Source organism: Mustela putorius, unplaced genomic scaffold (assembly GCF_011764305.1).
Source record: "Mustela putorius furo isolate JIRA1106 unplaced genomic scaffold, ASM1176430v1.1 tig00000078_pilon_pilon_pilon, whole genome shotgun sequence".
Lineage (NCBI taxonomy): Eukaryota > Metazoa > Chordata > Mammalia > Carnivora > Mustelidae > Mustela > Mustela putorius.
In genome coordinates, this window is record NW_025421270.1 from 65,090 (window position 1) to 134,858 (window position 69,769).

Genomic DNA, 69,769 nt, shown 5'->3' on the forward strand with positions numbered 1-69,769 from the left:
GCGCCCAAAGGGCACCCAAAGGGTGGGGCCCATACTCCTTAGTAGCTAGGGAGACAGTATGCGCCCCCCACCGATTGGATACCTCCACCTGGCCTGACCCACCCTTGTATTTGGACTTTGTTACCTGGGACTGGTTTCCGGGACTTGTTTTTAAGTAAGTTCTCTGAGGAGGGTGGTGCGGGCAGGGTCTGGAGGGAGCTGCTCTGGCTAAATAGGTCCTTAGAGTTGCATTGAGGCTGGGGTCTGAAGGAAGAGCGCCAGCTAGAAGTCCCTACGGAGAGCCTGGGATGAATCTCCCAGAGGAAGGGGTGGGGGCCCTAGCAAAGCAGGAATCTATCCAGAGGGCAAAGGAGGCTTTGATGGGTTTTTAGGGAGAGAGGAAGTGCTCAGATATGCAGGCTCAGCAGGGGCTATGGCAGGGAAACTGTGTCTGTGGACCCGGAGGAGGAGTTACCAGGGGAGAGGGCCTGGGGTCGGGAGTGGCCCCGGAGGGTAGATGGAAGGCTGCTGGACCACTCCAGTGAGGTTGGGGATGGGTCCTGAGGCTAGGCTGGCTGGGGGGAGGTATGTTCCTTAGCTCAGGTTTAGGCAAGCATGCTGACCTGAGGCATCTGAAACAGCAGCCCGCAAAATGTTGCAAGCAAGACTCAGAGAGTAACTGAGTTCAGCTTGAAGTGATGCAGGAGGCGGAGGAATGAGGTGGCGGGGGTGGGGGCAAGGGATGCAGAGGGCCAACAAGGCGTGCAAGGAAAGTGTTGGGTGGTTTTGGCATTAGGAGTAACACGGGTCCACCTACCCCTGGTGGAGGGTCTGGGGTGGGGGCTGGAGAGGCTCCAGTCAGTGACTCCCCATGACGCCTCTCCAGGACCAGATAAGTCCGGCCCTGGGATGGGGGCTGGGGTGGGAGAGATTGAGCCTTGCTCCTCCACCCATTGGAGCTCCCAGACCCACAGATAATTACGAGGTGATACGATAAATGCTACCTGCACAGGGTGCCGTGGGCGGAGAGGGCAGGGCAGCCGGGAGGAGGGGGCACTTTTTGACTCTGAGCCTGAGCCGTTTGTTCATCAGGCAAGGACCTAGGGGACTGCAGGCCTGGGCGTGGGAACCATGCAGGTAGGAGGCGCTAAGCCACCCAACAATTATTTTACTTTATTTTTTAAAAGATTTTATTTATTTATTGGAGAGAGAGAGAGAGAAAGAGAGAGCGAGCGTGAACAGTGGGGGTATGAGCAGGGAGGAGCAGAGGAGAGGGAGAAGCAGACACCCCTCTGAGCAGGGAGTTGGGCTATGGTGGGGCTCGATCCCGGGATTCCAGGATCACAACTTGAGCCAAAGGCAGACACTTAACTGACTGAACCACCTAGGCGCCCCCAATTATTTTAATGATTTCTGCTCCCCAGACAGAAAACTGAGGGCAAGAAGAGACCCTGGGCCTTAGGTGGCAGGGTTGCCTTTGAACCTAGGGACCCGAGAGCACATGCCCTTGGCTGTGCTGCTCTCCTGCCTCTGGGCTTGGCCTACCAGGTGCCAGACTGGCCGAGCTGCCAGACATTCCCACGTATTAACGTGCTGACATCTGCGGAGGCCCACACATTGGCAGGGCTCCAGCCTACATCCCTACATCAAAGGTAGGTGTTGAAATGGTGAATATGCCGATGGGGGCAGGGGGGTGTCAGCCAGGCTCTGGGGGCTCTGTCTCCTGGCTACCGCTGGGCAACACCAGCCTCTTTACTGAGCTGCTGTCTTCCTTCCATCCCGTCCGTGTGGTCTGTGTGGCTGGGAGAGGCTATGGCCGGGTGGCAACAGGGTCCGGGCTGGCCCCTGGTCTTCTGCTTGTGGCTTCAGTGGGCAGGAAGTGAGGTCAGGCCCACCTACAGCATGCTGACTCTCACAACCGCAGAAGCCTTCCAAGAAGGCAAACTGGGGCTTGACCTTGGGAAGAGCTTGCCGACCAATCACAGTCTTGCCATCTTTAAAGATACTGAGATCCCCGTCAGGGAAGGTATGCAAGCTAACCTTTCTGGGTGTTGGAAATAGGATACCATGGACCAAACATTTAAGACTCTGTGATTTTAAAGTTGACTAAGATGCTGTGATGTTGGGCATCAAAGTCACTCCTGTTCGGCCAGTTTACCCAATGTCTCCTTGGTGTGGATACCAGGGGACACTAAAGGTCTGGGGTGACATCAGGTTTCCTGGCTCCCAGTGGGCCCTGAGATCCTGTCCCAGCAGTTCTGGAGGGACTGGACCTCCCTCCTGGCTCAGGCTCACGGCACGGTGAGGCTCCTGACTGCATTTTGGGAGGTGTTGTCTCTACCTACCAGGGGTGACCCAACCAGCGCCTGAGGCCCACTTGGCACTTCCTGAGGCTCAGGCCCAGCCCCTCCCAGGACCTGACAGCAGGGTGGGGGGTGGCAGAAGCTGCAGTGAGGTTCTACTTTCAGGAAGTGGTTTACAGGGCGTTCCCCTTTCTATGGTCACTTATTGTCCTACCTTGCAGCCTTGAGTAAGTTTCTTTCCCTCCCAGGTTGTGGTTTCCCTTGAGCACCCTTCTTGCCCCACCAATGCCTTGTTTTCGCAGACACAGAGCTGGGGCAAACCCAAGACCGTCAGAACAGAAAGGGCCCTTGGAGGCCACCTTCCTTCCTCATTTCTCAGAGGAGATGGACCAGGTGTCCCGGCCCCGGGGCCCTTCTGTCTGACCAAGGGCCATAGGGCATGCTAGGCTGCTGATGCCTGCACAAGTAGGGGTGATTAGGAGATAAAAGGTGTCAGGATGGTGGGGTGGCACGCCTCATGCTGCCTTGGCAGTTATCCCTGGCTGGAGGCCAGTCTCGCCTAAGAAACTCTTCAAGGAACGAGGACACGGAGAGCCCATCTCAGCAGTCCATAGCCTTCCACACTCCCTTCTTCCCACAGCCGTTATCCTCTGGTCATCCACCAGGGTCTTAATGAGTGAGCTGGGGTTAATGGGTTACCCAGCCCAGGTGATACATTCACCAGCCTTCTGGGCCTCTCAAAGTCCAGACCCATTGGCCTGGCCTTCAGGGTCTGAGCTCAGCCACTTCCCTTATTAGCATTGACACCTCGGGGCTCAGGAAGGGCCCAGGGAGGTCAAGAGTTTCCCTTGTGCCCTCGGTACTCCCAGACTTGCCTCCAGTGCCAGGCTTCAGGTTTCCTCCATCGGGCATGTCCTACCCAACACGATCCCAGCTCTGCCGGATTCCTAAGGCCCCCGTCATGGTGTCTGCCTCTCCTCCAGGGCCCCGGGGGCCTCCTCCTCTCTAGCTGACCATGCTAAGCCTATCTCCAATCCTGCTGGGGGCTCCTTGAGAAAAGCAGCTGGACAGACAAGGCTTAGATGAGGGAATGAATGAAAGGAGGAATTTAAGCCCGGGTGGTGCTAGCGGTGGCCAGTCTGGCGGGCAGCAAGCCATAAGTGGGTCTCAGAGACACAGATAGTCTTGGGCCTGCCAGTCCTGTGGGGGCACCCACCCTATTTTATTTGATGGCCAGAGCTGGTAGGGGCCTAAGCAGACAACCCCATTCTCCCACCCTTATCCTGAGTCTTCCATCAGCCTTCCTGCTAACCACCCCACAAATTTAGGGGATGAGGAAAGGCTCCCCTGGGTCGTGTGACTCCCTTCAGTCCAAGTGACCAGGGTGTTTGGAGTGACAGCCCCTAGACACTCCACCTGTAGCCCCGAAGATCAGGGGAGAGCATGTCTGGAGGAGCATTTCCTACTACAGAGTCAGGGGGAGAATCTTAGGCTCTTCAACTTGCTGGAGCCTTAGATGCTTGCACTCCCAGCCCCAGTGGTGCAGGTATCTGTTCGCACCCCAACAATGTGTGACCCCTGTCCAGACAGCGTAAGTTGTGGGGAGCCCACCTCCTTCCAGGGGACCTTTGGCCTGACCTGCCTCTGCCTGAAACCTGTTCTCATTCAGCCCCACTGAGGCCTCCCAAGCTCAGGTCTCTCATTCAGTGTTAGGGACCTTACTGGACTCAAAGAAGCCAGCAGCTGACCCAGGTCACACAGCCCCAGGGACAGGACTGGGAGCCAGCCCAGTTCCCACCTGGAAAGGTTCCTGTGCCTTTTTAAAGCCTCCCTCCACCCAAGCCAGCAGGGAGAGGGAGGGGAGGAGCTGGGTAACAGCTGGGCACCAGGGACTCCCTCTCCTTTCCATGCTGGAGAGCAGCAGGAGGACCAGCCCTGGAGCCAGGTGAGCCTGGAGCTAGGGGCTTCTGAGGGTGTCTCAGGGCTCTGGGACCCAAAGGACAGCTCGTCCTTTCTGAGCTACTGGACATTGTAGGTTGGGGTAGCTCAGGCTTAGGGCCTCCTGGAAGCATCTGGAAGCGTGGGTTCCATTTCCAGCTCTGCCATGTGCTGGCCTCTACCTCTCTAGCCTCAGCTTATGCACCTGAGTCATGGGGGTGAGCTGAACTTCAGGGTGAAGGGGTTGAGGCTGGTGTGAGTGGATCCTACAAAGAGGTTGCACAGGTCTTTGTCTGACTGGCTCTAGGCTAGAGGGCCTCTTCTTTTTTTTTTGTCTGGTAAGAGGGATTGAGGCTGCCTGTTCAGGCTTTGTGGCTCACTGTGCCACAGGTGTGGGGTGGGTAGAGGAGGGCTGTGTGGAGCTGCTGGGCTTCTCTCAGGAAGCCTTTGAAGAAGGCACAACACCCCGCAAGTGGACTTTTGGAATTAAGAGGGAGGAATGCAGCACCGAGAAACTGAGGCCCAGGAAGATCTGGAGAGAGGGAGCTGTGATGGGAGCTGGGTCCTCCGGCCATGCTGGGCCCTCCCCGGGCTCTGGTTTGTGACTGTGAGGGGTTGTGGGGCAGGTTCAGTTGTGCAAGGGGTCATTGCACAACTCTAGGGGGCGCCCACCACCTGGTCATTGCGGATGTGTATAGCTGTTTTGACAGGTATCCGTTTTGATGGCTATCATGCACTGGGGAAGGAGCTTTTTCTAATTCTCAACCTTATGCCACCAGGGTGGGTTGTGAGGGAGACAGATCTCCACCTTGGCCTTGGGCAGTGTGGTAAGCTTCCCCTCGAGGGATGTGGGCCGGGCTCAGGAAGCCAGGGAGAGCTATATGTTCTCAGGTCTGGGGTCGGGGGTGGGGGTGACTCCGGTGTGGGTTCTGGGCCCACGTGCTGGTCCAGGCGCCCCCCCCCCACCACCCGGGGCCAGCTGATTTTGCATGAACTGTTTGTGAATGGATCTGGGGTTGTGCCCCAGTTTCACCCCTGGAGCTCGGAGGTTGTGGGGACACAGTCGTCAAGCTAGGTTGGAGGATTAATAGAGAAACTTCAGGCTTCCTCTGAGATTTCCACCAGAAAGCTATTCCACTCAGCCTAGATTCTGTGTGTGTGTGTGTGTGTGTGTGTGTGTGTGTGTGTGTGATAAAGTCAGTATCTCTGGTGGGCGAGGCTTGTACCTTCCTGGGGACAGGGAGCTTACTATCTTATGTGCCTCGGACAGGAACTGTGGGGTCTGGAGGAGGCTTTTCGGGCCAGCACCTGCAGCCTTTTCCAGGGTGACATGGTTTCCCCAGACAACACCCCTCAGGTCTCTCTGTCAGTGTATAGGGCTTGGGGTGGTGCAGACAAGAAGAGAATGGGACACACTCAACACGTGAGGAAGGTTCTTTGTTCTGTAAATCATGCCTTTGGGCTTTTTTTTTTCTTTTTCTTTTTTTTTTTTTAATTTCTTTTGAAGATTTCATTTATTTATTTGACAGAGAGAGAGATCACAAGTAGGCAGAAAGGCAGCAGCAGAGAGAGGAGGAAGCAGGCTCCCCGTGGAGCAGAGAGCCCGATGTGGGGCTCGATTCCAGAACCCTGGGATCATGACCTGAGCCGAAGGTGGAGGCTTTAACCCACTGAGCCACCCAGGCGCCCCTTGGGTGTTTTTTTGTTTTTTTGTTTTTTTTTAGGATTTTATTTATTCATTTGAGAGAGCTCAAGAAAACAGGGCGGCGGGGGGGAGGGGCAGAGGGACAAGCAGACTCCCTGCTGAGCACGGGAGCCCAACTCAGGCTCTGTATCCCAGGACCTGAAGATCATGATCCGAGCCGGTCAGTCCGACGCTTAAACCGAGTGAGCCACCTGGACGCCCCCATCACGCCCTCCTTGGCACAGCCTTTAATGAGACTCCTTGCCTCCTGACTCCCCTTCCTGGAACCTACGGCTGCTGCTAGGCTTCTGTCTGTGCCCCCAGGCAGCTCTCCACCCCCCATCCCACCCCCATCTTGCCCCAGGTCAGGAGTTTCCTGTTGGGATCACCTGTGGGGTTTAGGCCACCCTTTGCCCACTAACACATTTTTTTTTTTTTTTAAGATTTTATTTATTATTTGACAGAGAGAGACACAGCGAGAGAGCGAACAGAAGCAGGGGGACTGGGAGAGGGAGAAGCAGGCTTCCTGCCGAGCAGGGAGCTGGATGTGGGGCTCCATCCCAGGACCCTGGGATCATGACCTGAGCTGAAGGCAGACACTTAACCGGCTGAGCCACCCAGGCGTGCACACCCCTCCCCCCCACACATTCTTCCTACCCTCCTGCTGCCGCAGATACTGCCATGTCTTATGCCTTCCCAGGCGGGCGGAAATTGCTGAGCAGGCTCAGACAAGGGACAGAGCCCCAAGTCTCTCCACTATAGACCCCTCCTAGCTGACTGCCCTGCTATGCAAATCCCCTGACATCCTTGCTGGCATTTAGCCCTCAGGGACGGGGTCATGGGTCTTGGTCCCTGGCTCCTGCCCTGTCCATCTTCTCAGTCATCCTGGTCTGCAGGTAATGTCCAGGGGAAAAGCTTAGTCATGGCGCCCCCATCCTGGGGCCATGGAGGATTGCATTTGCATAGGAATGCATTTTTCTGTGGATTTCATCCCAGGCCTGCTCAAGGGCAGGGGGTGAGAGGACAAGACTTGTTTTGATTGTGTGACCCAGTGTGGGCAGCCATACCCGGTCAGCCTCTGTCTCTCTTCCTGCTTAGCAGCTGGCACAGCCTTGTACGATGGTCATGGATTAAGCATTCCAGATGGAGGCTGGGGGGCTCCCAGGCAGCCTAGATGCACCAGTTGGGGGACCAGGGAAGGAGTCCTGACTCGAGGAGTGGCTCATCCTTATTCTTGGCAAGTGGAAGCCAAAGGGAAATGGGAAGCAGAGTCCAAGTTCCCCTGGGCTGGGCACGACGGATCCGTTCCTGGCTCAAGATCTTGTTGTTGGGCTGGTCAGGGACACAGCACCTTGGGGGCAGGTATGGGCTGACCAGGTGTGTGCTGCTGGCAGTGATTTGCAGCAGCTCTGGCCCTCTCTGGGCCCTTTCCCCCTTTCCAGGCTGCTCAGGTGGTTTCTTGGGCCCGAGGCACTAACATTCCTGCGTAGCCAGTGCAACTGGTCTGGACTCGAGGCCTCAGGCTGTGTTCCAGGAAGGCACCCTTGGCATCTGCCTGAGCTGTGTGGTAAGGGCTCTCAGGTCCTGGTTCAAGGCCATCATGTTTGGCCTTGGAGTTCAGATGCTCTGAACAGTGACAGAATGAGCCAGGGGGGGGGGTACCCAGCCCAGGGCTTGCTGGCAGGGCACTTGCCAGTGGATTTGCCCTTTGAGGGGTACCAAATCCAAGAGAGCGGGGGACCTTCTGCCTCTGTCACCGCACCTCTCCTTCCCTGCTGGGGCCACACTCCTCACTGACTGCTCCATACTGTACTGTCCGTTGTCATGGGGACCCCAAGAGTCCCTGCTGTCACAGCACCTCTTCTATCTCCCGCCCAGGGCCCTCCCAGGACTGTGTGAACTTTAGTCACTTAGGGACAGGCTGAATCACTGCGCCTCCCTGCTGCCATGACGTCAGACTCTGGGGCTGTCCTCCCAAACAGGCTTGATCTTTTAGAGGACAGTCTATTCTCCACCCTACTCAGACACCTTCAACTGCCCCATGGGGTTGCTGGGCGTCCCCCGGCAAGCCGCTTGCCCCCTCGGGGACTAGGTGAGCAAGAGAGTTCCTTGGCCCTCTCCTGCCCCTTTCTTGCCTCTGCTCCTCCTTGGAGGTACCCTCCCCCAGATCCCAGTCCCAGTCCAGAGGCCCCCCTGAGGGGCTCTGCAGGGGCTGCAGGCGTGGCTCTGGGCCACTCCTGGCAGTGGGGGGGGGGGCAGCCGGAGCTGTGGCCCAGACTTTCCCAGGCAGACAAATCTGGCTGTGTCCCAGCCCAGACCTTCTTCTGAGGAACAGGGAGTTTTTTTTTTTGGGCCCCTGCCAATCCCAGGCCTCAGGTAAGCCCATTAGGGTCATGAGGAGTGGGGTGGGGGTGTGAGGCCAAGTGCTGTGCCTGGCCTCAGTTTCCCCTCCTGAAACCAACTTGGGTAAGAGCCATGCCTCTGGGCTTGGACGTTATTTTAGTAAGTCTTTGAGAAAAATGTGGGGTATGGGAGGATGGTGGGAAACGGAAGCCCAGTCCCCTGCAGGGTGTCTTCCGCAGGGCAGGAGATATCAGCCTGCAGGGCTTGGCTAGGCCTCCCTGTTGTCCTGTCCAGGGAGCAGAGGTTGGGGGTCAGTGCTGTCCACCCCTAACCATACTCCCTGGCAGTTTGAGCCTTGCTGGGTGCCTCCTATCCCTTCGGAAGCCCACTTGAGCCCTTGAGTGGATAGATGGATAGACAGAGATGGACAGACAGAAGAGACTGGAGTATAGACCACAGGAAGTCATGGCTGGACTGGACACTACAGAGGCCGGAGGGGAGAAAAGAGGGCCCTGAAGGGGGGTCTTGGCCAATAGCCCCATGGCTGGGAGAAATGAGGCAATGTCCCCAAGGTGCCTAGTGGATGGGCTAGAGGGCCTTCTTGGCAGGTGTGGCTGTGCCCATGCTGGGAAGACCTCTGCCCTACCCCACCCACCCCCACCACATGTGATGGGGAAGTTCTGTGTTCCTGGCCCAGCTCCTAAGGCCCCTTGGACCTCCAGCACAGCTGTCTCTACCAGAAATCCTTAACCCTGCTCCAGCCCCCCTGGGGTGTGCTCCGAAGCCCATCAGGCCTGCTGGAAGGCAGAGGGCATAGACTGTCCCCGGGACAGTGGCAGGGGGGGGAGGATCTGTTTGGCACTTTGGAGAGAGCCTTCTGCTGCTTTCTGGAGGACTAAGGAGCAGGTGACACTGACAGTAGGGAGTGTGGGGAGGAGGCTTTGCAGAAGTCCCACCAGAAAGGATTCAGTCAAGGTGAGAGAAGAGAAGAGACCAGCTAGAATCCTCCTGGCGCTGTAGGGTAGTGTCTGCTTTGTGGCTGCCCACTGAGCCTGGGAGGGGAAAGCCCTTCTGGATGTCCCTGACGTGGGGTGAGACTCCATTCCTAGACCATTGCTGGGACACCACTTCTGGCCCTGGAGCTTAGGCCCTCGGAACAGAGGCAGAGTGAACCAGAGGAGTCCCAGCCTGGGGTTTGTTGGGAGATACCCCTTGACCCCCGGAGGTAACCGAGATTGCGCCTGTAACCAAAACTGTCCCTCCTTGCGGGGATCACACCCCTTGCCTGCTGCCAACACGCCAGGGACCCAAAAGCTCACTGTTGTCTCTCCCTGCACAACCGGGAAAGGAGCCAACAGGGAAACAGTGAGCAGGAAGCAGACCAGCTTCCTTCTGCCCACAAACCCCCCTCGCTGACTCCCCCTGTCCAGGCCTCCAGGGCATCACTCTGGTAGCCAGTGACAATTACAGCTAATGCTCCCCGAGCACCCCACCCTTTCCAAGTCACTTACCCTCCACAACATCCCCCTGCAGGATGCCTCAGCCATTCGTACTGGACAGGTGGTCAGTGACCTGCCCAGGGCCCCACATCAGAGGAGGGGGCAAGACTCAGATGGGCTGAGCTTGCTCCCCAGCCTGCACGCCCCATCCCCTTGGCCAGGGACACGTGGGCTTCACCACTTTGTCATATGACACTCACACCACTGAACCCGGGCCCCGTTCTGGGTGAACCCTCTCTCGGCTGTGCCTGGAGATCTCCCACAAACGTGAGAGCAGTTGACAGCCTCCTCTTCAACCCTAGAGTTCATTTGGAGGTCGAGGAACCTCACGGAGCTCCCGGGGTGGGGGAATAGACTCGGGGTGTTTCAGGTATGCTATCTCAGTTTTCAGGAAAACCAGGAGGCTACGTGGTTGTGGTGTCTCTCTGGAGCAGATCCTGCGGCCACAGGCACCTGCCGTGTGTGAGGGAGACCCCCGTTATCTCATCAACGGCTTCAGCCAACCCCCGTCCCCACTGCCCCATTTTTGCAGCCACCTCTGCAGGCAAGGCGTGGGGCTCCCATCCCCTGAGAAAGGTAGGTACCTGCTCTGTTGCCCTCAGCTAACGATTACAGGAGGAGACCAGGGGGGTCCTCTCTCTGAACCCCACAGTCTGTGGCAGGACACTCTGGGAGGGCCCATGGATGGTGCCTGGCTCTGGGCTGAGGTGGGGGTCACAGAAGGAATCAGACCAGGCTTGCCCCTCATGGACTTCTACACTTGGCCATGGCTCCCAGTTTGGGGGATAGATGAGGCTGTGTAGAAGCAGGGGCACACGGAATCTGGGGGCTTCCAGAAGAGGGTTCTGTTGGACATGGGGTCCTTACTGGAATGCGGCCTTGAGGATAAGCAGGGAGGTTTGGGAGGGCACAGATGGGGTCAGGAGTTTCTGGTGGAGGGAATGGCATGAGCAAAGGTCTGGGGGCTGGAAGGAGACACAGGGATGTTTCTGAGACTTCATCTTGGGCTGTGCCCTGTGAAGGTGAGGGTCAGGATGTGCCCAGAGGCAGGCCAGTGGTAGGCCCCTGACTCTGTTATCCTCCACCCCCCACCCCCAACAGGGCCTGCAGAGCCATGAAGAGGAAGTATGTGTTTCTGGTCCTGGTGGCCGTGGTGCTCGTGCTCTTCCTCATCATTGGCCTGTGCGTTTGGCTGCCCTCAGCCTCCAAGACACACAACCATGTCTACCCCAGGGCGGCCGTGGCTGCAGATGCCAAGCATTGCTCGGAGATCGGGAGGTGAGCAGGCAGGGCATGGGAACCCAGGAGGACCACTGCAAGTGGATCTGGCCCAGACCCTCATCCCCCTGAGATGCAGTTTCCCCAACTGTCCCTGAGCTACCTGGACAAGGGGTGACTGATTCACATGGAGCTGCGTGTCCTTTCCTTGGAACTTCTCAGCAGCCTCTGAAGGCGAGAAGGGGAGAAGGGGACACTGACTCCAAGAGCAGGGTGTGGGTTTCCCAGGGCCCAGCTGAGCCCCTTTTTCTCAGACCTAAGAATCTCCATCTCTTTGGATCAACTGTTGTTTTATGCTATTTTCGACCCCTGTCTCACATTATTTACAAAGATCAGTTCCCACTTAGAGACTTAAACAGGAAAAAAAAGTGTTGTCGATAAAAGTAACAATTTTCCCATTTTCTTTCTATTATAAAATGCATGTTCATCTGTTTGCTTGAAAAGGAAGACCATACAAGCCCATTGGCTTGAGAGTTCTATGCAGAACTGGGGGCTCTTCTTCCCTCCTGCTTTGGGCAGGGTGGCCTGACAGGGTGGATGGAGGTGGGTGGCAGGTGCCCGCATCGGGGAGCCCGCAGATGCTCACTGCCCCCATGTGCCCTGGGTAGGGATGTGCTGAGGGAAGGCGGCTCGGCGGTGGACGCTGCCATCGCGGCCCTCCTGTGCGTGGGGCTCATGAACGTCCACAGCATGGGCATCGGGGGCGGCCTGTTCCTCACCATCTACAACAGCACCACACGTGAGTGCCCCCGGGAACGGGGGGGGGGGGGGGGGTGAATGGCAGCCGCTGTCTAGCTCAGGCTGGACTTGGGCTGGGGGCAGGCAGGGCTGGGCGGCCCCTGGGCTCACACCCTTGGGTGAGGAGGGTTGGTGTGGGTCTGGATTACCCTCCCTGCTTCTCCTTCCAGGAAAAGTTGAGATCATCAATGCCCGCGAGGTGGCCCCGGGGCTGGCCTTTGACAGCATGTTCAATAGCTCGGAGCAATCACAGGAAGGTGAGGTGCAAAGTCAGGGTGTGGGTGCAGAGCTGGGCTGAGCTACTGGTGAAGGCATGGGCCTCTAGGGCTGGGGACAGCTCTGGATAGGCTGATGCCCACTGTACCCATCCCTTCCTGGCCCCACAACACCCTCCCGTAATGAACAGTCCAGACCATCATCATGGAGGGAAAAAGAGGTGGAGCTTCAGTTATTTTCGGGTCAGGTCCCTCCAGAGCCACCCAGTATTAGTAAACAGAGAGAATAATTGTTTCAACGGCTAGCACATACCGTGGGTCACTGGGGCCAGCACTTTGCTCAGCCCTTTTCGCCAGTGAGCCTCTTGAATCCTCCCTTGTATGCTTGGGAGTCCAGGGAAGTGCTGTGTTGATTCTCATTTTACAGGTCCAGAGAGGTAGTGCAAACCAACTGAGCTCACACAGCTGGATGGTGCTGAGGCCAAAATTGGACCTGGGCTGTTGAAACCCTGTGTTTTTCAAAGGCATCCAAGTCATTCATTTGTTCGTTCATTTGTGGGGCTAGCTCTCAAGAGACAAGTCTCTTTTTTAACAAAGTCTTATGCGGAGAAGAGGCCCCCAATTTTCCCATGCAGCTGCGGGGAAGCCAGTGGCCACCAGAGGGTGCTGCTTCCAAGGACTCAAACGGGTTGCAGGCTAGGAGGTTGGAAGCAGGAAGTTCTGGCTGTTGGCGTTAACTGGTCCCATCTCCAACTGCAGGTTCTGCTCCTCAGCCCTGGGCGGTGGGCGGGGCCCTGCGGGTAGCCCCGCCCCCTTGGAGTCCTCTCCAACCTACAGAGTCTTTGTTTGAATTCCTATATCCCTTGGGAACCTCTGAATGGGTAGAAAGGAAATTCACTGGAATCTTACAGGCTTAGCACCTTAGGGGCACTTGGAATACATTTATTTAACCAGGACTAGTTGGGCACCTCTTAAAATGTCAGGGGCTGTTCCCCAAGCCAGGGGACAAAGCAAAGGCAACAGGCGAATTCTGAAATCTGTGGCCCAGTCGAGCCAGGATAGCAGAGGCAGGGAAGAGCCGGATGGCATCGATTCACCAAGTACAGCACGCTCGGGGACGGGCTGACTAAGCAAAGACCCAGAGGCTGGATTGGAGTGAGGGGAGCTGTAGGGGTGTCTGGGGCCAAAGCAAGTGGCCCATGTGGGAACCAGCGAGGCTGCACTGGCTGACCCCAGGGTCAGAATGGCTCAGATGGCGTCAGACCTCATGGGTCATTGCGAAGACCCTGCTTCTTGTCGGAGAGAGGGAGCAGTGTCTCTTGGGGTGTTTGTGGGGGTGGATCTGGGGTAGGTCGGACTTAACCCCTTGGGTTGCTGCAGAAGGGCCAGAGAGCGCGCGGCCTGCCCGTGAGGTGACCTGTCAGGAGGTCACCACAATATTGAGGGAGAGAAGATGGTGTTGGGAGGTGGTTGGTACTCAACATACCTGGCGTGGGGAGCCTATGCGTCTGCTGATAGGTTGGGTGTGACACATATGCCAAGTGTCCTGAATGACTGGTGTTCGATCTGCATCCAGAAAGAGGGGGCAGCCCTAGCAGAGAACAGCAAGGCTGTGGGGAATGGGTTTGGGAGATAGTCAGGAATTGCGTTTTGAGCGTGTTGAGTTAGAGATGCCTTTTAGGCATGGGCAGCCGCGTCCTCAGGTCTGCCCATCAGAGGAGCAGGCCAGGCTAGAAAGTAAATGTGGAGTTGTGAGCACATAATGGAACGTCAAGTTCCAGTTCAAGCTCTGATCTGGGGGGTAGTAGAGAACAGAGACTCTAGGAGAGCCTGGCAGGTGGGATGCACAGGTGACCCAGCAGGAGTGATGGACCAGGTAAGGTGAACTTGAGAGGAGACCTGGGTCTGCCAGTATAGGGGTCAGTGGTGGCTTTGGCGAGCAGGGTGGTGTGAGGCCTGATTGGCCCAAGGTCAGGGAGGCATTTATCTAAGGTGGCAGGAATTACGGGCTGGATGTCAGACCTTCTGAGATGTGCAGACATGCAGATCCTAATATCCTGGCTCTCGTGCCCAGCTTCAGGTTGTTATGAACCTAGACTGCCTAGTCTGGGGGTAGCTGAGATGGCCCTTGTCATTCAGGGGTGGAAACAAGAGGGTGTCTGGGAGTGGGGGCCGTGGCTGTACCTTTCTGCACCAGTATCTAATTTAGGGCATGGTGGGCCGTGGGAGTGGGTGGGGACCAGGGTCTACAGGTGTTTCCAGTGGAACTGTGGGCTCCTCTGAGGAGTGGTCAGATGGGGAAACTAAGGCCCAGAGACTGTAAAGGGCAGGGGTTTGGGCTCAGGTCCTGGTTCTGAGACAGTAGAAGGGAGAAAGGTAGAGGTCTTGCCTTGGAACTGGCTCAATGTCAGGGTGGCCCCGGGCTTGCACTGGGAACTTCTGTGGGTTCTGGTGGACCCCGTGAGCCTGTGGGTGAAGAAGCTCAGACTGAGAGATGGCAGGGGTCTGGCTTCCCCACAGTCTTGTGTGCAGCTGTGGCCTGGCACAGGATTTCAAACCCGGTGGCCACCCCCGCAGAGGCAGTCATCTCATCCCTGGACAGCAGAATTCAGGAGAAGGAACCACCTCTCCCTGACCTGTGGCCTCCTTTGCATGTCCCTAACCATCTACACTTTTGCCTGCTGAGTCCAGATAGGACAATGCCATTTCTTTCCAAAACCTCACTGATCCCATTTGGGGACTGTGCCTAGGATGTGGCCTGAGAGAGTACCCCTCCCGGTGTCCCCAGACTAGAGCCACTAACTGTGTGTGTGTCCCTGTCCCTATGCAGGGGGCCTGTCAGTGGCGGTTCCCGGTGAGATCCGAGGCTATGAACTGGCCCACCAGCGGCACGGGCGGCTGCCCTGGGCTCGCCTCTTCCAGCCCAGCATCCAGCTGGCCCGCAGGGGCTTCCCTGTGGGGAAGGGCTTGGCGGCAGCGCTGGAGAAAAGTCGGGGCAGTCATCGAGAGCAGCGGCCTGCCCTGTGGTATGTCTTGGGGGGGTTTGGCCTGCCCTGGGCCACAGGCTGGGCAGACATGGCCCAAGATTCCCTGCAAGCTGTGAATGACTGGCAGGGTGCTTTCAGGAACCTGTGCTGATGGAGGGCTGAGGTCTAGGATACAGGAACCTTTCCCAATGTGCATGGGATCACATTCTGAGCCTGGTGCCTTCCCAAGCTTGTGTGTCCTGAGTGGCAGGGGCTCTAGGAGGCATGGGCTGGACACCAGAGGATGAGGGTCACACACCCGTGGAAGGGTGCTCGCTGTCTTTTTTTAAAAGACTTTATTTATTTATTTGGCAGAGAGATAGATCACAGGTAGGCAGAGAGGCAGGCAGAGAGAGGAGGAGGTAGGTTCCCTGCTGAGCAGAGAGCTGATGCGGGGCTTGATCCCAGGACCCTGAGATCATGACCTGAGCCGAAGGCAGAGGCTTATCCCAGGTGCCCTGCTCACTGTCCTTCGATCTCGTGTGTGATTGGGTGGGAAGTGACTGACTTAATCCAGCCGGCCTGCCAGCCTCACAGGAGCCTCTCTGCCCCAGTGAGGTGTTCTGCCGCAATGGGAAAGTGCTGCGGGAAGGGGACAAATTGACCTTGCCACGGTTGGCAGACACGTACGAGACACTGGCCTTGGAGGGAGCCCAAGCCTTCTACAACGGGAGCCTCACAGCCCAGATTATCAAGGACATTCAGGATGCTGGTGAGTGGGCAACCTCAGCGGCCCTGGGGAAGGAACCCTGAGCCAGAGCTCAGAGGTCTTAGGTCCTCTGGTCCTGCTGTGGCCCAGACTCTAGGCCCTCAGCAGCATCTGGTGGAGGGGTGGGTGTCAAGGAGACGTCTGCACCTAGTGACAGGTCACAAGAATCTACAGATCTTGGTTAAGTCATGACTGAGAGACCAGTGCAGTTCAGAGTTCAGGAGAGAAAAGTTCTCAATGGATAAATGCAGGCCCAGGTAGGAGCTCAGACTGAGGGAGCCTTGACATGCAGGTCTGGGAGGACTTCCCAGAGGTGGTAGTACATGAACTCCAGATGAGGTCGGAGAGAGGAAGAAGAGCATTCCTGGCAGATGGAACAGGCCAAGGCCCAGAGAGGGTGAGCTTTAACTATCCCTGAGGGTCGCAGCAGATGCGGGTGGGCTTGGCGAGAGAGGGCCTGGGAGGAGCTGCGAGCAGGGACAGCTTCTGATGGATTTCAGCCAGGCAGCCTGCGCTGCTCTCTCCGTCCCCAGTGTGGATTTCTTCATACTGTTCTTTTTATCAGAGACGCAGAAGAGTGTGATTAGCATGCTGACCTTTAGCACTGGGGCAGGAAATTAGCCTGTATGTAAACAACCTGGTCTGTCTGGAGCCCACTTCCTGTAGAATTAAGAGCCTCCTTTGACCCACCCATTAGTCTCCGGCAGAGAGGACTGGGCAGGGGGGAGATAGGAGCCGGTATTTTCCACTTAGGGAAGAGGACTCTTGGGTGCCAGGGGAAGAGGAGGTAGACCTGGAGGCCGGTGGGGCAAACGGGTGGAGGGCAGCTGGCCTGAGCCTGGGCGATGGGGAGGAGGCATCTTTTGGGGAGCACAGAGGGACTGGGGGGGTGGGGCTGGGTGGGGAGGGGGAGGGGCAGGGACCCTCCAGGTTGGGCGAGGGCTTTCAGTTGGATGATCTTGTCCTCCCCTCGGATTTGGGGCCCCGTTCCCCATGTCCCCCCACTGAGCTGCTCTTGGCATCAGGGGGCATCATGACCGCCAAGGACCTCAACGACTACCGTGCCAGGCTGATCGAGAACCCCCTGAACATCAGCCTTGGGGACTCCCATCTCTACGTGCCCAGCGCCCCGCTCAGTGGCCCGGTGCTGGCTCTTATTCTCTCAACATCCTTAAGGGTGAGCTGTCCCACCACGACCCTGTAGGGGTTGGGGGTGTCAGGGGCTAAGGGAGGAAGAGGAGTGGTTGGGAAGTAAAAACGGTGTGGAGCAGCATCCCGGGCTGGGACCAGCCCCTGCAAGGGCTTTAGGGGTGACAGGGTCTGTCTGCCTTGCCAAGTTACCCAGTGCTGGGAAGTTCACAGCTAGTGGGTGCGGGGGGGGCTGGTCCAGAGGATCTGTCTGACAAATCTAAGTGGTCTTCTGGGACTGGGTAAGACTGGGTCGCCCTTCTAGCTGGACATTTGAGGCCCAGGTCCGGGGGTCCCTTGCCTCATTCCATCCTTCCATTCCTCCAAAGTGTCCACTGGTCATTATTCAACGTTCCCCTTCTCAAGCTGGGCCAAGCAAAGAGATTCAGGGAGGTGTGAGCCTACCCTGGAACACTCAGCTGTCTTGGCCGAGCTGGGGTGTCCCAAGGGCCCTGGGACTGCCGGTGTGTCCCATCTCTGCTCCATCAGGGTACAACTTCTCCCGGGCAAGTGTGTGGAAACCCCCGAGCAGAAGGGTCTGACTTACCACCGCATTGTGGAGGCCTTCCGGTTCGCCTATGCCAAGAGGACCCTGCTTGGGGACCCGGAGTTTGTCGATGTGATGGCGGTAAGAGGCAGGGGCGGTAAGAGGTCCACGATGGGTGGGGAGGGGCCTCTCATGGAGGTGCCACAATGGTTCCCTGGGGCCACCCCAACCTCACACATGCTGAATGAATCCATTTCTACCACCGACTTTGGTGGTGGGCCTACCGTGTGCTGGGATGGACTGGTGACCCCGAGTTCAGCCTTCTGCCACAGGGAGCTTGCAGTGTGACGAGTCGGCAATGAGTAATTAGTGGCCCCTATCCCTGGCCAAGCTCACACCTTGGGGGCTGTACCCTTGGTCTGGAAGCTTTTGGAGTGTTCACTGCTGAGCTGAGGAGTACGTAGGGGCATCGTAACCCTCGAGGGTCATGAGGAGGATGGGGGGGGGGGGGGGGGGGGTCTGGGTGGCAGAGGCCTCAGCCACCAGCTTATTGGTCACACCCAGCAGCTAACCCTTCCCTGATCCCCACCCAGGCCCTGCACAGCCCGACCCACTCATAGCCAAATACCCCAGTTCCAGGCTGAGCCTTCACTGAGCCTCCCATCATGGGTGCCCCCTTTACCTACTTGGATCCCCCATTCTGGGGTAGACCTGCAGACCCCCTCACACGGACCTGTGTCTCTCAGCTGCCCCTCTGCTCTCCTGGATCTCTCTTCTTTCCTGAGGACCGTTTCATGCTACTCCCCGTGGCCTTCAGGGACCTGGCGACTCATCCCCCGAGGCCACTGCATTGCCTCCGTCTCTCTCTGCAGCCCCCGCCCCTGCCGACCTGGCTGAGGCTGGCCCCTCTGCTCCTCCACCTGCCAATTCAGCCTTTCCTGCAGCCCTGCGCTCCCTCCAGCATTCCCATCCTGCCCTTTCTGACAGGTCGTTCTGGAAAGAGGCATCTGCTTGTGGCTGCTGCCTCCCCTTCCTCTGCTTCCACTCAGGGCACACTGGGCCTCTCCATCCCTTTCTCGGCCCTCTCCCCATCAGGCTCTGCCCTCCTCGCTCCACTTCCCCCCTGCCAGGACCCCTCACTCCACCCCCCTCAAGAGTCCAGCCTCAGTTTCCCCTCTGGGCCCCCCTCAGCAGCATCTCACACAGTTCAGTTCACCACCTCCTTTCCTCACCTTTTCCTTTTGCCGAGTTGTGGACATTTTGCCCCATCCCCTTCCTCTCTCCATGCTTCCATCCACCCCTTTTTATTGACATGTGTGTGCTCTTTGGGTATCAGATGGTCAGTCCCTGATATCGCACTTTGGGTTGTAGCTCCCGAGACTGAGAGAGACCTCCATACTGCCTTCGAGAGGACCTGGCCCATTAGACTCCTGTGTTCCCGAGGGTCCCAGGGTTGTTTAGGTCCAGAGCCCATCAGACTCATCCCTCGCAGTTTCTGTTCTGTCCCTCTAGTCTCTGAACCTACAACAGATGTCTGGGGTGTTTTGCTGCTTTTTAAAGCCCAGGGCGGCTGTCCTGCAGAACCATCCCACATCCTGGATTTGACTTTCTGTTTTCTTGGGAGTAGATTCAGGCTGAAAATTTTCCCTGTGGGGTGTTGCTGGAAAATTCTGGAGGCATTTTCTTTGCTCGGTCCCCAGGGGCTTTTCTTGCTGGCTCCTGTCTCCTCTCCTCTCCTCTTTGTCCTTATCACCATGGGGATCCTGTTCATGCGCACAGGTTGAAGCAGCGACTGGAGGCTGAGGGCTCCCTGTTTATCCTCAGCCTGGTCTTGCCCATGCACTCCACACACACGGATCCATACCCATCTGCAACAGGAAAAGGCATGTCTCCAAAATCAAGCTCCTGACTGTCCACCTTCACTGTCCCTTCCTCAGTGTCAGCCTCCACAGTTAAATGGCCTCTCTGCACCGAAGGCTTTGGGGCCATTGATTTCTCTCCCATCCGCACCACCCCCGTCTCTCACTTGGTTGATGCCATAGCCTCCCAGTTGGGTTCTACACTACACCCCCACACAGCTGCCAGAGGGATCCTGTGAACTGCTGGTGTGCTCCTTCCTCTGTCCCAGGCCCGGGTGGCTCAAAGCAAAAGCCAGACTCCTTATAGGGCCTCTGAAGACTTATTGGGATAACCCCCAGCTAATGTCTCCTACCACCTCTCTCTTGGACCCTATTCACCCTTTGCCTGTCACTCACAGGCCTGCCTCAGGGCCTTTGCATTTACCACCAGGCCTCATTCAGGCCTCTTTTCAGACATCACCTCCTCTGAGAAGCCCTCCCTGACAATTCCGCTCCCATCTGGTCCTTCTCTATCCCCTTTACCTGGCTTGTTCTCTCCAGCATGTCCCTGCCTCCCTTTATCATCCCTGCCAGAAGGGCAGGGACCCATATATGTCTTCCCTGTTGATCAGGCATGTAGTACAAGCTCCATGAATGAATGAAAGGTTGAATGCAGCCAGAGTGGGGGCTTGTGGGGTAGACAGATCAATGCTTAGAGTTGCTGGACTGCAGCTGAGGCAGAGCCTGGAAAGGGGATCGGACGGGCTACGTGAGGTTGGGGGTGCAGGAGGGTTGTGGTCAGGGCCATGTTGGGGGCTTCCCAAGAGCTGCTCGCACAAGCCTGTGCCCCCTCCCCATCCTCCCCCCTCACCTCCTCAGGCCAGCTCTGGGGTCTCGGCAGGTGGTCCGCAACATGAGCTCCGAGTTCTTTGCCGCTCAGCTCCGGGCCCGGATCTCTGACAGCACCACTCACCCGACCTCCTACTATGAGCCTGAGTTCTACACGCCTGATGATGGTGGCACGGCCCACCTGTCCGTGGTTGCAGAGGATGGCAGCGCTGTGTCCGCCACCAGCACCATCAACCTCTAGTAGGGCTGCTTGGTGGCCCTGGGTGGGCCAGGGGCTGCTTGTGTCTCCCAGGAGGGAGCTCCATCAACCCCTTTCATGGTGGGGAAACTGAGGCCCCACCTTGGTAGAACACCTGCCCTCAGTCTCCCTGGGCTGGGTAGAGCTTCAGTGGGTGGGTGGCGGCTGGGTGGGGCAGGGGCTGGATCTGGCCCAGTTGTCTGATCTGGCTGGTCTGCAGCTTCGGTTCCAAGGTACGCTCAAAGGTCAGCGGGATCATATTCAATGATGAGATGGATGACTTCAGCTCCCCCAACATCACCAACCAGTTTGGGGTGCCCCCTTCCCCAGCCAACTTCATCAAACCAGGTGCGGGGCGGGGAGGGACTTGGGCCAAGAGACGGCTGGTGCCCTGGGCAGGCAGCTGACCAGCATCTCTGTCCCTGCCTGCCCATCTGGTGACTACAGGGAAGCAGCCCCTCTCATCCATGTGTCCGGCGATCCTCGTGGGCCAGGATGGCCAGGTCCGCATGGTGGTAGGTGCCTCTGGGGGCACGCACATCACTACGGCCACCGCATTGGTACGTGCCATCTACCTGTCCCCTCCAGCCCCTGCCCCTGGGCCACGCTGACCCCATCCCTTTGCCCTCCAGGCCATCATCCATAACCTGTGGTTTGGCTACGATGTAAAACGGGCAGTAGAGGAGCCCCGACTTCACAACCAGCTTCTGCCCAACACAACAACGCTGGAGAGAGGCATTGACCAGGTGGGAGGGGGCCAAGGAAACTGAGTTATAAGGGGGGGGTCATGGGGGCGGTCCTAGGAAGGAGGCCCGGATCTCCCGAGTCATCAAAAAGTAAGACTACCAGGGGCACCTGGGTGGCTCAGTCGTTAAAGCGTCTGCCTTCAGCTCAGGTCATGATCCTGGAGTCCTGGGATCAAGCCCCACATAGGGCTCCCTGCTTGGTGGGGAGCCTGTTTCTCTCAAAAAAAAAAAAAAAAAAAAAAAAAAAGTAGACTACCAGCCTCTGCCTGGGGCAGATGAACTTTACCTCCACTGCCTGGGCCATCTTGAACCCCTGTGCAGCTTGGGTCAGGCCACCTGCTCCAAGGAGACCCACTAGGCCCAGCTGCCCCCAACTTGTTCTTCCTGGCCTCTGGGTGGAAACGGCACCGTCTATGTGGTTCGGTGTGGGTCTGTGTGGTTCAGATGGCTTCGCAGGCCCTGCTGAGAACCCTCTATCCCCTCCCCCCAACCCAGGCGGTGATCACAGCCCTGAAGACTCGGCATCACAACACTGAGGACACTTCCAGCTTCATTGGTGTGGTGCAAGCCATTGTCCACACGGCCGGTGGCTGGGCAGCTGCCTCAGACCCCAGGAAAGGCGGGGAGCCTGCTGGCTACTGAGTGCTTGGGGTGGGCAAGGCTTCCTGGCAACGTAGGGATGAGATTCCCCGCTGGGGCCAGAGTGGAACTTGGAGGGATTTGCTTCCCCTGTGAGTGACAAAGCAGTGCAATAAATGGGGGTCGCAGCGTGAGGCTCTGGGCAGCCTTGCTGGCCCAGCTCCCATCTCGCTGGGCCTCAGTATCCTATGTGTGAATTGGAGCTGTACGGTGAGGAAGGGTGGAGAGGCGGGATTCAGAGGTCATAACCTCTCAGGTGCTGGAGCTAGTCTGAGAACGTACATGAGAGTCCGGCCAGTGGGTGAGTGGAGACGGGACCCACTCAGACCAATCACTGTCCTTCCTCACCTTGAGCCCCAGGACCAGGGGCCAGGTCATCCCTTTTCTGGCCTGGGCTATGGCACTTCCTAGTATCAACCACCAGGGGGCGCTGAAGCTCTGGCGTTTACTTGGCCAGTGGGCCGCCAAGAGATGCTTATAACCCCGCTACCTCGTCTGCCTGGCGGGTGCCCCGGGGTTCACACTGTGGAGGATACATGGAGGTGAACCCGAGGTCTGAAGAGTGGGATTGGGCAAGAGGCTGGAGCAAAACGTCTTGGTCAGAGCCAGGCCTAGGGGGTTTTCCAAGCACAAACCCAGAATGAAAACCAAGCTGTGATCAGCTCCAGAAAGAAGCCTGGTTCTCAGGGAACAGTGAGCCAGGAGAGGTCCCCAGATCCCAAGGGTTAGGGCTTGGACCTGTGGGGCAGCTGGAGAGTGCAGCCCAGAAAGAGGAGCCTAGAGGGGACTAATGAGACACAGCGGCCTGCCTCCTCCCCCAGGCGCCAGCCTCTCCCGCCGTCCCTCAGGGGCTGTTAACTGGATGTGATCTCTGACTGAGGAGCTGTGAGAAGCCGGGGTGGGCAGGAGAGGGTGGGTCACAGCCTGATGGCCACCCATGCCCCTGACCAGGGAGCCTAAGCGGGGACCCCTGAGGGCACGGGCACAGGGGCCACCCCAAGTCTGGGCTCTCCCTCAGGAGACTGGAAAACTTAGTGTTTCTAAAGTGCCCACGAGGAAATGGAGTTTTGTGTCTGCCAGAGTCTGGGCCCTGAGCCCGGGAGGGTGATACATCTGGGGTCCCCTGGGGACGGGATGGAGGCTTGAGTGGTGGGAAGTGCAAGTCTCCTCAGCTTTCATTTTGGCCCTAGAGGAAAGGGTCATGGCCCCATTTGGAGGAGAGAAGACTGAGGCCTGAGGGGCTAGTCTCGCTCTGGGTGGAGGTTAACTCCTTGGGTTTCTGCATATGGGCTGAGCACACACAGTGCCCCCCCCAGGCCCCGTGGGGCTCCGCTGTGGGCTCCACCAGGTGCAGGGGGACTTGGTTTCCTCTCTTTCCTTCCATTGTCTCCTGCACAAGGATATCAGGCCTTTCCCAGCTCAGTCTGTCCAGCCATACCTCTAGCCAGGCCTAGCATGACGCTCTTTCCTCTCCTGGGACTGGGCTCCTTCAGTCCCTGCCTCCTGGCCTCAGCCTGATCAGGATGGCTGTGGAGATGGGGGAATGTGCCATTCTTTAGCACGCCAGACCCCTCTGTCTGCTGCCCCCTGCTTTCCCAGAGGGTGGGCAGGCCCTGGGCCAGCAATGCACATTGTTTCTGGGTTGAGCCATGTCACTGTGGTATGGGAGACAGTGGGGACAGAAGAAGGTGCCCACAGCCCTCCCCCCTGCCCCCCCCCCCAGACAGCTGTGGAAACAGGCCTGTTGGAGAGACTGCCTGGCTGACCAGGGGCTCGGGTGGGGGCCTGGCAGGCTGTGTGGCTGTGTGGGCGGTTCGTCTGTTGTACTAGGAGGTGTCGAGAGGCCTGGGGTGGGCGATGCTCAGCTGGGGGAGGAAGCCAGAGACTATAGGGGGGGTAGTGGGAGCTGTGTGGGAGGGAGTCCAGCCTGGACCCTGCACCCTGTGCTCCCACTGAGCCTGGTCAAGACGGGCGTCAATGGGTCCCCCCCCACCCAGTTGCCTCCCCATTGGGTAACCCGAGGCCTAGGCAGGGGACCATCCAGACCAGTGTTCCCAGGGAAGGAGGCACAGCCTGCCCAGATGGACACAGGGAAGCGGACACACGGCCAGGGAAGTGCAGTGACCCAGACAGGAGGGCAGCCTCACTCTCAGGAGGCCTATGGTGGTATTCTGACAGCAGGCCCCAGGGGTGGGTGGCCTGGTGGGTAGTGGGCCAGATGTAGGCCCTGTTTACTTTCCTCACACAGAGGTCTTGTAGTCTTGGGTGTTTGATGTGGATCGGGAAGCTGAGCTCACTCCTGGTCACACCAGTTTCCTGGCTAGGCCATGACTGAGCTGGGACTTGAACCCGGATCCTGAGTGACATTGCCTTGGGTCCTGCAATCCCTCTGTCTCTGACCCTCTTCAGCCCCATGTCTGGGCCCCAGACATCCTCAGTGTCCTCTGGCTCTGGGGATGCTGAGGAAATCTTGCTGGGCGCAACCCCACCAAGGAGGTGGGAGGTGTGGGGTGCCCATGCAGCCCCCTTGTCCCTCTGTGGTGGATCCAGGGGAGGGGACAGGGCAGGTCTGAGTCCTGCTGTCCTGGCTCCCTCGGGGCGGGAGGTGCCAAGTCCCCAAGCACGTGGGGTGGGATAGCCCTGGGCAGGCTGTGGGAATGAGGGAGTTAACGGTGGTGGCTTGCTCCTCTCTGAGAGGAAAACTCCCCATAAACGCCCTGCTCCCTGGCCTCCTGCCAGGGCCAAGAACAGGGGCTGAAAACTGGAAGTTCAGGCAAGCGGCCAGCTCTGCCTCTAGCAGGCGCGCTTGAGCAGGACAGCAGCCCTGTCGCTGCTGGCGGCTTGTCTGTATGCCCATCGGTCCGCCCAGGGGCCTCCAATCATCTGTAAGCCTGTCTGTCCATCTGTCTGCAATCCTGTCTCTGTCCAGTGTCTCTCTGACCGTCCTTCTCTTCCTAGCCTATGTTCAGCTGTCTAGCCTGTCAATCCGTTTGTCTGTCTCTGGCTTCCATCTGTTCATCTGTCCCATCACCCGTGAATCTGTGCATTCGTCCGTCCACCTGAGGCTCCACTCTGAGCCTCAGAGCCATGGCCCAAGGCCGCAGGGTCACGGCCAGCATGGTCCTGCTGGGGTTGGGGCTGGCCCTGGCCATTGTTGTGCCAGCCGTGGTCCTCTCTCTCGCCGCCACACCAGCTGTGGCCCCCAGGCCTTTAGCCGCGCTGCAGTCGCTGCTGACTCCAAGGTCTGCTCGGACATTGGACGGTGAGTAAGATGTGGGTGGAAGCTGGGTGGTTCTCAGTGGCTGGCCCCTCCTGGAGACTCTGTAACTGGTGGTGAGAGTGCGGAGAAGGTGTGTGTATAAGTGTGTGTATGTGTGTGTGTGTGCATGTGTGTGCACATAGTGGGGGCTGCACAGCTTCCAGCAAGGAAGCAGCCCCAGGACCCTTGAGCAAGAGGCAGGTGTGCGCATGAGACAGAAAGGGGTTTGGGGATATTGACAGATGTGGTGTATGAGTCTTTTCCTAGCTCCGGGTCTCAGGAGACCCGGAGAGGGCACCGCCACAGTGTCACCGGTCTGGCCCAGGCTGACCCTGATGACTAGTGCTTGGCCATTTAGAGAAGCCACAGCTGTTCTCCAAAGCTGGGGATTTTTCCCAGAAGCGAGGGCAAGACCTGGCCTGTCAGTGTGCACTCAGTGCTGTCCAGGGCCAGTTTCTCACCTGGGCCCAGGACCTGGGAAACCTGTCCTGGCCAGCACCATGTCCCCCACTGCCTTCCCTTCTGATGTCTGGGCCCTGGGGGCCAGCCAGGGACTGCTGGATGTTTGGGGCTAGTGCAAGGTGGGTGTTAGAGAGGGGCCCCAGCTGGTGTTTTCCAGCCCTTTTCCAGGAAGCCCAGCCCATGGAAGGCTTCCTCTGCCCACCGGGGCAGAATAGAGCAGGACACCCCTCCTGGCTCTTGGCCCCCAGCCCAGGCTAGTGAGAAGCCCAAGCAGTCATCCCCCTCCCGGCTGGCTGGGTCTGTTTCCTGGAATAACTGCCTCATGGATCATTGTCAGGATCAGAAGTGCTTTGTAAGCCGAGGGGACAGTCCCGGAGCAAGGGGGAGCGTGGCCAAGTCCTCACCCAGGTGGCATTCCGTACCACCTTTGTTTTGGCTTCCTCGTTCCTGCAAACTTTAACCTTCTGTTTCATTCATTCGCCTCCTCTCCTCCTTCGTTCCTTCCTCCCTTTGTCTGTCCACCTGTCTTTCCCTACCTGGTCCTCTTTCCCCTCCCTCAGGGCTCCTTCAAGGATGAGGGTGGCAGCTCCAGCGGCATGGCCTCCCCAGGGGCCTCCCCTCCCCTCCATGCTCTGGAGAGCATGCAGAGGTGCCGAGCCCACCAGAGCCTAGAGTTGTAAAGAGGCAAACAGGGCCTGGGCTTCAGGCCCCAGAGACCCCTGATGGGGATGTGGCCCCTGGCAGTGGGAGCCACTGCCACCTTTCTCTGTGGGGGGTCTGGGCCCATTGTGTCTCCCGGAGACTTTGTGGGGGGACCTGTATGGCATGTCTTGCTGTGTATGTGAGGGTCAGTGTTGGGGGGATCTCTGCTCGGAGCCCATGATGCCCTCTGCAAGTTTCCTTGGTGAGGAGAGAGGATGTGGTTTCTCCCCCTGTGTTTTGTGTTTGTTGGAAAGCACTCTCCACTTCTTGTTCTTGTTTTAAGAAGCCCGGAGTGGGAGGGAGCCTGGAGCTGGCCCCAGCTGATGTGGAACATGGAACAGGAGACCCTGGCTGGGGACCTCCTGGCTTAGATCCCTCCCCTTGAGGGCTCCTGGCCAGGCTGCTGCAGGCTCTGAAGGAAGCTGGCGGTCTGAAGCCCCCTCTCCTTCCTCCCCACTGTCCCCCCGCTTTCCCATCGCTGTCCCTTCTCTCCAGCAGGGCCTCCCAGACCCAGTCTTCTCCTCCCCAGCCAGCACCAGGTTGACTCCTTTGGGGTTGGGCCTTCTGCTGCAGCCTCCTGGGGGAGGTTTTTTTTTTGTTTTGCTTGTTTTTAGTTTTTGTTTTTTAAGATTTTGACTCCCTCCCCACTGAGCGGGGAGCCTGATGTGGGATTTGATCTTGGGACCCCAGGATCATGACCTGAGCCTAAGGCAGACCCTTAACTGACTGAGTCACCTAGGCGTCTCTGGGGGAAGGTTCTTAGGTTGGCATGAGTGAGGACCCAGCACCATGAGGAATGTATAGACCCATGGTGACAACGAGGTCCCTTGCTCTCTAGTTTATCATCTTCCAGCACTAGGTCCCAGCGTGTTAAGCTTGTGTGCAAACTCTGTGTTCTGAGGCTCAGAGTAAGTGCTCGTCTTTTAGGGAGACTGCATGAGCTTCAGGTAGTGGTGGCTTTTAGGTTTGTGACATGTGTCTGCTGTGGGGCCACTTGGAAATACCTGCCGTCCCACAGGATCCTCAGTGGAATGATTCACTGCTTTTTTCCCAGAATCCAGTGGGATTCGTTGCTGAACTTGATTTATAAGGAAACTAGGTCTGTACAGAAGGGAGCTGCCTGGTGTCACAGAGTGAGCAGGCCCAGCTGGGACTGTCCTCTGCTTGCCCCTGCAGGGGAGGAAACTGTCCCGAGCTGCTGGAGGGGTGGGGGTCCTCCCAGAGCCCTCCATCGCCTATCCTGGATCCAAATGCCTGCCCAGCCTCTAGCAGGCCTGTAAAAGCCAGAGCTTTACTCGTAAAGGGAGTAGTTGTAGAAGACGATGGGTGGGGTGGGGGGGGGCACCTGGGTGGCTCAGTGGGTTGGGGCCTCTGCTTTCGCCTCAGGTCATGATCTCAGGGTCCTGGGATCGAGCCCCACATCGGGCTCTCTGCTCAGTGGGGAGCCTGCTTCCCTCCCTCTCTCTCTGCCTGCCTCTCTGCCTGCTTGTGATCTCTCTCTCTGTCAAATAAATAAATAAAATCTTAAAAAAAAAAAAAAAAAAAGGAAGAAGAAGAAGAGGATGGTGGGGTCCAGAGCGCTCCAGAGCGCTCCAGAACATTGGAGTCTGGGCTGCAAAGATGGGGATGGGATTGGCCCTGAGAGCTGGGTCTTATCAGCTGCTCCAGCCCCATCCAGTGGTCTGGGGGGGTCATGCTCTTAGCACAGAGGAGAGCAGGGATTCTAGCAAGTGGTTGCAACCTTTGAGCCTCAGTTTCCTCACCTGTGAAACGGGACTCATGCCAGCACTTCCCTCATGGGGGGGTTGGGGGGACGCATGAAGCTTGCCTTGCCAGTAGGAGGTGCTCCCTCGATGTCAGCAGCCTGACCGTTAACTGTTAACATTGGCTTGGACTGGAGTATGGGTCAGCATCTCAGGACCCCGAGTTAGGGCCTGGAGTCAGAGCAGGGAGCCTATGGTGGGGAAGGCTCATAGGGGTTAGGGTGTGACCCCACCCCTTCCTTCCGCCCCAGCTCCTATGACCTCGTGGTTCTCTGGACTCCTGGCCAGCTCCCCAGGCAAAATTACTGCATTTCCTCCCCTCTGGGGCCATGCCTGTGGAAACTGCCCATGTGCCTGGACACTGTGCACCCACATGTGGGGCAGTCTGTCTACCTGGCTGAGTGTATGACAGCAGTTGTGGTGACAGCAGCCCCTTGGCTCCTTGGGGACAGACGTGGCAGAAATCTCTGACTGTTCTGCACGCAGCTCTCTGCGGACTAGGACTGCTCCCACTCACAGCCGAAAATGTTCAGGATGCCTGGATGGCTCGGTAGAGCATATGACTCTTGATCTTGGGGTCATGAGTTTGAGCCCCATGTCGGGTAAAGAGTTCACTTAAAAAACAAAGCAAAATGAAAAAAAAAAAAACAGGCTCAGGGAGGTTGAATCCTGCGCCCTGTCTCATGCAGTTGGAATGCAAGGGTGGTTTTAACATAATTTAGGAGACAGAAAAATTATTTGATTGTCTTGGCAATGCAAAAATGCATTTGATGTAAAATTTGCATTTGTAGGCATTTGATGTAAACCTGATAGGAAAGTGGACAAAAAACTTTATTTTATTTATTTTGGGGGGTGGTTAGCCAAGGTATTTCTTTCTTTTCTTTTCTTTTTTTTTTTTTTTTTAAGATTTTATTTATTTATTTGACAGATAGAGATCACAAGTAGGCAGGCAGGCAGAGAGAGAGGAGGAAACAGGCTCCTTGTCGAGTAGAGAGCACAATGTGGGGCTCGATCCCAGAGCCCTGAGATCATGACCTGAGCCGAAGGCAGTGGCTTAACCCACTGAGCCACCCAGGCGCCCCTGGACAAAAATATTTAACAGAAACTTCATAGTAGAGGATATTTGAATGGCCAGGAATCACAAGCCCTCAACATTAGGCATGGATTTGCTTATCCTCTGTCTCAGCTACCACAAAGGCAAGGACTTTGACCATGCAGACCACTGTGCCCCCAGGACAATGGCTGCATTGCAGACCGTAGGTGCTGTGTTCCTATTTGATGAAGGATCCTTTAGGTAGAGAAGCTTGTATGCCCCTCATGCATCCACAAGGCCCACTGACTTGTACTCTGTTATACACATTCATAGGCACGGTGGCCCTGGCTCAGGACCCCTTGGGCTGGAGTTCCCACTCACCAGCTACACGATACAGGGCACGTGATTTAACCTCCCTGAGTTGGGGTCTTTTTTTTTTTTTTTTTTAAATGAACTCTATACTCAATGTAGGGCTCAAACTCATGACCCTTGGATCAAGAATCACATGCTTAGCTGCATTTCACAAAATTTTTTGCGATTGTTTTGGCTATTTCTCCCCTCAATGCTTTTATATATATATTTAAGATTTTATTTATTTATTTGACAGAGAGAGAGATCACAAGTAAGCAGAACAACAGGCAGAGATAGAGGGGGAAGTAGGCTCCCTGCCAAGCAGATAGCCTAACACAGGACTTGATCCCAGGACCCTGAGATCATGACCCAAGCTGAAGGCAGAGGCTTAACCCACTGAGCCACCCAGGTACCCCTCAATGCTTATATTTTTATGTTTTTAAAGATTTATGTATTTATTTGAGAGAGAGAGAGAGAGAGAGAGCATGAGCTGGAGGGGCAGCGGGAAAGGGAGAGAGAATCTCAAGTAATCTCAGCACTGAGGGCAGAGCCCAACATAGGGCTCTATCCCACAACCCTGAGACCATGACCTGAGCTGAAATCAAGAGTCTGATGCTTAACTGACTGAGCCACCCAGGTACCCCTGTTTTTTTCTTGAAAAAGTTTTACCCACAGAAAAAGAGAAAGAATGCCACTTATACTTCACTTAGGTTCACCAATTGTTAATGTTTCACCTCATTTTCTCTCTGTCCATATGTTATCTATCTACATTTTTTAAAAGTTGCATTAATCATTGCACTTTATCCCTAAATACTTAGGTACATGTCTACTATGAATAAGATCAGTCTCCTATATAACATTGATACCATTATCAACCTCAAGAAACTTGACCTTGATATAATAGTAGTATTTGATACTTCATCCAATTCAAATTTTCCCAGTTGATCCAATAAACCTGTCACCTATTATCTATAATCTATCTCTTTAGATATCTCTTTAGATCCAGTATCTAATCAGTGATCATCATTTTCTTTAGATTTATTTATTTATTCATGTGACAGACAGAGATCACAAGCAGGCAGAGAGAATGAGAGGGGGAAGCAGGCTCCCTGCTGAGCAGAGAGCCGAATGTGGGGCTCGATCCCAGGACCCTGGGATCATGACCTGAGCCGAAGGCAGAGGCTTTAACCACTGAGCCACCCAGGCGCCCCAGTGATCATCATTTTTTAAAAGTCTCCTTTAATCTAGAACTATCTCCTGCTTTTTTTAAAAAAAGATTTTATTTTATTTTATTATTTTATATTTGACAGAAAGAGACACAGTGAGAGAGGGAACACAAGCAGGGAGAATGGGAGAGGGAGAACAGGCTTCCCACTGAGCAGGGAGCCTGATGTGGGGCTTGATCCCAGGACCCTAGGATCATGACCTGAGCTGAAGGCAGACTCTTAACTGAGCCACCCAGGTGCCCCTATCCCTTGCTTCTTAAAATACAAACTGATCTTCTATGACATTAACAGTTTTTTTTTTTTAAAGATTTTATTTATTTTTATTTGACAGAGAGAGAGATCACAAGTAGGCAGAGAGGCAGGCAGAGACAGAGGGGGAAGCAGGCTCCCCGCTGAGCATAGAGCCCGATGTGGGGCTCGATCCCAGGACCCTGAGATCATGACCTAAGCTGAAGGCAGCAGCTTAATTTCCAAATCCACTGAGCCACCCAGGCGCCCCGACATTAACAGTTTTTAAAGATTGATTGATTGATTGATTTAGAGAGCATGTGAGTGGGGGGAGGGGCAGGGGGTGAGGCAAAAGAGAATCTCAAGCAGACTTCCCGTTGAGCTTGGAGCCTGATGTGGGGCTCAATCCCATGACCCTGAGATCATGACCTGGAATGGAAATCAGGGGTAAGCTGCCTAACCAACTGAGCCAGCCAGGTGCATTATAACATTAACATTTTTAAAGAAGCCTGTCCCCTTGAATCACAGCCTTGCTTTACAATCTTGGGTTTGTCTGATTATTTTCTCATTATCAGATTCTGGTTCAACACGAAAGCTCCCCCATCATTAGTGATGTTAAGTTGGATCATTTCATGAAGGTGGTATCTTCTAGATCTCTTCATTGTAAGGCTATCATTTTCTTTATTAAATTAGTAATATATGGTCTGATACTTTGAGACCAGATGAATATCCTTTTTTCAAACAACACTTGACCCCCTGTTTTAGCATCTATTTTGGTCCTTGTCTGAATAAATTCGTGTTCGCAAAAAGGTGATTTCTAAACCTGTCATTTCTTCAACATTCATGAGTTCGTATTCTTCTGTCAAAAAGATCCCCTCCTCCCCAACCTAGATGTTCTTGAATGTCACTGTTGACTCAAGGATTTTTTCAATTCGTTGTGTTATAATCCATCCCTGTTCTTCTTTTTGATCCCCAAGTTGTCACAAATTTGACCAATGGGAGCCACTCTAAGCCAGCAACTATATTCTTTTACGCAAACCCATTAGTCTTAGAAAATTTTCTTGACTTCCTGCCCCAAATGTTCCAAGATCTACTTGTACATTCCCTCAGCCAGATCTGAAATCAGGAATCAGTAGAGTATAGTATTTCAGAAACCAAGATCTGAGGGCTAGGGATGTTCACGGAGACAGGGAAGACATTGCTTCTACATTGTGTCCATGAACGGAAGCAGAAAAATGTACAAATATCTTGAGTCTGTACCAAGACCTCCAGCTGAGATCCATGACCATAGGCTTCTTTCCATCTTCCTCTGTCTGACACTGTGTGTCTCTTCCACGATGGTCAAAGAAGTTCCCATCAATGTTAGTATATTTACATATTGGCTCTATTCCCAATAACCACAAAATAGTTTCAAAATTACTTCAATAAGACCACTATGAACAGCAAGTCTACTAAGTAAAATCTGAGATGTCTTTGCAGGTTTGTTGTTGTTTGTTTTTGTTTTATTGTCCTGAGGCTATATTACGTAAAAGATCAGTGGTGAAATTAAATTATTTTTCCTGTGTGGTTATCAGTTCAATATACCATTAGCTTATTTTTTTTTTCAGTTTGTATTGTTTTAGGGTTTCCGTTTTGTTTTAATTTTATTTTTGACTATAAGTCAAAACTATGTAAAGAGATATCCTCAAAGATCTCATTCACATTACCTTCATCCTGTTCCTACTTAGTCTTTTAGAGGGAATAATTTTCATTGGTCTCTAATTTCTTTTTTTCCTGTTTTTTTTTAACTTACATATCATTCTTTTCATTTTCTTTTTTGCTCTTTCCTTTCTTTTTTATTTTATTTTTTTAAATAATTTTTTATTTTTTTAAATAAACATATAATGTATTATTAGCCCCAGGGGTACAGGTCTGTGAAATCGCCAGGTTTACACACTTCACAGCACTCCATAGCATGTACCCTCCCCAATGTCCATAACCCCCACCATCTTCCCTTTCTTTTTGCTATTATTTCTGTGTTTTCTGTTTCTGTTTGAAAAACAAGCAAATATATCACTTATTGTCTCTTTTTTGCCATAGCTTTTTATATCAAGAAAGACTTGTATTTTTGCCATAATGGTTATTATATTTCTGTTGATATCTTTATTGTATATTATATATGCAATTATAATATTAGATGTATAATTCTGCTTTTTTGGAATATTATTTGTTTGCTCCTCTGATGATTAAAACTAGGCTATGGTGCCTAGTCATTTGGTCAAATACTAGTCTAGAGTTTGCTCTGAGGGTATTTTTTAGATGTGATTAACATTTCATTCAGCTGACTTTAATAAAACATTACCCCAAATGTGGGTGGGGCCGCATCTAATCAGTTGAAGGTCTAAAATGCAAAACCAGGTTTATCAGAGAAGGAATTCTGCCTCAAAATCTATGACATAAAAAATCCCATCTGGGGGGTGCCTGGGTGGCTCAGTCCGTTAAACCTCAGCTCTGGTCATGATCCCAGGGTCCTGGGATGGAGAACTGCATCAGGTTTCTCTGCTCAGTGGGGAGCCTACATCTCCCTCCACCCCCCATTCATTCTTTTCCCTCTCTCTCTGAAAATAAAATAAAATTAAAAGGTTAAGAAAAAAAAATCCCATGTGTAAGTTTCTATCCTCGTGGCCTGCCCTACAGATTTTGAACTTGCCAGCTTCTACAATAACATGAAACAATTCCTTAAAATAAAAATCTCTCTCTACATCTATCCCATTAGACTTATAGACTTCCCTACTAGGAGTAATATTGAAACTACCTAGAAACCTCTTTTTTCCCCTGTTCCCTTTCTTTCCTAAGAGGATATAAAGGGATATGGGATATCTTTTTACTCTCAATTAATACCTAGCTGTCAATCAATAACCTTATTCTACTTCTTACATAGCCTCCCCATTCACACTACTCCCCATCCTCCTTTTTTTTTTAAATCCCACACAATAGGCCTCACTACCCATAATAGCTAAAGCTGTTTCTACTATGTTTTCAGTTAATTTTCTCTTTCCACCAAATGAGTTTTCTGTCCAGACAATCATTAAAAGGAAAATTTTCATTGGTTCGTTTAACACAGCCAAACATCTGGTTTCATGTGCAATAACACAGGCACCTTTGCTTTTATCAATACTGGGGCCTGTAAACCAGAGTATTTTTTTTTAACCTGCCATTGACTGGCCCATAAGTCAAAGACAACAGTCATGTCCTCAAAACAAAATCCCCACTCCATTTTTATGGTTGTACTGTGCCTCCATTTTCAGAAAAATAAGCATTACATTGCTATCCCGTTTCCATAATAACCATCATTTTTAGTCTAAGATCTATGGGTAATTATATATTTAATTCCTACTCTCACTCATGTCGGAATCTTTCCCGTTATTTTGGTTGTCTGATGTCTGTTCTCTATAAGATTCTTCAGAAAGTTTTCATGCTGGAAATATTCACTGAGTTCTTGCATGTTCATAACAAATAGTTTGCGGCCTTTGTAGGTGACGGTCAGTTTAGCTGGATATAAAATCATTGTTCACATTTCCTTTCCTTGAATGTGTTGATTATAACCCTTCCTCAGTCCTGGCACAAAGCATTGCTGTTGAAAAGTCTGATTGCAATCTGATTTTCTTTCTCCTGTAAGAGAGTTAATCTTTTTATCTAGATGCCAAAAAATTTTGTTAATAAAGTCTGATAGGTTTATTAGAGTATACCTCAGTGTTGGCTATTCTGAATTGATTTTCCTAATGTAGTGAAGTGCCCTTTTCAATACAGAGTAAATTTTATAGTTTTTTTTTTCTCTTTAAATCAGGAAAGTTATCTTGAATTATATTGTTTATTATTCATTCTGTCCCAAAGATTTGGATTTCCACCTTGGGACTCCTATTAAGTGTACATTTGATATTCTTGCCTATCTTTTGTATTTTAAAATCTCTCTTTTTCATTAAAAAAATTTCCCATAAAAAAATTTTTTCATCTTCTCTTTCATTTAGGGAACCTCTGTAGGTATTTGCTCTGTGTGTTTATCTTTGTTCAGCCTTCATTTCTTTTTCATTTTTTTTTTAAGATTTTATTTATTTATTTGACAGAGAGACAGAGATCACAAGTAGGCAGAGAGGCAGGCAGAGAGAGAGGGGGAAGCAGGCTCCCCGCCAAGCAGAGAGCCTGATGCAGGGCTCGATCCCAGGACCCTGAGATCATGATCCAAGCCAAAAGCAGAGGCTTTAACCCACTGAGCCACCCGGTGCCCCCACAGCCTTCATCTCTGAGCGAGTTTTTTCTCCTATGTTCTATTCTTTCCTGAGTTCTATAATTTTGGTTTTTTTTTTTTTTTCTATAATTTTTTTAAAAAAAGATTTTATTTACTTATTTATGAGAGAGAGAGAGAGAGAGAGAGAGAATGAAAGTACAAGCAGCTGGAGCAGGAGCCAGAGGGAGAAGCAGGCTTCCCACTAAGCAAGGAGCCCGATCCAGGACCCTAGATCACAACCTGAGCTGAAGGTGGAGAGTTTTAACCGACTGAGCCACCCAGGTGTCCCTATAATTCTGTTTTTTAATTCCTCTTTTCCAGTCTCTTCATGGGCAGTTTTTCTAATTCTGATGTCTGCTGCCCCTTCATTGCCTCTGTAATCCTTCTAACTTATTTTGGCACATCCTGAAATACTAATTTGCTGTTTACATCTGATTTGTAAGCTTGTCTTTCTGGTATGGGGTGTGACTTCAACATGTTTTTTTTTGTTCACGTTCAAGCAAGATGAATTTTCCTATACGTTTAGGCTGGAAGGCGGGGTCAAAATAGTTTTTTTATCAGTTCATGGCTCTTGAATTCCTTGCTGCTGTTTCTGCAAAATGATTGGAAATATATATGGTCTCCTACTTTCTGATAACTTACTTTTCCTCTCCTTTCCTTTGCCTCTGTGGTTCCAGTCCCGTTCAGTTTTGCTTCTACTAAAGCAGCTTCTCATCAGGGGGCGGCTTCCCTCTGCCCTGAAGGAGAACGTTGGTTTTATTTGTTTTGAGAGTTCTCAGGATCCAGAACTATTTGGCAGCATGCCTTCCCTTGGCCTTCCCTTTCACTCACGCATAATCTGGTGCCAAAACCCAACCTTTAACACTCCTCTGAGTAAAGGTTCTCAGATTGTTTGGTCCTCCAGACTTCCCTGTGTGGCCCTGTGGTGAATGTGGGAATTCTTCAGACCCACTGCCTCCCTTCCCCAACATATAGTGTGTTATTAGTTTTTTAGGGGTAGAGGTCTGTGATTCATCAATCTTATATAATACCCAGTCCTGATTACATCACGTGCCCTCCCTTCTTAATTCCCATCACCCAGTTACCCCCCCATCCCCTTACCCCCCCCCCCAATACCTACCCCCCCCCCCGACCTCCTGCAACTCTCAGTTTGTTTCTTATGACTAAGAGTCTCTTATGGTTGGTCCCCTTCTGATTTTTTGTCTTGTTTTATTTTTTCCCTCCCTTTGCCCATGAACCTCTGTTCTGCTTCTTAAATTCCACATGAGCGAGATCATAAAAATTGTCTTCTCTGGTTGACTTATGTTGCTTGGCACAATACTTTCTAGTTCTGTCCACATTATTGCAAATGGCAAGATTTCATTTTTTTAATGGCTGAGTAATATTCTATTGTGCGCACACGGGCACGCGCACACACACACACACACACACACACACACACACACCACATCTTCTTTACCCATGCATATGTCCATGGACATCTGGGCTCTTTCCATAGTTTTGGCTGTTGTGGATGTTGCTGCTATAAACATTGGGGTGCACATGCCCCTTCGGATCACTACATCTGTATCTTTATGGTAAATACCCAGTAGTGCGATTGCTGGGTCGTAGGGTAGCTCTGTTTTTTCAACTTTTTGAGAAATCTCCACAGTTTTCCAGAGTGGCTGCACCAGCTTGCATTCTCACCAACAAGTGTAAGAAGGTTTCTACATGGGGGTTTTCTTTTCTTTTTTCTTTTTAAATACTTTATTTATTTTATTTGAGAGAGAGAGCGGGAGAGAGAGCACACACGCAGGGAGGAGAGGGAGAAGCAGGCTCTCTGCTGAGCAGGGAGCCCGACACAGGGCTCAATCCCAGGGCCCTGAGATCATGACCTGAGCCGAAGGCAGAAGATGCTTTAACCAACTGAGCCACCAAAGGCGCACCTGTGTGGAGGCGGTTTCTAAGTCATTTGTATTATTTCAGTTCCGTGAAACTTGCTGATATGTTTATATAAATATTTTATGTGTTCTTGAACGTTCTTGTGTGTTCAGCTTCATGACTGTTTGGATGCTGCGTCCTGCACATGTCGGCTCAGTCATCTTATCATAGTGGTGACATCCAGATCTTCTATAGCCTCACTGATTTTTCTTCTCCTGCTGATTCTAGAAGTTTCTGAGAGAGTATGTTAGTCTCCTCCCATGTATATTTTGTCTATTTCTTTGCATGCTGCCAAGTTTTGCTTTATATGTTTTTTTAATCTGTTAAGTGTACACACATCCAGATTTTTATATCTTTTTCTATTGAGTTGAGCTTTTTATGATATTAACGTGTCACTGTTATTTCTAATAATGTTTTTCTTCTTAAAAGCTACTTTTGTCTGAAATTAATATAGTTATACATGTTGGTTAATGTTCACATGATATATATATATTTTTTGTTGTTGTTGTTTGTTGTTGTTTTATCCCTACGTCTCTTAATACATTTTCTCTATGTTCTTTTACTTTACTTTTTTTCCTTCTGTATTTAGATTTTGATATTTTTGTATTGAATTAATCTTTTTTTGAAAAAAAAATCTGTGTCTAGGGTGCCTGGGTTGGCTCAGTTGTTTTGAGCATCTCTGCCTTCGGCTCAGGTCATGATCCCAGGTCCTGGGGATAGAGCCTCACATGGGGCTCCCTGCTCAGCGGGGCGTTCTGCTTCTCCCTGCTTCTTCTGCCACTCCTCCCTGCTCATGCTCTTTCACTCCCTGTCACTCTCGTACTCACTCAAAATAAATGAATAAAAATCTTTAAAAATTTTTGTGTCCAGGGGCGCCTGGGTTGACTCAGTGGGTTAAGCCGCTGCCTTCGGCTCAGGTCATGATCTCAGGGTCCTGGGATCGAGCCCCGCATGGGGCTCTCTGCTCAGCAGGGAGCCTGCTTCCTCCTCTCTCTCTGCCTGCCTCTCTGCCTACTTGTGATCTCTCTGTCAAATAAATAAGTAAAATCTTAAAAAAAATTTTTGTGTGTGTCCAATCTCTTATTAATGCACTGTTAGCATTGAGCTCCTAATTCCATGTTTTATCATTGCCATTTTCTCTGGGGAAATCCTTCATCTTGTCTTTGATATCCTTAAATGTGTAGTTATTTAAAATCTGTGGTCAGACAGTTTCATAATCTGGAGGTCCCATGGGTCTCTTTCTCCTATTGTTTTGTGCTTTCTCTTGGGCTTTGTTTATGTTGTATTATTACTGCCTTGTTTGCTTGGTTATTTTGAAGACAGCCTTTGCAGAGTGTGTCAAAAATTGTTCAAGATAATTGTTAGAAATAATTTGAGGTCCAGGATACCAACATTCTGGAATGACTTTAATTCCATTTGACTGAGAGTTGATTTGAAGCTGGGCCACTGGGCTTGTCAGGCCTGGCCCGTTCTCGTTTTATTAAAACCCCCAGAGTGAGGACAACCCATCGCAAGTCCGGTTCACCCAGCACACCCAGGCTCCGGCCACACACAATGATGTCAAAAGCACTATGTGGCTTCTTGGCCCCTTCTTTCAGAACTGGCAAACATTTTGAGGAGGGAAAGCTATCTCCAAATGCTAGACTCCTCTGTCTCTAGGCCTGCATTTCTTTCCTGCCTGTGATGCCTTTATTTATTTATTTTTTTTAAGATTATTTATTTATTTGAGAGAGAAAGGACATGAGCAGGGGTGGGGGAGCACGGAGGGGAGAAAAAAGCAGGCTCCTGCAGAGCCCGATGCAGGGCTAGATCCCAAGACACAGATGGTGACCAGAGCCAAGGGCAGACGCTTAAAGGACTGAACCATCCAGGCGCAACCCCCGTCCCCCGTCCCCTGCCCCCGTGATGTTTTAAAGTAGATGTTTTCCCTTTGTCTGGCTCTTCTAGTGGTCTGTGGGAAATTTAATCCGAATGATTTTGTTTCCCATTACAGTGATGTCTGATTTACATTTTGACAGACGATTTTGTTAAAACAGAAGGGGGATGGCAGATGTTGGCGACCAAGGAGGAGGCCGTTGCAATAACCCAGTAAGAGATGCCTGTGGCTTGGATCTGGGGATGAAAGAAAGTGACCAACCGAGAGTGGCTCCAGCGCTCACAGCCTAAGCAAATAAATGGGTGAAGGGTTGTGTCCTTTTCTAGGATAGTGATGGTAGAAAGGGAGCCATTTTGGGGGGCAGAGGTGAGAAGGAAGGAAGTGGAGTTTAGGTCACGTTGAGAGGGAAATGCCTCGGCGCCTGTGTGGCTCAGCCATTAAGCATCTGTCTTCAGTTCATGTCATGATCCCAGGGTCCTGTGTTCCAGCCCTGCATTGGGCTCCCTGCTTGGCGGGGAAGCCTGCTTCTCCCTCTCCCAGTCCCCCTGCTTGTGTTCCCTCCCTCTCTCTCTGTGTTTTTCTCTCTGTCAAATAAATAAAATCTTAGAAAAAGAAAGTGAAATACCTCAAATAAAAACTTAAGAAAGAAACAAACAAACCCAAACCAAATAATGAAATGCTTCTCAAGCACCCAAAGGAGGTATCTTGTAGACGGCTGGGGTGTGCCTGGAGTTTAGGGGAGAGGTCTAAGCTGGAGATAAAACTTGGCTATTATCAGAATAGAGTTGCATTTTAAGCCCTGAGCCTAGATCAGCTCATCTGGGAGAAGAAAACAGGTGCACAAGAACGGAAGACTGAGCCTGAGGCCCCCAACAGCATGAGGTGAGGGAAGTGGGGAGAAACCAGAGCATGGTGGCAGGCGGTGGTGGAGGCCTGGAAGCCGAATGCAGAAAGCACTTCCAGAAGCCGGGAACAATGGGTCAAGTGACATAAGGCTTTTGTGATGGGAATTTTTTGTTTTTTAAATAGTTTTCCAGTTTGTCTTTTGTTTTTGTATGTGGTGTTTTAATTTTGTGAGGCATCTGTGTTTCTCCCTGCCTGGATGTGACCATCTTCGTTGTATCATGCTGCTGGCTTCCGCCCCTTTTCCCGGTCCAACATACCGCGTGTCCATGCTGTAGCCATGTGTGCCCATGCGTGGGCCCAGAGCAAGGACATTGGCTCAGGGGAGCTTGTGAGCCGAGGGTTGGAAGGGGGTGTCAGGCTGAAGTGCCGGGAGCTGAGGGAGGGTACCCGGGGTCGGAGGTCCTATGGGGTGGGGGAGGGGAACGGGGTCCACTCCCTCTCTGGGCCTTGGTTTCCCCATCTGCAAATTGGTTTAAAATGCTCACTTCCTGGAAGTTTTGTGGAGGATTCCTTAGTGTTCAGGAAGGGGGCGGCCTCCAGTGAACTGCTCAGGGCTGTGCCCTAGGAACAAGGTCATTTCCTCAACACAGGCCAGTCTGACTAGACCCATGGAGCTAAAAGGTCTATCCCTTGGTGCCCACAGACGGGTGGGAGACTGAGACCAGAGAACGTTCCCACAGACACTGGAGCCCCAGGAGAGGCTGGGGAACCCATTAGCCCAGGCCCCTGGTGGCAGGGCAGGCTCCTGGGATCACCTGAAAACAGTCCAGTCTTAAAAGGATTGGGACCTGTGGTATCCCCAGTAGGATGTTGAGTGGGAGCTGCCTAGGCTGGGCTCCTGGACTGCTGGGGACTGGGGGGTCTGACCCAGGCAAGTGAGTCATGGCTGCTGGGAGGGACTAGGAAACAATGGCTGTAAAAAACACTGCACAAACTGAGAAGTACCTTATGTAAGGCAAGGGGGAGTGTAAATGCCATTATGGTTTTCCAGTCTGTAGAGAGCTATGGACCTGTGAGCAGCTGGACTTGAGGGGGCAGCCCAACCAATGTAGTCTCTGACCTAACCCAGAGTTTTGGTGGCTGCGGATGGTCACCCACCTGTCTCCATTCCCCATGTTGGGAGGCTGGGGCCAGGGAGCCAGACCTCTTGTTCTGTGTCATGTTCCCTAGAGCCATTCTCCAGCAGCAGGGCTCACCTGTGGATGCCACCATCGCAGCTCTGGTCTGCACTGGAGTCGTCAAGACCCCTCAGAGCATGGGCCTGGGCGGAGGGGTCATCTTCACCATCTACAATGCAACCCCACGGGTGAGTTCATATGAGGGTCCCCATGGCGAGGACAGGCTGGTCCACAAAGCGCTAACAGTGAAGTGCTTACAAACATCCTAAGTGTTTGCTGTGCACCCACACCTCTTCCTGGGTCCTCTTGGTGCCCCCCACATCCCCCACCTTGTCTGTGCAAAGCCACTGCAGCCCATCTCAGATAGGAGCACTGCCAGGGAGGAGGAAATTCTTCTGCCCTTCAAGGTCCTTCTAGCTAACTATTAAATTGACAAGAGGGAAAGTGACAGGACAAAATCAAATTTAACTTCCTATGTATGGGGAATCCACACAGACATGGAAATCCCACAGACAGACAAAATCAGCTGTCTAGCGGATAGGGGTCTGGGACTCTTCAAAGGGAAGGAATGCAATTCACAGGAAGATAAAGAAGAGTAAACATTTGCTAAGCAAGTGTGCACGTGGCCACTGGAAAACAATGGGACCCAAAGGCCTCGCAAGGTCCCTCCCTGTCTCTCCGACCTAGCTTGTAGCCTGCTATAGTTGTCTATGATGATGGTTCTCTTCCTGGAGAAGGTCTTCTGTCTAAATTCTTTCAGGCAGTAGTAGGGGGGAGATAGAAAGCTCTTATGGACTCAAAAATAATCTTCAAGGCAAAGTGGTCCATTTTGGGGTGGCCTGCTTTTGGCCCCTACAGCACAGAGTCAAGTTCAAGGTACAAAGAGAGAAACTGGCCTAGAACAGGGCCAGGGGCATATGAGGGGAGCGTATGGCGTGGGGTGAGACCCAGAAGCCACAGGAGTGCCCCTGAGTGCTCACATGCCCTGACCCAACTCCAGGAAAGGTGGAAGTCATCAATGCCAGGGAGACAGTGCCTGCCAACTACGTCCCGGGTCTGCTGGACCAATGTGAGCAGGCCCAGCCACTGGGCACAGGTGAGACCCTTGGAGGGACCACCCTCTCATCCTACCAGGCCACTGAGGCTGACTAGAACACTCCCCTGAAGGGGCTTTGTGGACAGGCTGTGCCACCCTGGTGCTAAGGGAGCCCCCCTCGAGGTCCTGACCCCCCGGAGTTGAGAGTCTTCCTGGGACAGGGCTTTCTGAGTAGGGAGTGGTAATCCAGGCAGAGGGACCAGACTGGCAAAGGTCTGGAAGGTTCAGTGGCGATGGGATGGTGGGTGGGGTGGGAGGTCCTGAGGCCAGTTTGGACTGGGCCCTGAGGGAAGGCAGTGGGGAGCCACGGGGTGGTTATGTGGGGAGTTGAGCGGGGAGTGACAACATCAGGTGTCTGGGCTCCAGAAAGCTCATTCTGGCTGCCATGCTAGGGGGACCAAGTGGGTGGGGCAAGTGTGGGGTGGTGGAGAACCCCTGCGGAAGGTTATGGGGCTGAGGGCAGGAACATGACATCACTGGGCTTTGCAGGGGCCCAGTGGATCGGAGTGCCAGGGGAGCTCCGTGGCTATGCTGAGGCCCACCGCCGCCACGGCCGCTCCCCTGCCCTGGGCACAGCTCTTCAGGCCCCACCATCTCCCTGCTCCGAGGGGACTACTAACGCATGCCCTTCATCCTCAGTCAGTTCCTGCAGAGTGACTTCCTGCGGCCTTCCTTATACAAGACATCCCTGAGGTGAGCACTGCCTCAGGGGGCTCCCCGGACTCCTGCTCAGCTCCTGGGTTTCAGGCTCTGGCCCATCTGCCTTGCTCCCACCTCAGTTCCACCCAGCCCCTCCTTGAACTTGAAGGTTGACCTGTGTGGGTGTTGGGGGCCTGAAGGCCGGGAAGGCTAGTGCTTTTTGCTGTCCCAGTTGACAGACCTTTGAGCTAGAATGTAACCAGAGGGGCTCAGGCCAGAAGTTTACATCCAAGTGACGGGACTCCGGGATGTGGATTTGGGCTCTGCCACTGCCCTCTGGCCCTGCCCTCTCCACCCCCACCATATCCACGCCAGCCCACTGACCAAGTCTTCCCAGAGGTGTCCTGGGCCCATGTAGGGAGCGTGTCTTCCCCAGGCCAAGGTGATGAGTGAGGTAAGAGGTTTCAGCCCCCCCCAAGCCTAGAGGAGCCATCTCCCCTGATGTCTACACCAGCTCCTCAGGACCCCAGACCAGGACTGCCTCCCTATAGGCTCCCAAGGAAACCACAAGAACCCCTGCAGGAGTGTGTCTGCCTTCCAGGGCCCGGCCCCACCCTGAGGCTACCCCCAACTCCCCAGGGAGCTCTTTTTCAACGGCACAGAACCCCTGAGGGCTCAGGACCCATTCCCCTGGCCTGCACTGGCTGCCACCCTGGAAACCGTGGCCACGGAGGGGGCAGAGGCCTTCTACACAGGGACGCTGGGCCAGACGCTGCTGGAGGACATTGCCAATCAAGGTCAGCTGCGCCGAGGTCCCAGAGCCCCCGCCCCTGCCAGAGAAAGAGAGTTGGGCTCTGGGTACTAGGGGTGAGGCAGGCCCTTCCGCAAGCCTGCCGGAATGTCAGTTTCTCCCAGGACTCAGGGAGGCCATGCGTCCAGGCCTGTCCACTGCTGGCCTCAAGGACCCTGTGGTCAGGGCCCCTGGGGAGCAGAGCCCCACAAATCAGCGAATTAGTGCTGGCGATAGTGGGTCACAGTGGGCTCCTGGGCCTGGAGCTGGCTACCCTCACAATATGTCAGAGGCCAGCTTCCACTCACCTCCCTGTCCTCTTCCCACCAACCTGCCTGCTTCTGGCCTCCGTCCACCCATCCCTCACCCGGCTCTAGGGCCCAGCCCTGGCGGCACTGCCCGCAGACCCTCCATCACCCCTAGGGTTTCTAAGAGGCTAGGTGGATGTGGGGAGCCCCACCACATGACCTGGGATCAGGAGCTGTCACTCTGCCTCAGTTTCTCCATCCATACTTGGGGTCTCTTTCGTCTCACCTCAGGCAGCAGGCTGACCCTGCAGGACCTGGCATCTTTCCAGCCGGAGGTAGTAGATGCCCTAGAGATGCCCCTGGGGGGGACTACACCCTGTACTCACCGCCACCACCTGCAGCGGGTGCAATTCTCAGCCTTGTCCTCAACGTGCTCAAAGGTGAGACTCCCCCCCTCCGTCCCACCCAGAGTCCTGCCCCACTGGCGTCTCTGAGCCCAGCTGGAGCTTTGGGCAGCCTTCCTCTTCCAGCTCAGCCCCTCCTCAGACACCAAGTGGAAATGGGTCAGGACGTTATGCCCTAGAGCTGGTCTCCGGCGCAGTCCACACAGTGGGGCCTTTGCTGAAGGGTTGAGGTCATCCACCCAGGGAGTCCTGCCCCGCAGGTGGTGAGCGGCCTAGCCAGCGTGTGCCCCTAGGGCTGAAGTCTGGCCTGCAGGGATGGCAAATGGAGGTGGGGGGGCGTTCCCAGTCGTGCCCAGGTTTGGGGCGGCCCGCTGCTGACTGTGTCAGTTCTTGGAGACTACCGTGACGGAGTTGAGGTTTTTTAAAGCAACAGAAATTTTATTTTCTCCTAGTTCTGGAGGCCAGAAGTCCAAAATCAAGGTGTCAGCTGATCTGTGTTCCCTCTGGGGACTCTGGGGGACAATCTGTTCTTTGTCTCCTCCAGCTCTTGGTGGCTGCGGGCATTCCCAGGCTGCGGCTGCAGCAGCACCCGTGTCTCTCCCTCTGCTCACACAGCCTCCTCCTCTCTCTCTGTGTGTCTGTTTTATACGATTACATTTAATTGTGTGATTACATTTAGAGCCCTCCGGATAATCCAGGATAATCTGCTCTTCTCAAGATCCTTAACTTAATCACACATTTTTGCCATATAAGGTAAAATTCACTCCTTTGCCCTATAAGGTAGTATTCACAGGTTCTGGGGATTAGGACATGGATGAATCTTTTTTGAGGGGGGCCAACAGTCCACCCACCACACGGGGTGACCCCGACCTGCGCCCATCCCCTCCCCAGGGTTCAACTTCTCCTCAGAGTCGATGGCCAGGTCCGAGGGGAGGAGGACGAACTTGTACCATCACCTCGTGGAGACGCTCAAGTTTGCTGGGGGACAGAGGTGGCGGCTGTGGGACCCCCGCAGCCACTTGGATATCCAGGTGAGGTGGCCTGTGGCCGCTGGAGAGCCCCCTTCCCAGCCCCCAGGGTTCTGCATGAACAGAACAGAGGCTGTCCCTGGACCCCGGGAGTCTGACTGGGTGAGGGTGGAGGTGGGCATACAGAGTTTCAGGACAGGACAGCCTGTCAGTGGCCCCGGGCAGGGAGGGTGAGGCAGGTCTGCAGACTGGAAGGGACCCCTGAGTGGCAAGTATTAGAGGGACAGTGTTGGCACCATAATTCAGAGGACGTGGAGGACGGGGCAGGGTCTGGGGGTAGCTTGGGCTGGAGGAAGACAGACTGGGGAGGGCCTCTCAAGGGACCCTCTTCTCTGTGGGCCCCCGGCTCCTCATTGACCTTGCCACCTGCCCGGCCACCCCAGAACGTTTCCCAGGACCTGCTGGGAGAGACTTTGGCCCAGCAGATCCGCCAGCAGATCGACGCTCGGGGAGACCACCAGCTCAGCCACTACAGCCTGGCTGGGACCTGGGGCCGCCAGATGGGCACGTCGCATGTGTCTGTGCTGGGGGAGGACGGCAGTGCTGTGGCAGCCACCAGCACCATCAACAACACGCCGTATGTGCCTGACTGACCCTGGGGTGCCCTCCTTTGCTCCCTTAGCAGGTCTTACGACACCGCCCCCCGTCTCCCCTTGCTTGTGTCCAGAGGGCAGTACCTTGCTTTTCTCTTCGCTGCCTTTTCCGTCAGAAGGGCCACTCTCCTGTCTTCTCTGGCTGGAAGGCTGCTGACGGGTGGCCATGAGCCAGGACCTGCTCGGGGATGAGGTTTACCCAGAAGGATGTCCTGACAGGGCGGCCCAGAGGGATCTTTGGGGGCAGTGCCAGGGAGAGAATAGCGGCCCCGGGGTGCTAGCGGGCTGTCACTTGCATGAGCGGGTCAGGCACGCGTTCCAGGGTGGGAGCTTGGAGCCTGGAACTCCAAGCCCAGACCCGACCTCACCTGCAGCTTTGGAGCAATGCTGTACTCACCACGCACTGGCATCCTCCTCAATAACGAGCTTCTGGACCTATGCTGGAGGCGTCCCCCGGGCTCCCAAGTCACCCCCCAACCCGGTGAGCCTGAGGACCACACTGGTGGGAAGAGGGCAAGTGGACAGGCCAGGTGGTGCAAGGCAGCTCCTGGGCCAGCCCCAGTGTGCACAGCAGTGAATGGAAACACAGATGGAGGCAGGCGGGGGGGCGTCTGGAGGGTGCTGGCTGTAGGTGGGGGTGCGGGTGACACCCACCTGGCCTCTAGTTCCAGGCGAGAGGCCTCCATCGTCCATGGTTCCCTCCATCTTGGTCAACACAGCCCGGGGGTCAAAGCTTGTGATTGGTGGGGCTGGTGGAGAGCTCATCATCTCTGCTGTGGCCCAGGTGAGTTGGGGAACACCTGGCTGGAACATCCCCACTCCTGGCGGGGGAAGGAAGGAGCTGGTGTATGGTGGCTGTGGTCACTGTCCCCTCCCCCCCCCTCCTGTGTTCTCCTTCTCTTCCCCAGGCCATCATAAACAAGCTGTGGCTTGACTTTGACCTAAGAACTGCCATTGCAAGAGCCCCCTATCCTACATGTCAACAGCAAGGGCCATGTGGAGTATGAGCCCACCTTCAGCCAGGTAAGGCCTCTGTCCCCTGCCACCACCAGGACTGATGCCTCGGTGCATGTTGCTCAAAGCCCCCAGTGGGATCTCAGCCACTGAGTCTCTTCAGCTGGGCTCACTTCCCCTTCTGGGGCCATCCATTCAGAAGCTCAGTGTGGGGAGGCGCCAGGCCAGTCTTATGGCCCCTGAGGCAGAGAACAGGGGTGTCATCCATGCTTTTCCCAGGCCCGGCATCTCTGCCCCTTCGTTTCTGCTCTGTTCTGTTCTCTCCAGATGCTAGTCTTCCTGGCTGTGGCTTTGCAGACTCTCTCTTATAGTGATCTGTTTCCTTATGGGGCTTGTAGCTTTCATGTGTGAGTTTATTTGTAAGAGTAGTAGTCATTTCCTTCTGAGGCTTGGGGTTGCATTAGTGCTGGTCCTTAGGAATATTTCTTGGGTTACCCCCCCCTCACAAGCAGGTCCCCAGAGCTAAATTCTCTCATCTGACTCCCTGCCCCCAAACCCCTGCCCCAATACATAGTCACCTTCTTCTCTGGGCTGGGAAATGCCCTTTGTTAAGGTCCTTTTTTTTTTTTTTTTTAAGATTTTATTTATTTATTTGTCAGAGAGAGTGAGCATAGGCAGACAGAGTGACAGGCAGAGGCAGAGGGAGAAGCAAGCTCCCTGCTGAGCAAGGAGCCCAATGTGGGACTCGATCCCAGGATGCTGGGATCATGACCTGAGCTGAAGGCAGCCACTTAACCAACTGAGCCACCCAGGCGTCCTTTTTTTTTTTTTAAGATTTTATTTATTTATTTGACAGGCAGAGATCTCAAGTAGGCATAGAGTCAGGCAGAGAGAGAGGGGGAAGCAGGCCCCTTGCTGAGCAGACAGCCCGATGTGGGGCTCAATCCCAGGACCCTGAGATCATGACCTGAGCCAAAGGCAGAGGCTTTAATCCACTGAGCCACCCAGGCGCCCCCCTTTGCTAAGATCTAATTTATTTTTATTTATTTTTTATTTGTCAGAGAGAGAGTACAGGCAGACAGAATGGCAGGCAGATGTGGGAGGCAGAGGGAGAAGCAGGCTCCCCGCTGAGCATGGAGCCTGATGTGGGACTCGATCCCAGGACACCAGGATCATGACCCGAGCCAAATGCAGCCGCTCAACCAACTGAGCCACCCAGGCGTCCCTGCTAAGATCTAATTTAAAAGTCTGGCAGATTTTGAAGGCTTTGAGCTTCATGCCTGGGGTCTGTATAGCCAGCTGGGGTTTAAGGTCCTCAAAGCTGCCTCGTCCATGGTGAGGGGCTCTTGGTGTCAAGGCTGCCTCCCGTGGGCCCTTGGAGCACTGAGGACCATACAGTGAGGAAACGTTACTCCAAGGGAGTTTTGCAATCCCTGAGAACTTTGGCCCTGGGGCCTGGAGACTAAGGATTCTCAGACTCTGAGGTGCTCCACCTCCCTATATAGGGTCCTCCCCATGGTGTCCTCAGATCCAGGCCAGAAACGGTCTTGCATCTCAAGCTCCTTCTGGCCTGGGTGATGTTCTCTCTGCCATGCTCCGCAGAGCCTGGCTTCTCCACTGGGGACTTACTGTGGGGGAGGCCATGGGCCTCAGGCCCTCCAAACGAGGCCAGAGCCACTGTCCTCCCATCCTTACCTCCACTGATGCCCAGTCCTGCCTCCTCAGTTGGGACACAGATCTCTGCCCGGGCCCTAGGCCCCTCAACAGGTGGAGCTAAGCTGTCTTCACCTGTGCACTGGCCTTCTCTCCCCTCCAGGAAGTGCAGAAGGGGCTCCAGGCCAGGGGCCACAACCACACCAGGAATCCCTTTTTCCTGAATGTGGTCCAGGCAGTGTCCCAGGACGGGGCCTGTGTGTATGCTGCAGCGGACCCGAGGGAAAGGTGGGGAGGCCTCAGGCTACTGAGGAGACTGCTCCTGAGAGCTGCAATCCGGCCCCACCACCAGTGTGTGCCCAGGCCTGGCCTTGGCCTTGGGACCAGGATCTGGACCTTCTGGCGGAGGGTCAGTCTGGGGCTGCAAGAGGTGGGGACAGCCTGGAAGATGGATGACTGTGGGGGCTGAGCCTTCTCCCAGAGCCCCTTGTGGCCCTGCCCCGGACCACCCCCCCCCCCCACCAAGTCTTCCCTAGGCCTCTCACCCAGGACTGTGGCGTACCCTTGCCCCAGGCTGCACTCCCCACCTGTATACTGTCTAGTCCAACATTAAAGAGGATGGTGGACCTCCGCCTGATTTGGGGTCTAGTTGTGGGACGGCACCCTTAGAAAGCACACTCACTGAGTTCCTACAGTCCTCCATGACACACCAGCATGGAGGTGTAGCAACCGAGACCTAGCAACCGGCTGGCCTCAGGCCAGCCCTGGACGGAGGTGGCACCCCACCACCCGCTGGGCCTCTGCAATATGCTGTCGGGGGCCTGCGTGTTGGTGGGAAGGCAGGGCTGTGGCCAAGAGGCACCTGCCCCTGACTTTTTCGCCAGGACCATCTCTGGAACTTGTCCTCTGTGCCAGGAAAAGGTCGGGTGGGTGAACTAGGACCTGCGACCCCCCCACCCCGGTCCCCAGTCCCAACAATTGCCCATGTTCTCACCCTCAGCACTGTTGGCATTTTGAATGAAAGAGTCTCTTGTGTTGGGGGGCTGTCCCCCCATTGTAGTGTGTTGAGCAGCCTCTCTGGCTTCTCCTTCCAGGATGCAGAATGCCCACTACCACCAGCAGTGGCCAAATCATCCCTAGTTGAAAATGACTGCTCTGGACCCTTTAGCCTCTAGTTGCTGAGAATGGCTTTGCCAGCTGCTGTGGTGGGCTGCCCTCCCAGAGGGTGCCTCACGGGACTGAGCTGGGGTTCCTGCCCCACACTGATTCCTGGGAGCACATCTCTACCTGGGCAGGGTCTGAGGCCCGTTCCACTGCTGAGCCATTGGTCGTGGCTTCCCACCCCACTTGTCACTTCTGCCGTATGAGGTTCACATTCTCAAGTGCTAGGGATCAGGATGAGGACCTATGGGGACCACACACGGGGAGAGAATGGGGTAGATGGGGAAGATCTGTGATTTTTGAGCTTTGACTGTGAGGGTCTAAGGGGGTATTCTGACAGACTCCAGGAGAAAGGACTGGGGACAAGGGTGGCTGACTTGGAGAAGGGGAACAGGCCTGCGATTGTCACTGTGCTCCGTGGTGGACCTCGGGGCTGCTCACTGCTGCACCTGACATCCTGGAGACCACAGCTCCTCCCAGAGTCTGACTTCGGCAGGGAGTGGGGAAGAGGACTTTTGGGAAGGGCAGGTCTGGTTCAGCAGTCAAGGGTGCAGAAAAAGTGGGCGGAGACAAGCAGCAGGAGTTGGGAGGGTGCAGTTTCTGACCTGGTGGGGTCCAGAGTCTGGCCCTGTGCTGTCAGGGGGGCCTCCCCTAGGGGAGGGCGCCTTGGCCACTGTCCCGATGTGTCCAGCACTTTGTTCACTGAACTTCACAACCCGCCGAAGTGACAGAGCTCCCCTCCACACTACTTTTGAAGCTTAACAGAAGTCCCAGGGCAGCTCTCACGGGCCCAGCAAAGTCCCCCCCCCCCCCCAGGCTCAGTTATCACACATGGGCTGATGGGTCCCCCACCCCCTCTCTGTACCAGGTTTCTGGATCATCAGACCCCATACCCACACGTCAGCTGTGGCCAGAGGCATCTCAGACTCAACACGCCCAGATGGAAGCCGGCTCTGAGGCAACCGGAAACTCTCTGGTGTCCTCCTCTCTGACCCTGGGGCACCCAATCCTCCCTCTCCCCCTCTGCCTGGCTCAGCCCTGGCCCCTTCGCCTTATCCCTCTCCACCTCCTTGGTGCGGCCACTGCCTCCACCCACTCCGTACTCATGACAATCATGGGCCTGGAAAAATCCCGTTAGGAGGCAGTGCAGAGCTCTCCTTGGTTCCTGGTGCCCCGAAGGAATCCCACTCCTCTCCCTCCATGCCCATCCACCCTCGGGGGCTTGCCCAGCCGGTGCCCACATCCCACAAGGACCACCAGCTATGTCCGTGATCCCACTTACCCAGCCGAGTCAGGGACTCCTTTGCACATCTTGCTACACAGAGGAAATCAGAACCAGGGCTAGAGTATCCCCCAAAATAACATCGGCACAGTACAGACCAGCCCCTACAGAATATGGCTAATGCGGGATCCAGGGGAAAATGCATTGTCTGAAACAATTGCATGAACTATAAGCATCAAAATGAATAAAGGATCTAAGTGAAAGTTAGTAAAGGAGCAGTCAGAACAATCAGGAAAGCAAGGGGAAAGGCTCAGTAACAACTGAAACTGAGACTGATAAATCTGAAAATCAGGAAACGGGTCTGGAAAAGGGTCTTTGGGAAAAAAATGGGTTATTCCACAGCTTACAGTACACAAAAAGAAGAAAATGCAAACATGCAAAAGGAATGACAGCGGGGGAATGAGCTCAGATATAGAGGAACTCAAAGGATCATTCATCCAAATAAATTTGGCAAGTTCAATAAAGTAAATTACTCTCTAGGATGATGTAAGTAGGGTTACATGGGACATACACTGAAGACATTGTTTATCTGAAATTCAAATTTAAGTGGGCATCCTATATTTTTGTTCGCTAAATCTGGCAACCTTTAATATAAATGACAGATCCAAGGAGGGGCAAAGATCTAGATGTGTCAACAATCACTGAAAAAAAAAAAATTAAGAACATTGCAGGAACACTGGCTTACCTCAAACACCCTTCTAGAAATTTCCTCAGGTGAAGTGTGTCCTGCCATTAAGGCCAGAGACCTGTCTTGCCAGTTAAGCCCCCCACAGGCAGGAGCAAGAAGGAAAATGTCTACATTCATTTTATGAAGCCAGCAAAACAACGACCCTAAAACCTTCTAAAGAGAACGACAGACCAGTTGTGTTTTTGAAATTCAACATGAAGTTCCTAAAAAATATTAGCATGGAGAATCTAGCAACACGTGGACACAATGACATGTCCCACCTCACCCAGTAGGGCAGACACCAGCATTGGCAAGAAAGGTCTTCTTCTTTCAGTGTATCCATGAGTGTGACTCTCATATCTTCTCTTCTATCCTGAGAGAGAAATGATTTATCTCTACAGAGAATGAGGAAGCACTTGACAAATTTCAATACCCCTTCTATTTTTTTTTTTGTTTAAAGATTTTATTTATTCATTTGAGAGAGAGAGAACACAAGCAGGGGAAGAGGGGGAGGGAGAAGTGAACGTCCCACTGAGCAGGGAGCCCCACATGGCCCATATCCCAGGACCTGGAGATGATGACCCGAGCCGAAGGCAGACGCTTAACTGATTGAACCACCCCAGGCGCCCCTCAACACCCATTCTTGATAAAAATGACAAAAGAAAGAAAGAAACCCACCAAAACCCCACTGAATAAAATGGGAATGAATGGGATACTCCTTTAATGCGAATATATGTCCCAAGGCAACAATATAAAACCTCTGCTGGGCATTGACCATGGGCTGGGTACCTGTCTATTGCTTTACATGTATTAACTCAACATATAATTCTCCTTAATGAAGTGGAGCTATGATTATCCCAGTTTTTACAGATGAGGATCCTGAAGTCATAATGAACCAAGGGTCATGCAGAATACACGCCAGAAACAAACGTCCGATACACTGATAGAGAAAATCAATCTTGATTCCTACCTCACACCAAATATAAAAATCAATGATGAATCTTAGGCCTAAATGGAGAAGTTAAAACAAGTGCTTGGGCAAGTGTTCCATCATCAATTATTATAAAGACCTTTATTTTCTTGAATTCCATCGGGGAGGGAAAAAATCAAGGGGCTCCTGGGTGGCTCAGTCAGTAATTGTCTGCCTTCGGCTCAGGTCATGATCCTGGGGTCCTGGAGTTGAGCTCCATGTCAGGCTCCCTGCTCGGTGTGGAGTCTTCTTCTCCCTCTCCCCACCATACCCCCTCATGTTCTCTCTTGCTCTCTCAAATAAAGAAAATATTTTTAAAAAATCAAGTAAACAAATCCATCCGAATTTGTTTTAAAACAAATTATAAACATACAGTTGTTAAAGCAGCATATGAGTAAACCTACGAAGTCAAGCAACCACAATATAAACTCCACAAAGAGTTGTAAATAAATATGGAAATCATGTCTCTGCTAAAGGAGCGGTTCAAAGCCATAAGAAAAAGATTGTTATCAATACCTCTTGGAACAAGTGGGCAGCCACCTAGGAAAATAATGAAGTGGGATCCCTACCTTTTTATCTACACCAAAATAAATTCCAGTCAGATCAAGACTGAAGTGTTAAAAGTGAAACCATATAAATCTATAAAAAATCAAATGCAGGGCACCTGGGTGGCTCAGTCGGTTAAGCGTCTGCCTTCCACTCAGGTCATGATCCCAGTGTCCTGGGATCAAGCCCTGCACCAGGCTCCCTGTTCGGCAGAGAGCCTGCTTCTCCCTCTCCCTTTCCCCCGCGCTTGCTCTCTCTCTCTCTCTGTGTCACATAAATAAAATCTTTTTAAAAAAGTTAAAAAAAACAACAAACAAAACATCACAAGGAAATTTTATTTATATTCTTAGAGAAAGGAAAACCTTTTTAGGCATGACATAAAAACAAGAAGTAAAAAGAAAAAAAAGAACACCAGATATATTTGAACACGTAAAAAGTAGAAATTTTGACGTAGAAAACTTCTTTAAAGACCAAAAAAAAACACAAATAAAAATCTTAAAAAAAAAAAAAAAGACCAACAGAGATTTGTGACGATGAGGGTGGAGCTAGAGCAGATTATGCTAAGCAAAATAAGTCAGAGGAAGACAAATACCATATGATTTCACTCAAACATGGAATTTTTTTTTTTTAAAGATTTTATTTATTTGACAGAGAGAGATCACAGTAGGAGAGAGGAAGGGAAGAGATCACAGAGAGAGGAAGGGAAGCAGGCCCCCTGCTGAGCAGAGAGCCCAATGTGGGACTCGATCCCAGGACCCTGAGATCATGACCTGAGCCGAAGGCAGCGGCTTAACCCACTGAGCCACCCAGGCGCCCTCATACGTGGAATTTAAGAAACATGACAAACGAGCAAAGAAAACGAGAGAGGAACCAAAAAACAGACTCTTAACTATAGAGAACAAACTGGTAGTAACCAGAGGAGGGGGGCGGAGGGGGGTGTACTAGGGAATGGGGATTAAAAATTACACGTACCCCGATGAGCCCTGAGTAATGAGCCCTGAATGGTCGAGTCACTACATTGTACGCCTGAAAGTAATATAACACTGTACGTTAATTATGCCGGAATTAAAACTCTTAATAAAAAATAGTTTCAGTACATAATGCTCTATGGGGTTGGGTTCTTTAATATTTAAATACTTAAATATTTAATGTCAAAGACCAAGTGTCCATTAGAAAGATGCACAGGGACATGGCTCATTGTAGACCACAGAAAGCGAGCTACAGTGATTGCTCTAACATAGAAAAAGTTGCTCAACCTCCCTCATAAATGAGCATGGCCAATAAAAAAAATAGTGAGACCCCCCGCAGGGACAAAGTAAATAACTCCAGGCTCAGAAAGCTTCCTCTGTGAGTTCTTCCAAACACTGATGGGAGGAAAAACACCAGTCTTACACAAACTCTTCCAGAGAACAGAAAAGAGGAAAGAGACATTGCACAATGCTTTAAATGAGGCAGCATCATCCTGAGAACAAAACCCGACAAAGAAATGTCAGGAAGGAAAAGTGGAGGGCGATTTCATCTGTGGACAGAGAGGCAAAACTCCTCAATGAATGATGAGCAAACCAAATCACTCCCAGTTGGCGTTTATTCTGGGAGTGCGAAACGGGTTACCCATGAGAAAGTCAAGCCATGTAATTCACTGTACTAACATAGTAACAGAATAAAGGGAAAAAAAAAAAAGAGAATCAGCCATCTCGATATATGCAGAAGAGAGTTTGGTAAGATTTACCAACTTGCATTCACAGTGAGAAGTTTCAGGAACTGTTAACGGAAAGAAACTTCCTTAATCTGATAAATTACAGCGGCAGAACCTTTAGAGAAAACGTCATACTTCGTGGTAAAACATAAAAAGCCTTCCTTCTGAGACTGTGACCAGCTCCTTTTGAGACCAAGATAAGCATGGTGGGCTGTCATCACTTCCTTCCATTAACAGCAGGGAAGTTTTCACTAGCGTAACAAGGTGAGGGAAAAAAAAAAAAAATAAGACACAAGGACTTTTCCGGGAAGGAGAACATAAAATTGTAGCTACTTTACAGATAAACCATTAGAAATCGATGAATTTCACACAATCACTGGAATCAAGGAAAATGTACAAAAAACCAATAGTATTTCTACATACCAGCCACAAATAGAAAACATTTTTGGAACTGAAATCATAAAAGTATTAAAAAAAAGAAAATCAGGGGCCTCTGGGAGGCTCAGTAGGTTAAAGCCTCTGCTTTTAGCTCAGGTCATGATCTCAGGGGTCCTGGGATGGAGTCCCAAGTCTGGCTCTCTGCTCAGTGCGAAGCTTGTTTCCCTTCCTCTCTCTCTGCCTGCCTCTCTGCCTACTTGTGATCTTTGTTTGTCAAATAAATAAATAACATCTTTAAAAAAAAAAATCAAAGCCTAAAAGTGAAACTAACATGGGTATGTGAGATCTTTATAATAAACATAAAATGGGAGAATTTTTAAAAGACCTAAATAAATGGAGACTTATACTAGGCTCATGAACCAGGAGGCTTCATTCTCCTCACATTCATCTAGAGAGTCAATGCAACCTTAATAAAAATCCTCAAAGAATTTTGGGTGGAAATTGGCAAGCTTCTTCTTCTTTTTTTTTTTTTTTAAATTTTATTTGTTTATTTGACAGACAGATCACAAATAGGCAGAGAGGCAGGCAGAGAGAGGAGGAAGCAGGCTCCCTGCTTAGCAGAGAGCCCAATGCGGGGCTCGATCCCAGGACCCTGGGATCATGACCTGAGCCAAAGGCAGAGGCTTTAACCCACTGAGCCACCCAGGCGCCCCTGGCAAGCTGCTTCTAAAATTCATGTGGAAACACCAAGAATCAAAACCAGCCCAGGCAATTTTGAAGAATAACATAAATGGAGGACTCACACTACTAGATATCAAGAACAAGCTATGTAATTAAGTAATTAGATAATTGATAAGTAAGGCAATTTGGTACTGGTGCGAAGATAAACTAGGCATAGGACAGAACAAAGACTCACCGTGCCTCTGATAGTGGGGACACAGCAGTGCAGAGGGCAAGGAGGGTTTTTTCAACACGTGGTAGCTGAGACAACTGGATATTTGCATGAAAAATGTGTATCCTGACCCCTACCTCACACCATGCACAATCTATTCCAGATGGCTTGCAGATTTCATTATGAAGTATGAAGCAACAATGCTTTTATAGGAAAAACACAAGACAGCTTTGTAACTTTGGAGTAGGCGAGTGTTTTCTTGGGACACAAGAAGTATTAACTATAAAAGAAAAAATTGATAGACTATATTAAAGAACTTCTGTTTGACAAAAGACATCATTAAAACAGTGAAAGTCATTAAAACAGCAGCAACTCACAGAGTGGGAGAGTATTTATACTACTTATATCTGACAACAAACTCTTATCCAGAGAAAAGAATTTCTACAAATTAATTTGAAACATCCAGGTAACCCAACAGAAAATGGGCAAAGGACTAGAACAGACTCCTCACAAAAGAGGTGCTCCAGATGGCCAATGAACATATGAAAAGGTGTAGAGCTTCACTAAATGTCAGAAAAATGCCAAGTAAGTATATGCTAGTATATGCTACTAGTCCATATACATGAAAATGGCCAAAATGAAAAAGACTGACAATACCAAGTGTTAGCGAAGATATAGCAAAAGGGAATTATCATACGTTGTTGGTGGGAAGGTCAGTGTTGGGGTCTGTTATCAAAGGAAAGAGACTGAGGCAAAGTGAAAGTTATGCAAAGCCTTATTCTATATCAAGCATTAGAAGTCAGACTGAGCAGCCAGGCCGCCTCCGAAGAGAGCGACCCTGCCCTGATCTCACAGGCTGGTTTTATAGGGCAGAACCGCAGACCCAAGGCTTCTATTGTTAAGGCATTTACTCCCGGAATTGATACCCGGAACCATAGCAGGAGCTACTGGGGCGTTTATTCCCATAATGAAATCCGTGGATGTAAACAACAATATGGCTACGTAGGCAATATGGAGTTGCTCTGGCTAAGCAGGCCCTAATAGTTAAACAGGTTTTAACATTAAGTCGGCCCTAACAGTCAGTTGTTAAAATCACTTTGGAAAATTGGCATTATCTATTAAAGCTACCAACACACACATGCCTCAGGCCCAGCAGTGCGTGTTTCTGGAAACTTACCCAACATAAATTCATATATTTTTTGTGTCAAAAGTAACATACAAAGGGGCTAGGGATGCCTGGGTGGCTCAGTGGGTTAAAGCCTCTGCCTTCGGCTCAAGTCATGATTCCTGGGTCTTGGGATTGAGCCCTGCATGGGGATCCCTGCTCAGCGAGGAGCCTGCTTCCCCCCTCTCTCTGCCTGCCTCTCTGCCTACTTGTGATCTCTCTCTCTGTCAAAATAAATAAATAAAATGTTTTAAAAAAATCAGTTCTGGGGCGCCTGGGTGGCTCAGTGGGTTAAAGCCTCTGCCTTCGGCTCAAGTCATGATTCCAGAGTCCTGGGATCGAGCCCCACATGGGGCTCTCTGCTCAGCAGGGAGCCTGCTTCCCCCTCTCTCTCTGTCTGCCTCTCTGCCTACTTGTGCTCTCTCTCTCTCTCTGTTAAATCAATAAATAAAATATTTTAATTAAAAAAATCAGTTCTAAACATTAAAAAAAAAAGTAGTGAGTGATGCTAGATACAGTCTGAAATGGATTTCGTAGTTCTGAAACATAACTGAAAAAACAGTGACTGGGAGATTTAAAAAATGTTTATAAAGGAAAATTTAAAGCATATACAAAATTATAGAGAATAGTTCACCCCACATATTCACCACCCAGCTTCAGAAATGATCAACTCCTATCCAAGGTTTTGATGGGGCAGAAATTTTTATACTTTTTTTTTTTAAGATTTTTAATTTATTGGGGCGCCTGGGTGGCTCAGTGGGTTAAGCTGCTGCCTTCAGCTCAGGTCATGATCTCAGGGTCCTGGGATCGAGCCCCGCATCGGGCTCTCTGCTCAGCAGGGAGCCTGCTTCCTCCTGTCTCTGCCTGCCTCTCTGCCTACTTGTGATCTCTCTCTCTCTGCGTCAAATAAATAAAATCTTTAAAAAAAAAAAAAAAAGAAAAAAGAAAAGAAAAGAGGGTCTCCTGCGTGGCTCAGTCATTAAGCGTCTGCCTTCAGCTCAGGTTGTGATCCCAGAGTCCTGGGATTGAGCCCCTCATTGGGCTCCCTGCTAAACAGGAAGCCTGCTTCTCCCTCTCCCACTCTCCCTGCTTGTGTTCCCTCTCTCATTATGTCTCTCTCTGTCAAATAAGTAAATAAAATCTTTAAAAAAAAAGGAAAAAACAAAAGACACATACAGAAATGTTCACGGCACTAGCCATTATAGCTCCAAACTAAGAAACCAACCCAATGTGCCTCAGCAGGAAAATGGATAAACAAATTCATTCGATGGAAGAATCCTCAAGAAAAAAAAAGTCAGTGACAACCTCATACCTCAACACGGATGAATCTTTGCACATGCAAAAAGAGCCAGGCACAAAAGAGGATCTCCCCTATGATTCCATCTTATTAAAGTAAAAAGCCCACAAAACTAACATAAGGTGTGAGAAATCAGTGACTAACCTGGGGACGAGGGGGAGGGCAGTGCCTGATAGAGAAAATGGGGGAGGGTGTAAGGGGGTTGGTACTGTTCAATTTCTTGACATGAGTGGTGGTTAACTGGGCATACTTTGGATTTTTTAAAAAAATATTTTATTTACTTATTTGAGAGAGGGAGAGAACAAGTAGGGGGAGTGACAGAGGGAGAGGGAGAAGCAGGCTTTCCACCAAGCAGGGAGTCCAATGTGGGGCTCGATCCCAGGACCTGGGCAGCATGACCTAAGCCGAATGCAGATGTTCAACAGACTGAGCCACCCAGGCGCCTCTTTGTTTTTGGATTAATTCATTGAGGTGGACCCTGGAGCAGTGTGCTTCCTTGCATTTAATTTATACTTGATTTATCAGGGTTCCCTCAGAGAACCTGCCACCGTGGGAGCTGGTCAAGGGACCTCTGTGAGACTGTTGTCTCCTAGCTGCTCTTGGAGCTTGAGCTTCGTGTGGCAGAGTCTGGAGGGCAGGCAGGTGGACGTTAGGTGGAGGGGGTGCTCCAGAGCTGGCTGGAACCCCGCTTGTGGGTTGGAGCCCACATGGATTAGTTGATACCCAACAGCCTTCTTGCTGCCAAGGGAGGCAAATGTTCCTGCAGAAGCTGGACACCTTTGTCAGGCACCCAGCCCAGCAGTAGAGAAGCTGAACGTGGCCTGAGGGCAAGTGAAACGGCTTCCGCCCTTGACCTCTTCTGGTGCCATCTGAGCTGAGCCAGTAGACACAACGATGAGTGTGAGCTATGAATGAGACCGCCGATCCGTTTCTCCCGCCTCCGAATTGGGCGGGAACTCTCTTGCGGTCCCTCCTGACCCAGATGGGAATTCTGGGAATGTCCAGTCTAGCCAAGTTGATGAGGGCCTCACCACATGTTTTATCTTTCTGGCAAAGAGCAAACAGTATGAAGCCTCCTTGTACTGATGGGGGTGAGGGGACCCGGCTCTCCCAGTCACTTAGGGTGTCAGTGAGTGCCACTCCAGGAGGACAATGCACGGGTTGTTTAACCAGCCAGTCCTCTGGTATGAACTGCTCCTGCAAATAAACCTGAACTTCCTGACAAAGGACAGCAGTGCTTGAAGAAGCAAAAGACTGAACACAGCTTCATGCCCACCAACTGGGGACTAGTTCCATAAACTTCAAATTTTTAATTTTGTATTGTAGGAAAATAACGTAAACATGGAACCTTCACCATCTGAACTCATTTAGAAGAGTCAGGCTTGGAGGCATTAAGCACTTTCAACGGTGGTGTTGACCCACCGTTGGCACCCATACCTCTCCAGAATGTTTTCATCTTCCCAGACTGAAACTTTGGTCCCATTAAACACTAGCTCCCCTCCCATTCCCCTCCCGGGCCCTGGTAAGTTTTTACTGTCTGTCTCTATGAATGTGGTGACTCTAGGAGCTTCGTATGAGCGGAATAGTACAAGCATTTTCCTTTTGTGTCTTTTTTTTTTTTTTAATATTTATTTGACAGAGAGACAGAGAGGGAGCACAAGCAGGGGTAGTGGGAGAGGGAGAAGCAGGCTTCCTGCTGAGCAGGGAGCCCGATGCAGACAGGGCTCCATCCCAGGACCCTGGGATCTCGACCTGAGCTGAAGGCAGACACTTAACTGACAGAGCCACCTGGGCGCCCCTGAGCAAGAAGTCTTCGCGTTTGCCCATGTCAGAGCCTGTGGAGAACATTCCGCCGCCGCGCGGGGCGTGCCACGTCTCCTTTACCCCTTCCACCGTCCATGGACACTTGGTTGCTTCCACCTTTTGGCTGTCATGAATAACGGTGCTGTGAACACTGACCTATCTTGAGTATTTAAAAACCTTATGCCCATAGAATCTATTTTCAACAGTAATGTACAACGTCAGACCATCTTTTTGTATCCCTGCCCCTGGCATTAGAGTTAAGAGAAACTGCTGCAAAAATGGGCCTCAAAATGAATTATGATTTGGGATACCTGGGTGGCTCAGTGGGTTCAAGCCTCTGCCTTCAGCTCAGGTCATGATCCCAGGGTCCTGGGTCGAGCCCTGCATCTAGGTCTCTGCTCAGCAGGGAGCCTGCTCCTCCTCTCTCTCTCTCTCTCTGCCTGCCCTCTCTACCTACTTGTGATCTCTGTCAAATAAATTAAAAAAAAAAAAAAAATATAAAATCTTTAAAAAAAATGTACTATGGTTAAATCACCAGTTTTTCTTGTTCTGGTGGTAGTACCGGATGGCTGAACAGGTCAGTGGGGGGGGGGGGGAGGGTTCCCTGCCACATGCTGAGGACCCACGTTGGTCCAGAGCCACCCTTATAACAGAAGGCAGCAGAAAGATCTTGGAGGGATGTACCCTGTTCTTTTCTGCTCGCTTGGCACGAGGTACAACTCAGTCCCGTGACCACCCCAGCGCAAGGGGCGCTAGGAAATGCAGTCCGGTGTGCAACCCAGGAGCGGCATCTGGGTTTCCCGGGCTGCTTGGCTCTGCTGTCTGCAGGCACCTACTCAATCTCACTTCCCTAATGGTTTTTGTCCTTTGAAGTTCTGCTGGAATGGGACTCCTCCAGGAAGCATGCCTTGATTTCCTACTCCTGAGACATACTGCACTGAGTTTGCCCCCACAATCGGCAGCCGTCGGACTGTGAGCTCTGAGGAAAGAGGCGGCCCAGGGAAGACACTCAACCACCCCAAGGCTTGCAGAAGGAGCCAGGCTGGCCAAAGAGGGGGCCCTGCTCCCCACTGTGCTGTACCAGTCTCTTGGCCCTGTGCTTCCCACTGTCTTCAGCTAATGGGCGGCCTTAGGGAGAGGTCGGAGGGTGGAAGCAACATGTGCTTCCCCCATCTTGGGCCTGTGGCTCCTGCTAGGACCCTCTGGCCTGCATGGTTCCTGCTGTGAGGTTCCCACGTTTGTGAGCACCTGGGCCTGGCTTTGTCACCCTCCTTCTTTTGTTCCTCAGCCCAGGGCTGTTGCTGGGGTCCCGTGGTGGCCTCACCAGCTACTTGGCTTGCGTCCGGATTCTCCCATCCCTGTGTTTCTACGTTCTTGGATTATTGTCTCTCAAACCCCAACCAATACAAAAGATAAGGGGCTAGACATTGGGGTCTGCTAACTTGGCACTGTGGTTTGGGGAAACCACTCCCCTGAGACGGTGGTCCTGCCTTTGAGGTCTCTAACAGGAGTCTTTGTGGGACTCTGGGACCTTTTGCCTCACACAGGCCCAGCAGTACCCGACTCCCTTGAGTCCCATGGGAAAACCCATCAGGTGTGGGGCTTCCCAGCCTGGCCTGTCCCTGGCAGCGGGAATTCCAGACGTCTGGGGGCCAGGGCCACAGAGAGCGCACCCCTTCTGTGGGGGAGGGTTTGGGGCAGCTCTTGGTCCCAACAAGTGCAGGTTGGGAAGCCAGAGGGAGGCTATGTTTTTCTCTTTTAGGATGAAGCGTAACTGCCCAGGTCTGTTGGAGTGGGAGCCTCACTATTCCTCAGACTGGGTGGCACTTCTCTTCCTCTGAGCCTCGCCCAGGCTGTTCCTCTGCCTGGAACGTCCTCGCTAACCAATCACGTCTCTGAGAATTGGACCTAACCTTTCAGTTATGGCCCAGGAGTTGTGAGCTTTCCCCTGACATCCCTGGGGTACCTGCTCCCCCAGGTCCAGGGTGCCTCAGGAGGAAACTGACCTGTCACCCACTGTCTTGTGCCTGGACCAGCACTGAGGATTCAGGTCTGTGGGAAGCCAGCCCTGTCTTACCACATCTGCAGAGAGGAAAGTACCTGCTCAGTGGCCAAAGAGCCAGCTCTCAGCCCCAGCCTGCCCTGAGCTGGAAAACAGTGAGGAAGCAGCAGCGTGGGTCCTGACCCCCATATCCCTCCTTAGGTCTCTTGGGTACCACCCTATGAAGACCCCCAACCCCTCTCATCTGTTCTCTGAACATACCCCATCATGCAAGACTACCTCCTCCAGGAAGCCTTCCAGACTGCACCTGCCCCTACCACCCAACTTTCCCACCTTTGCCCAGGACCCTCAGCCAATGGTAAGTCTAGCAGGGTGGGGAAGCTCTGCTTCTGCCCCTGGTGGCCAGTGCCAGCTGGATGGCCTGTGCTCCGGAGACTGCGGGATGACTCAAGGCCTTCCTAGCAGAGGGCGATGCAGAAGTGGGCCTGCATGGGCCTTGCTTGGTCAAGGTAGTGACAAGCCCACTGGCCCAAATGGAGAGTCTGCGGACTGTCAGGACCTGGTGGTCTAGGTCCCATCTCTGTTCCTACCATCTGCTGCCCCCACGTGGCCACTATCAGCACTGCAGGTCGCAGTGAAGGGAGCCTCCACTTCCACTCATTGCCTCCCACCCAAGGTTTTACATCCCTTGGGCAAGCTCGAGCCACTGGCCTGGACCAGGGCGAAATCAACCTCCAATCCTCTCCTCCACTGTGCTTTCCCGGAGACCCATGATGCAAGCCTGGTCCTAGCCTATGCTGCCAAGGCCCTCCCCTAGCTCACCACTCAGCACCCTCCCTAGCAATAGCATGAAACCTGATCTCCATACCCCGCTTCTGGACACTCTTAGGTAAAGAGCCCAGGCACCCAGAACATGGGCTCTGGTAGTGCTGGGGCAGGGGAGGGGCCCAGGGGCGGGCTGGGCTGGGACAGCAGGCTGCAGGGGTGGGAAGTGCAGGTGCCAGTGCTGGCCCCACCCCCTCCTGGGCACCCAGCATGGCACGCCATGGTGAACGCTTTGCAGACACAGTCCCTTGTCTTCAGCCCAAGAAGTGGCCACTGTTCTCAATCCCACTTTTCAGGTGGAGGCAGGCCAGTGAGGGACCCACCCTAGGTGGCTAGACAGTGGACCAAGGTTTGCTCTCGGTGCTGCCGGCCCCACAAAGCAACCACGGAACCGTCCAGAATCAAAGTGTAGCATGAGCACCAGGACACCAGGGAGGGGGCACCACAGGCTTGTTTTCTCTGGGTAGAGAGGGAGGGGTATCTCAAGTGACATTCCAGTAGAGTTAGAAGGGACATTCCAGAAGAGTTAGAAGTGACATTCCAGAAGGGTTAGAACTCCGAGCCTGGAGTTCAGAGAGTGACCCTCCACACTGGGGTCCTGAGGCCTCTCCCACCGAGGCTGGGCCAAGTCCTGCAATCAAGGCAGCTGGGTGCTAAGGCTCCTGTGTTGGGGCACCAGGGACCAGTGGATTGGGATCACAGGTTTTCAGACACGGAATCTGAGGTACCACCATTTGAGTTTCAAGTACCAGAGTGCTGGATCTCTGGAGACAGGTGATAGAATTGGAGGGAACTGAGTCTGGGGGTGAGAGCTTAGACTACTTGGGGACTAGAGCACCAGGTGCCTGTCGGGAGCTTCCCGGCTCGAGCCAGGTGTCCAGGTCTAAGGAGACAGAGCAGGGCACTAGGGTAAGGGTACACATGGGCATTAAAGGCTCAGGTATCAGGTGTCCAGGGTCCCTGTACATGGTGCAAGGGATAGGGGGATCGAAGTGCCGGGGTGCACGCTCTCCAGCGCTTTCTCCTGGGAGGCTGGTCTTGGCTCCAGGTTCTTGGTCTCTGGCTGTGGGCCAAATGAGCCTCCTTCAGGGCTGCGAACCCCAGCTGGCCCTGGAACAGAGACACCATCTAGAGCAGACATGGGGGGCACTGTGGGGTCTCAGTGGGCTGAGACTCTCCCTAGTGCCAACAAGGGAGGGGCACAGATGGGGGTCCCGCTGGCAGAACCCTGGGTCTGTGGGGCTGGGGGGCGGGGCCTCACATGTTGCCCTTCCTGCGGCGTAGAAGCACATACACCAGCGCGACCAGAGCCACCACGGCCAGGCCTCCGAAGATGATGCTCAGTAGGACCGCATGGCTCCGAGCTGGAAACAGGGCAGAGGGGTGAGGGCACTTGCGGGCGAGGTGGGGTGGGGGGAGAGGCAGGTGGGCCGGGCACCCTCACCTGGCTGGCACATGGGGCTGGGCCTGGACCAGGTACCATCGGCCTGGCAGGTGCTGGCCTCTGCCCCAAACAGGTTGTAGCCGCTGTCACAGTGGAAGTGGACTGTGGAGCCCGCCAGGTAGCTGATCCCCTCCTTGTGCCCATTGAGGGGCGGAGCCAGCCAGCCGCAAGACGTCACTGGGGTAGGGGACCAGGAGTAGAGCACAGGATGACGCTACTGGCCGACAACCCCCACCCCCTACGCTGCAGCTACCAGCTTAGGAGGTCACGTCCCAGCAGGACGTGCCCATCCCATCTCTTCGGGCCCCCAGCCGCCCTCACCAGGCCGCAGGCTCTGCATACGATGCTGGTGCCGCTGGTGGGCCATCAGCGTGCCGTTGCCCACGCTCAGGCTCCCAGTGGCCATCACATCAAAAGCGCAGAAATGGTCATCTCCACATAATTCAGCCACCTCGGGCTGATTGGGGTTGGGGGTGGTCTCCTCGGCGAACAGGGGCTGAAAGGTGTAGTCATGCTTGGACTGATACAGGAAGTTGTTGACCAGGAACCAAGAGTCATAGGTAAGCAGGGACGAGGCGTTCTCCACGGCCCCTGGGGAGACACACAGCGGGTCGTGCTGGTGGCTGACGGTTCTGGAGTGTCTCCCCCTTTACACTGCCATGTTCCCCCCCATCCCCAGTGGGCCTCAGGGTCACTCACAGTCGGCCCCAAAGCGGAACAGCTCCCGGGAAGTGGACTTGGGGGGCAAGACCCTCCCATTGCGCAGGGTAAAGTCGTCGGTGGGGTCATCATTCAGTGTCCCAAGAAGGCCTTGCGTGTGGGTAAGGAACTTCTCAGGCAGGAGAACAGTCACACTCAGGAACGGACGCTGGGCGAGGACCTCCAGGCCAGCCCCTGATGACAGCATGATGGACACGCTGTCTTGGGCAGCTATGGACAGGAACATACCTGGGCACAGGGGGATCTGGAGTCAGGGTTGTCCACTCAGGGCACCGTGCCGTGACTCCACAGCCCCAGGGTGAGTGCAGCAGCCTCCGTGGGCTCCCAGGGGAGGAGAAGGTGTCCCCAGGGCCAACCCTGCTGTGACCCTCCCTCACCCCAGGCCCACACTTTTTCTGGGACCCCCCCCAGGCTCCGAAGGGACCCCCCTCACACCAAGGCCCTGGCTGGGGGGGGTGGGTCACCTGTGGGCCCTCACTCCTCAAGAAAGGCAGCAGCCATGCCCACCTCCACCCTTCCTGGGAGTCCCTGTAACCATCCGCAGTAGCAGGCCCAGCCCAGGTCCTGACCTGACCCACCCCAACCGCAAGAAACTCATTTCATTAGCTCAGTTCCCTGAGGTTGTGCCACCACAGAAGGGGCGGACAGAGGGCTGCTCCTTAGCCCTTGGGGCCGACCAGCATCCTCGAAGCAGGTTATTCCCTATCACTGCAGCTTCCAGCTCCTCGTCCCACCATCCGGGCATCTCAGGATTCTGATCACATGGCTGGGGCTCCATGGGTGTGAAAGCATGAGATGAGACCAGGTGCCCAGGCTGGACCTCCCTACCTGGGGCCTAGAACCTCACTTGCCCAGACAGCCGTGGGCCCGGGGACGTGGGTCCACTGTGCTGGGCCCCCCACCATGGGGCGCAGGGGAGAGGGGCAAACTTGCGCCGCTAAGCTGGGACAGCATACGGACCATATCGAGGCCCCCATCTCCAATTCCATGCCCCAAAGCCCAGGGCCATGGCCACCATGAGAGGCAAGGCTCAGGTGGGAAGGAGAGGCGTGAGAGCAGCCCGCAGAAGCTCCCGGGCCATCCCGCTCACCTTTCAGGTCCATCCAGCTCTGTTCCGCGAAGTTGAGCACCTCCTGGTTCAGCAGCACCTGCAGCACCTCGCCATCCAGCCGGACCTCCACTACGTCCGAGTTGCCCTCCTGGACAGCCACAGCCATCAGCCCTGTGCCTTGGTCCTGCGCGCCTGGCGGGGCACATGCAGAGCGGGGTGCTCAGCATCACCCTTCCTCCTGGGAAGACCCCCAAGCCTCCCGAAGCCCGCGGGCCTCAGCCTCACCCTCTGAGGTCGTCCGGGTCTGGGCCCGCCCGTGCACCCTTAAGTTGGTCAGTGTGGCCTCCAGCAGCACGTACTCGCCACGCCCATTGAAAGTGAAGTTGGCGCCATCGAAGGTGACAAAGTGTGGGTCCCCGAAAGTGGAGGCTGGGGAGAGCAGAGGGTCAGGTGGGCTGCTCTGGTGCAGCCCTGCTTGGAGCCTGGCCTCTGTTGGCACCCACCTAGGCGCGACGGCCGGTAGCTCCGACAGTCACTGGACGGCCGCCGCCGCATGTACCGGGAGCATTCGGGCGCCCAGAGGCAGCAGTGGTAGAAGCTGACGACATCGTAGAGCCAGTGGGAGAGGCCAGGCACGCGGGGTGGCGTGCGGAACGGGGGTGCGCCCCAGTCGTGGCCGCGGTCTGGGGTGCTGCCCCCCGTTGAGTCGGCCGTCAGGAGCAGGGTGCCAGCCGCCGTGTAGCAACACTGCTGGCCGGAGGCGTACCGGGGGCTGGGGGCAAGGACAGGTCAGGGCCACAGGGTTGATGCCCAGCCCCAGCCCCCCCGGCCCCCCCACTGCCTGGGGGGCTCACCTGGCTTGCACAGAGCGCACGCAGTGTACAGCCCCAGGGTGGTAGGTGCACACGCTGCCGTGCTCAATGTCACAGCCGTAGTCCGTCTATAGAGCGGGAGGCTGCTGTCAACTGCGCGAGCCTCAGGCTCTGCCACCCCCTCCCCGGGACCTGACCCCTCCCCTTTTTAGCCCTCAGACCCCAGCCTCACCTCCCTGGGGCCTCTAACTACATGCCCACCCTGGCTGCCTCTAGCTGGCCCCTCGCCCTCTCCAGGGCCCGCCCCAACTGGGGTTGAGGCTTACGTGGAAGCGGCCCGAGTCAGCCCGGGCCTGAGCCAGGGTGCAGGGGCAGTCCGGCACCTCCTCCAGGAAGTTGGGCAGTTGGTCCTCCAGGTCCTCCCAGGCCAGGCACTGGGCCCGGGCCCAGGCCTCGGGGTCCACCTGGAAGTCCTCACCCAGGTGCCAGGCCAGCGCGTGCTCGTTGCTCCAGAGTGCGTGCACGTCTCTGTGGGGGAACCGTGAGCACACTAAGGGCCTCACCCTTCCTCCGTCCCCCCTGCCCCGGGGGCCTCCCCGTTCAGCGTGCTGAGCAGCGGCCCATCCTCTTGGCCAGGGCCCGGGGCCCTTACTTCTCCCCTGCATAGTATCTGCTGCTGATGATCCGAAGTGCACCCACTTCCCATCTCTGGTAGTTCTGTGGTGCAGGCTTGGGAGTGAAGGTGAAGGCGCCAGAGTTGGGGATGTTCGTAGCCAGAGGGTACAGGTACGACCACTTTGCAAACCCACTTATCTGAATATGGTGTCCCTGAGGGAGAGAAGGCCTTCGTCAGCCCTGGGGTCCCTCCCAAAGGGGGCAGAGGAGGGGGCCAGGAGCCCATCTTTGGTGCTCAGAGAGGCCTGACAGATAGACAGGACAGATGATTCCCAGAGGAAGGCCCGCCCCACTGCCCCAGCAAGGACTCTGGCTCAAGGGACCACCATCTCCTCTTCCCACATGTTAGGGTCCCAGACCCACCTCCAGGCCGGGTCTAGAGCCATGCTAACAGTCCAGGGCCTTGGGAAGGCTGGGTAGAGCAAGCTTCTTCTGTTTCCAAGGCAAGCCCTAGATCCAAGGGCTGGTAATGTCCATACCTCCTCTCAGGGCTGGGTCCAAGCAGCCGGGGGGCCTCCAGGCTCCCCCCACTCACGTACTTCCCCCCTTTCCTGTTTCTTGCCAGTGCCCTTCCCACTCAGCATCCCTGCGCCCGGGATCCGGCCCTGCCTGGGATCCCTTCACTCCCACCTCTGTACGCCCCCAACTCCCAACCCTCAGGGCCCACAGAGCAACACCGTCGGGCCAGCCTTGGGCTGGCCTTACCTGTCTCCTCATAGCCCCAGAGCTCGATGATGACAGACTGTGTGGACAGAGCCGAGGGCTCCCAGGTCACGGTGAGGTTTCCCGTGATCCCAGCTGTGCCATAGTACTGCCAGCGTGTCTCATTCACCAGCTCGCTCTTCTCTGTTTCTGACACTTTGTTGGGGTGCACTGGGCAGGGGGTGAGGGGTAAGCGGAAGCCTGAGGCTCCGGGGGCTCTGAGAGCTGGGCGTGCCTCCCAAGGACCAAGTCCCACTGGAGCACCGTCTCTCCCAGACCCTCGCTGTCAGGAAAGGACAGAGGCTGCGGGGGAGGTGGGGCCCTGGCCTCCCCGCCTTCTCCTGGCTTGCCTGAGCCGAATGACCCACCTTGCCAGGGGACCCTGGAAGCCCCCAATCCCCTTTTGGGCTGGGAATCCTGTGTGGATGCCAGGAGGCAAGGGGAGGAGCTTGAGAACCCTGGCCCCCCTGGTCGGGCGCACCTCCAAAGGGACTGGTTTAGCCAGAGCAGCTGGGCAGGGCTGGCAGGCGATGCATGCCTAGGGTAATTCCCTGTAGGGCCGCCCAGGCTCAGTAAGGCGGGACTCACCAGCCAGCCAGGTCCCGGAGCGTGGAAAGGAGCGACCATTGTCCAGGGAGAGTGTGAAGGGGATGCGGCCTGTCTCATACAGCAAGGGGGACACACAGTGCACACGTCCAAAGGAATCCACGTGTCCGAGGGTCTGGATGCTCTCCTTAAACCTGTGAGGGTTGCAGGTGGCAGGAAAGGCGGGGCCTGGGTGGGGAGACCCCAGCCAGCCAGTTGCCCCTGGGTCCCCAGCAGGCACAGAGCCCCTCGGGCCTCCCACCTGCAGATCACGCCTTCAGTGGGGCTGAACCAGTTGAGATGCTGCACTACGAAGTCCTTGCCACCCATCATGGAGCCCGAGTAGGGAGAGATTTCCAGGCAGAAGTCCCGAAAGTCTGAGCAGCAGGAGCTCAGGCCGGAGCAGGTTGGGTGGCAGGAGCAAGACCCATCCCGGTCTCCACAGCGCTGGGAGCAGCTCCCAGGGGCACCTGGAGGAGAGGGCCCTGAGCGCCTGGCTGCCCCACAGGCAGGCCTGGGCATTTCTTTTCCCAGCACCCAGGACAGAGAAGCATCCCCAAGAGAATGCGGACCAGGAATTGCACTGACCGCCAAGTGAACAGACTAGAAACCCACAGGCCCTGTGGGTTGAGGGATCCTTGGTACCATGATCTTGCAGTTGCCTGAATGACTTGCCAGAAGGAGGGGAGATAAAGGGCAAATGCCTCCAAGCAGAGATTTTTGCAGCATCAAGAGAAGCCTCTAGGGCAGGACTGACCTTCGGCCACCAAGTCCCAGGAGACCGCAACCTCATGACAGCCAGAAGTGGCTGAGCCCAGTCTCTGAGCTGGGAGCTGGTCTCTGGGTCGATGGACCTGGCCTGGTGGACCTTCTGGAGTCTCACTGG

The 69,769-nt window shown here is 53.6% G+C and overlaps 2 protein-coding genes and 1 pseudogene across 2 annotated transcripts in view; 2 read left to right on the top strand and 1 right to left on the bottom strand.

The window, feature by feature from the left end:
- Positions 1-7,811: 7,811 nt before the first annotated feature.
- Positions 7,812-21,886, top strand: LOC123394847 (glutathione hydrolase 1 proenzyme-like). Its single transcript, XM_045089563.1, is given in 16 exon segments — positions 7,812-7,996; positions 10,131-10,322; positions 10,848-11,024; positions 11,633-11,763; positions 11,933-12,019; positions 14,808-15,003; positions 15,558-15,715; positions 16,738-16,871; positions 16,874-16,889; positions 17,390-17,412; positions 17,415-17,528; positions 20,127-20,314; positions 20,533-20,660; positions 20,760-20,872; positions 20,945-21,058; positions 21,554-21,886. Coding segments are annotated over 14 exon segments (1,713 nt in total). The 5' UTR covers positions 7,812-7,996; positions 10,131-10,322; positions 10,848-10,860; the 3' UTR covers positions 21,701-21,886.
- A 2,619-nt stretch (positions 21,887-24,505) lies between these two features.
- LOC123394855 lies at positions 24,506-48,723 on the top strand (annotated as a pseudogene).
- Positions 48,724-63,327: 14,604 nt separating this feature from the next.
- LOC101683018 (sushi domain-containing protein 2) overlaps positions 63,328-69,769 on the bottom strand; it is a 7,576-nt gene continuing 1,134 nt past the window's right edge. The window contains 15 exon segments of the mRNA XM_004742471.3: positions 63,328-64,004; positions 64,156-64,258; positions 64,339-64,515; positions 64,660-64,929; positions 65,038-65,286; positions 66,149-66,301; positions 66,395-66,538; positions 66,613-66,881; positions 66,964-67,049; positions 67,248-67,449; positions 67,574-67,722; positions 67,724-67,749; positions 68,302-68,469; positions 68,887-69,038; positions 69,146-69,353. Of these exon segments, the coding sequence (XP_004742528.2) occupies positions 63,980-64,004; positions 64,156-64,258; positions 64,339-64,515; positions 64,660-64,929; positions 65,038-65,286; positions 66,149-66,301; positions 66,395-66,538; positions 66,613-66,881; positions 66,964-67,049; positions 67,248-67,449; positions 67,574-67,722; positions 67,724-67,749; positions 68,302-68,469; positions 68,887-69,038; positions 69,146-69,353 (2,381 nt within the window). The 3' untranslated portion in view covers positions 63,328-63,979.